Below are 72,089 nucleotides of genomic sequence, written 5' to 3'. Positions count from 1 at the left end.
CTTAAAAAGACCAAGGTCTCCCATTATATCCTAGGCCATCTCCAGTTGTCCTGATTGATATCCTGCCACTGCACCCAGATGGCTCTGGAGGCGAAAGTGAGGCTGGTGGCTTTGCACAGCCCTCTGTCTCTCAAATCAAAATCAATTGCAAGTTATGCCGTCATCTTCCTGATATCATAGTCCTCTTCCAGAATGAAGACAAACCACAACTCCACTACTAAGAAAACACCACCACCTCAGAAAACAGGAGTGAGTGCATGTGTGTGTGTGTGTGACACCACTGACACTAAGGGTCCTTCTGCAGCAACTACCCTCCCTTGCCCTAGAATCTCTATATGGAATCACTACTTATTTATTTTTTTCCCTGTGGAGAAGAATATCATCACCTCATCCCTCTTTTAACAATAAGGCCAGAATCCTTAATACCAGGATTTGTGAAGGACCAGAGCCATAAACATTAGACCTTTCACCATCACATCACACTCATAACTGTGTACCAGACACAGGAGGTTGTATATTAAGGTCTTGAATAACATCTGATATTTATATACACTTTTGGATTTACATAGTATTTTATATACATTTATAGACATATCTCTCTCCACTCTAGTCCATCTTTAACATTGCTGCCAAAATAATTTTTCTTAACTGTACATATGATGTTAGTTCCCTGCTCAAAAAACTTCAGTGGCTCCATATTGCCTTAAGGATAAATTATAAATGCCTCTGCTTAGGCATTTAATGTCTTCTACAACCTTTCCCAAACTGTTTTCCTTGCACTACTCTTCCTCCTACATCTGAGATTCAGCCAAAATGTCCTTCTCTGTGTTCCTCAAATGCAACACACAATTTCCCATCTTTGTGCCTTTGAACTGGCTGTTCCCAATGCCTAGAATGCACTTATTTCTTACCTCCATTTCAAAGATTCCCTTTCTTCATTTAGATACTTTCTTCTGCATGAAACATTTTTTGATTTTCCCCAATTGCTAGTGCCTTCTAATTTCCTTTTGAAAAAAAACCCTACTTTTATTCATTCATATTTACTCTTTTTGTATTTATTCTGCATATATATGCATGCATGTATATATATATATATACATACATACGTATATATATATATATACATACATATATGTGTGTGTGTGTGTGTGTGTATACATATATGTATTCATTATCTTCCTATTACAAATGTAAGCTTCTTAAGAATAGGGGTTGTTTCATCATTAGTACTTGTGTCTCACATATCCCACACAGTGCCTGGCATGTAGTAGGTGCTTAATAAATACTTGTTGGTTATTTCATTTAATCACACTCATGCAGCTCTTCACGGAATTGCCAAGGCAAACCCGAGCACCATTTGTCAAGCCTCCCCAGAAGGGATCTATGACATGCCTAGAGAAGGAATAACCTTCAGATATCCCTGAGATTTCTTTATATGTCATTATTTATTTGTTTAATGTTTATTAATAACACTATCAAACATCATCAAAACACACTCTTGTACCATAATTAATAAATATTTGTTATATGAATGAGTTGACCATAGCTGGAACTTAAAATACCTAAAACTCTTTTCTTTTTTTTTTTTTAATCAAACTTAGCAAATGTGATTATTTTACTATGCAAAGAACAGTAAAGGGCTATATGGAGCTGTGAATTTCTATCACAGTTTTTATTTTATACACACACATATATACATACATATATTTAAGAAAACACTGGACAACTTATCTATGTTTATGTCTGGATGTCATTGTGTTCTCTCCTGTGCGTTAAAAAAAATTACATTTATGATCTTTTCTTTCTTTTTTCTTTTTTTTGTGGTTGCATCACTCTCACTCACTACCCATCAGCTTTTTCTCTCTACAATCTCCATTCTTCTACATAAAAGCTTTCCATTGTAACAAACAAGTAAATTCAAGGAAAACAAATTTACACACTGGGTGTATTTAGAAATACATGTTTTATTCTGCACCTCTGATCTATCACCTTTCTACCAAGAGATGGAAGGTATACTTTAGCCTTCTGTAGTCATGATTGTCATTGTATTTATTTTATTTTTATTAATTTTTTTTGTTGATCAGTGTTTTTTTTAAGGTTTTCAAAGTTGTTTTATTTTATGTTATTATAGTTAATATATACATCATTCTCCCAGTTTTGCTCACTTTGCATCAGTTTATGCAAGTCTTCCCAAGATTTTCTGTCCCTTTCTTAATTTCTTAATTTATTTATTTTTAGTTTTCAACATTCACTTCCACAAGATCTTGAGTTCCAAAATTTCTCCCCATCTCTCCCCTACTGTCACCCCAAGGCAGCGTTCATTCTGAATACTGTCTCCCCTTCTCTGTCCTCCATTCTATCACCACCCCCCTTCTCTTATCTCCTCCTCCTTCTATTTTCCTGTAGGGCTGGATAGATTTCCATACCCCATTGCCTGTATATACTATTTCTGAGTTGCACATAAAAACAATTTTTAATATTGTTTCTTAATTTCTTAAGGCACAATAATATTCCATTAAATAAACATACTGCTTTGGGTTCCCATTTTGTAATCACCATAGTGCTATCATTGGTAACTTTTCTAAAATTCTACTCAGGTCTTTAACTTTTCTCATTTATCTTTTTGGCTATGTTGGTTTAAGTCTGAAAGAGAGTGGTTTTGTGTTTATTTCTCCATGCAATTCAATTAGCTTTTCTTTAAGTATGTAGATGCTGTGCTGTTTGTTGCAAATTTATTTAATATCACTATGTCATTATCTATGGTGTCTTTAAGTGTAATGTAATTTCTCACCTTATTTCTTTTTACTTCTGCCTTGATCGAGACCATAATTGTCACACCTTGTAATTTTGGAATTCACCTGTGACATAATAAAAACTGTTTAGGCCTTCATTTTAATTCCAAATCTTTATGTTTTAAGTGTTTCTTGGAAATAACAAGTAAATAAATATGTACAAATAAGCTTTATATGAAAAATAAAAAAAATAATTAAAAAAGGGAGGGCACTAGAATTAAGAGTTGTTGGGAATGCTATTTCAGTTGGTATTTAAAGGAAGCCAGTGGGTGGAGATGAGGAAGAAGAACATTACAGCAGGGGGACAGCCTGAGAAAATACACCTGGACCTGCGAATTAGTGTATCATGTTCAAGGAACATGAAGGAGGCCAGCATATCTAGATAGAAGAAAATGTGTCAAGGAGTAAGGGGTAGAAGCTTAGAAATGTGAAGATCGGAAAGGTGTGTGTGGTGGGGGGATGGTTAGGTTATGAGGGGCTTTGAATGCCAAACAGGGGATCTTATACTTGATCCTGGAGGTGATAAAGAGCCACTGGAGTTTACTGGGGGAAGGAGTATCAAGGGCTGCACTCTGGGAAAATCACTTTGGCAGCTGAATGTAGAGTGCATTGGAGTGGAGAGAGACTTCAGGTAAATAGAATAACCAGCAGGCTTTTGCAGTGGTCCAGGCTGGAATAGATGAGGGTTTGTACCAGGGTGGTGGCAGTTTCAAAAAAGAGAAGAAGCCATATTGCAGAGATGTCGCAAGGGTGCAATTAATAGATTTTGACAAAGAATCATATATGTGCGAAGGGGTATTACAGATAGTGAAGGGTCAAGGATGAAATCTAGGTAGCATTTCTGAGGGATTGAGAAAACACCATTGCTCTTGACAGTAATGAGAGTTGAGGGAGGAATTTGGGGGACAGATAATGAGTTCAGTTAGGCAGGAGGAGAACCAGGAGAATGTGGTATCCTAAAAATCTAGAAAGAAGAGAATATCAAGGAGGAGAGGTAATCACCAGTGTCAAAGACCTCAGATAAGTCAAGGAAAGTGTGACTTCAGAAAAGGCCATTGATTCTAGCAACTAAAATGCCATTGGTAGCTTTAGACAGAGAAGTTTCGGTGGAATGATGAGGTTTAAAGGTGATTAGAAGAGGTTAAGAAATGAGTGAAAGGAGAGAAAATGGAAGCATTTATTGGAGATGGTCTTTTCAAAGATTTTGGTCACAAAGGACAGAAGAGATATAAAATGATAGTGAGGTGAAAAGATCAAGTGAGGGTTTTTTTTTTTTTGAGCTGGGCCGAACATAGGTATGCAGCCTATGTAAGAAAGCATCTAGTCAACAGAGAGAGACTGAAGACAAGAAAGAGAATGGAAATGTAAGAGAAACCTGTTGAAAGAGTTGAGATGGAGTGGAAACAACTGTACATATAAAGGGGTAGTCCTTTGCAAGAAGGCACACCTTATCATGGAGACAGATGTGAAGAAAGAGATCATGGCAAAGGTCATCTGGGTGATGTGAGATAAGGAATAGAAGAGAAAAGGGAACTTTTGTTCAATGGCCTTCATTTTTTCAGTAAAATATTAAGTAAGTTTCTAAGCTGAGAGGGTGGGAGGGGAGGGAGGGGAAAGAGACCCATGGTAGGTTTGATGAGGGATAAAAAGATTTGTGAAAGCTACTGTGGAGAGTGGGTTAGTGAGTTGGTAAGGCAGGTACAGAAGGATTGCTTTGCATCAGTGAGGGTCCAGATGAAGTTGTGTAACATAAAACTGTACTGGAATGGTTGTGTACTTTTCTCTAAGATGTTTAATAGCACATATGTGTGAGTGGAAGCAAAGGCTGTTGGGAGTCATCCAAAGCTGAGTGTTGGCAAGGCATGATTAGTGATATGCTAAGGAAGACAGGGATTTGAGGAAAGGACAGTATAAAGTTAAATTGCTTCACCAAGCAGTCAAGATGGTGGCAAGAGTAGAGGGTGTCTAGTGCAGAAGAGATGACCTGGAAAAAACTGAAGCGTAGAGGAATTGTAAGTTGTTGTATGCACAAATAGAAGGAAGGGAAAGGGAGAAGGGGAGAAGTAATAGATTGTGGTCAGATTGAGGATTTCAGAATTCTTAAACATGGTGATGGAGTATTCATGGGTGATCACAAGATCAAGGGTATACCCATCTTTGTGTGTGGCTGAGAATTTAATTTCCTAGTGAAAAAAAATACAAAAGAAGGTAACCTAGCTGTACTAGATCTAAAACTATATTATAAAGCAGCAATCATCAAAACTGTTTGGTACTGGCTAAGAAACAGGGTGGTGGATTAGTAGAATTGGTTAGGTAGATAAGACACAGTAGTCAATGACTATAGTAATCTACTATTTGATAAACCCAAAGACTCCAGCTTCTGGGAAAAGAATTCACTATTTGATGAAAACTGTGGGGAAAAATGGAAAAAAGTATGGCAGAAACTAGGCATAGGCCTACATCTCACACCATATACCAATATAAGGTCAAAATGGGTAAGTGATTTAGACATAAAAGATGATACCATAAGCAAATTAGGAGAGCAAAGAATCATTTGTCATCAGATTTATGGAGAAGGGAATAATTTATCACCAAATAAGAGACAGGGAACAGTATGAAATGCAAAATGGATAATTTTGATTACATTAAATTAAAAAGTTTTTCACAAACAAAACCAAAGCAATCAAGATTAGAAGGAAAGCAGAAAGCTAGGAAACAATTTTCACTGCCAGTGTTTCTGATAAAGGCCTCATTTCTCAACTATATAAATAAGTCAAATTTATAAGAATGCAAGTCATTTCCCAACTGATAAATGATCAAAGAATAATAATAGGCACTTTTCAAATGAAGAAATTAAAGCTATGTATATTCATATGAAAAAAATGCTCTAAAATTCAGGGTTTCTTAAACTTTTTCCACTCACAACCCATGCAGTGTTTATTAAACTGTGTGACCCCATGTGGGGTCACAACCCCACGGTTTAGGAAGCACTATGAGTCTAAATCACTACTGATTTGAGAAATGCAAATTCAAACAACTCTGAGGTATCACGCCACACTTTTCAGATTGGTTATTATAGCATAAGAAGAAAATGATAAATGTTGGAGAAGATATGGGAAAATCAGAACACTAATGTGTTGTTGGTGGAGTTGTGAACTGATCCAGCCACTCTGGAGAGCAATTCAGAGCTATGCCCAAATGGCCATAAAACTGTGCAGATAAAGCAATATCACTACTAGGTCTGTATTCCAAAGAGAATACAAAAAAGGGAGAAGGACCCACATGTACAAAAATATTTACAGCAGTTCTTTTTGTGGTGGCCAAGAATTGGAAATTGGGGGAATACCCATCAATTGAAGAATGGCTGAACAAGTTGTGGTCTATGAATGTAATGGAATACTAATGTGCTATTAGAAATGATGAGCAAGTAGATTTCAGAAAAACCTGGAAGATTTATGTGAACTGATGTGGAGTGAAGTGAGCAAAACCAGGAGAACATTGTACACAGTAATAGCAACATTGTGTGATGATCAACATTAATAGACTTAGCTCTTCTCAGCAATACAGTGATCTAAGACAATTCCAAAAGACTCATGGTAGAAAATGCTATCCCAATCCTAAGAAAGAACTATGGAGTCCGAATGCAGTTCAAAGCATGATATTTTCTGTTTTTTTTCTTTCTTGTGGTTTTTCCCTTTTGTTATGATTCTTCTTTCACAACATGACTAATGTGGAAATATGTTTAATATTTTAATATTGTACATGTATAGACTATGTTAGATTGCTTGCCATCTTGGGGATGGAGAAGAAAGAAAAAAATTAAATTCAAAGTATTATGAAAGTGAATGTTGAAAACTATCTTTACATGTAATTGGAAAAAATAAAATACTATTAAGTAGAAAAAAACTAAATATACAATTCGCAATTATTTGTCATTTGGCTTATTCAAGAGGTTACCAGGGTCACAAAGGTTTCTAATACTACTGGTGATATATGATTTTTACTTGGCTACTGAAAGAAATGTTCCCAACCTTATGTCCCTAGGGTTCTTTTTCCTTCAATCTAGTTGCAGTTACAGTTAGAGCCCACATTTCCCAATGTTCTTGGTTAAAAACTGAGAAGCAATAGGCTAATGCTGAGTTTGGGGATGGGGCTTATTATTATTATTATTATTATTATATTATTATTATTATTATTATTATTATTATTATTATTAGCTTTTTGGTGAGGCAATCAGCATTAAATGACTTGCCCAGGGTCACACAGCTAGTAAGTGTCAAGTATCTGAGGCCAGATTTGAACTCAGGTCCTCTTGACTCGAAGGCCAGAGCTCTATTCCCTGTGCCACCTAGCTGCCCCTGGTGGGGCTTATTACTATAGGGTTGTATGGTGCAATTGTGTTCATGAAAGTAAACATACCAATCTTCAGTGCTAAAGGTCACTTTCATATGCCCCTGTTTCATATCAAACAATTTTACATTAGTTCTTTGTCTGAGATTCCACTTTTTGTTCTCCTCTAAGAAAATATTTCTTTGAATTTTTTAAGGGAAGAAAAGTTTACTGTTCAGTGCTGAGAACTCACAGAATTATATTACCTAAGAAATACAGGTGGTTTGATTTCTCTGGGCAGGGGCATAAATGTATTCAGAAATTGTACTTTCGTGAGAGGTGAACATATTTCTTTTATTCTATTAGCTATAAACAGGGAAATGCATTCTGGGAACAAATGGAAGATGGCATTCTTTTAAAAAAAACTCTAATTGATCTAGAATATCCATTTAGGCAAAAAAATAGATATGGCATCATGGTCCCCTTGAAAAAGCGAAGGTGCTAAAGTCAAGGGGATCAAGTTTCAAACCCAGCTTTGCCTTTGTGTGCTTGGGCCTCCATTTCCTTATCTATATAATATGGAAGTTGGTCTTTATGTGTTCAGAAGTACCTTCCTGTGTTAAATCTATGATCCTATGTACAATCAACCTGAGTTTACACGCTCAATAACTGCTGGACAACCCTCCAAAACATCTCCCCAAACTTGTCTGTGCCATGTTCATGATCCAGCTCTTCTATCAATAATATGGGATTATGACCCTGAGTTAATTTCATTTCTGTTGGTTTCAGGATGACCTCTAAACAATGGTGTACTGGCAAAAATAACCAGCTCTCCAGGGAAAAATATATTCATGACACAAATTTAGTTTTCATTATTAACATTTTCATTATTTTCTTAAGTTTGAACAACTAAAAAAAAATCAATCAAGCCCTTATTAGAAATATTTACCAATTTCCAAGGTGTAAATGTTCATACTGAAAATTTAACAGTAAGCTCTCTTGAGATTGTATGAGCTGGCCCTGGCACACTTCTGCCTCTAAGGTTCCTAGCAACTTGCATTCAAAAGATGCATATGAAGGCATGGAAAAAGGAAGGAATAGGGATTGTCCCTTCAGTTTGTTAATTGAAGGAATTGAGACACAAATAGATTGTTGTATTATTCATGCTACTAACATCCTTGGTTCTTACAGAGTTTTCTTTACTAAAGGAGGCAAACATAAATCTGAGAATTAGGCCCACAGTCTCCTTCAGTAGAAGATAGAGCCATTAGAACATAGGCTGTAGGTCAGGTGCTTGATGGCAAGATTCCATTCAACTCAATGATTCTGCTTTATCTTGATCTCAATAATCCCAATACAATGCTACTGATTTCTGATCTAGACCAGGGGGGATTAAATTGTTCCATAATTCATAGATCAAACCATGTCCTATACCAAAAAAAAAAAGATGCTAGAATGTTTCTCTTTGTTTCCCAACTTTCTTGTGACACTTAACTTTGTTACTTGACAGGCTTCAGTTTGCAAAGTCCACTTTGATAATGTTTATTCAGTCAACAGAACAATGGAATCCAGAGGTTGGGAGTATTCTGCCATTTCGTTGAGCAGTCTGTCAATCATGTCCCATTGATTCTAAAAGAGGAATCATACCACAAATCTGTTTTTTATGTGTGATTGACAAAAGTACACTTTTCTTCTTTATTTTAAAACAAAATAAACTTTTATTTTATTTAAGTAGTTAAGCAAACAGACTGAGAAGCAGATAGTTTTATAAGATGGATTTTCATAGAAAATAATTATCTGGGTACAAATTGGCACTTAAAAAAAACAGTTACAGGAACAAAAGGTCCTTAATGAAAATCTTTGTCCAACTTCTTGATTTAAGAAATGAGAAAACTGAGGCTCATGTAAATTATAGCTCAAGGTCCCACCAGCAATTAAATGCTAGAGGCAAGATTTGAACCCATGCCTTCTAATTCCAAATACAATGCTCTTTTCATTATTCCAAGACTTCTCATCCTTATCTACCATGTCTCAATCTAAACATACTAAAATAACATTTTAAATAGAACTTTAAGAAGTATTTAAAGAGATAAAGCCATTTCAGTATAATTTCACTTCTGGTAAAGATGGTAGAGTGGAGAGAGTGCCCAGTGTGGAGTCATCAGGGGAAACTGGCTTAAATTTTGGCTTGGCCACTTCCTGCTAGTGAGACATTGGGAAAGTCACTTCAGTTGGGGAATGGCTGAACAAGTTGTGCTATATGATTGTGATGGAATACTACTGTGCTTTAAGAAATGATCAATTCAATATTTTAGAAAAATATGGAAAGATTTGCAGAAAATAATGAAGAGTGAAATAAGCAGAACCAAGAGGACATTGCATACAGTAACAGAAATATTTTTTAAGTATGACTTTGAGTGAATAAGTTATTTTGACTATTATAAATACCCAAATTAACTATAAAGGACATATGAAGAAAGACACTATCTACATTCAGAGAAAGAAGTGACAAATGGAAGTATGTGTAGAATAATTCTTCATATATGTATATATGTGTGTATATGTGTAGGTTGTATATACATGTACATATGTACATATATACATGTGTGTGTGTATATATATATATATACATACATACATACATACATACATACACACCTATTTTTGTACAATGGTAACCATCTCGAAGGCAGGATGGGGATAGGGAAGAGAAAAAGAAAAAAAATAAATTTACATGATAATTCTGTTGTATATTTGAAAAGAATAGCAAGTTGTGTAGAGTAGATTTGCAGTTTCATGTGCAATCATCTTTTTATTGTACTATATTATAGAAATAATTGTTTTATTCCACAAATTAAAAATGAAATTTTTATTTTTACAAGAAAGGCACTATGACCTCTGAGCTCTAAATCTAAGATCCTATACCTATAATTTGTACATGTTGGAAGTAAGTCACAGTTTGATAACAGGGAGAGTTCACCATCAAATGGAGGAAACAACAGACAAGACATGGGATCATTTGGATGTCTCAGAAAGTAAGAACTAACATTAAGGGAGCTCAGGAATGGTTTCATGTACAATCCTCATTTTCTGTTCTACTTTGTATATGGAAATGTTCATTTTATTTGGTGTGGAGAATAAAAATGATTAAAAAATACTTTTGAATAACAATGACAGTGACCCTTATGTAGAAGGTGTACAAGGCAATCAGTTTACTTTTATTGAATGCACACTAAGTCATTAGGTCATTAAGTGCTATCATAGGATTCCTCATTTTCAAAGTTGACATTTTATGTAGTGAATTCAAACTCTGCCTTTACTCCAAATGGAAAGATTTTTTGCATAGATGAGATTAACAAAGATTCTGAAAGAAAAGAATAATTCATTTTAAGGAAGAGTAAGAGTTGGCACTAGGAGAAACATAAAAGGGGCCAAATGTATGTTTTATTAATTGAAATGAAAAGAGTAGGGAAAAGAGCAAGATAGGACAAACTTTTGAAAGTCTGACTTTAGTTGAGTTTTGCCTTTGGAGTTTCCGTATCAAAAAAGCTTTTACTTATTGGAAGAAAAGATAATCTTCTGAACCATATTCTTGAACGCTTGTTTCACTTGCTGATTCCTTAGGGTGTAAATGAAGGGATTCAACAAGGGGGTAACTGAGGTACTGAGCACAGCAACTCCCTTGCTCAAAGACACTCTTTCTCTTGCTGAGGGTTTAATGTACATGAAAATGCAGCTGCCATAAGAGAGGGAGACAACAATCATGTGGGAGGAACAAGTGGAAAATGCTTTTTTTCTCTGACTTGCAGAAGGGATTTTCAGAATTGTCTGAATAAAGTATGTATAAGAGAGTATCACTAGGGTCAAAGTGACCATGAGTGTCACCACAGCTAAAAAAAATGTCCTCAACTCGAGGAAGTGGTGTATTTGAGCATGACAGCTGCAGGATGGGAGAAGAGTCACAGATAAAATGATTAATGACATTAGATGCACAGAAATCCAGCTGCAGCAGCAGCATGATGGGCGGAAAGATGATCGGGAACCCTGCCAGCCAAGAACTAAGCACAAGCAGCATACGGACCCTACTGCTCATGATGGTTGTGTAATGCAGTGGCTTGCAGATGGCGACATAGCGGTCATAAGACATGGCAGCAAGAAGGTAAAATTCTGTCACCCCCGAGAAAATGAAGAAGAATAATTGAGCCACACACCCATTATATGAAATGGTCTTATCTCCTGTCACAACAGTAACCAGGAATCTAAGGATGCATACAGATGTGAAGGAAATTTCTAAGAATGAAAAATTTCGGAGGAAGAAATACATGGGGGTCTGTAAGTGAGAGTCCAGCAATGTGAGGGTGATAATGGTCAGGTTCCCAGTAACACTCAACATGTAGGTAAGAAGGAGGAAGATGAAAAGTACAACCTGCCACTGTGGATTATCTGTCAATCCCAGCAGTATGAACTCCGTGACTGATGTATGATTTCTCATTTTAATTTTTTTCTCTTTTGGTCAGGCCTTATTTATTTTCTTATCACCTGCAGAATTGAGGTGAAGGAAAGAAAGCTTTAGCTAATATGAGATAGAAATACTAATTAAATTGATGTAAGAGAATTCCATCTTATAAATGTGATTCCATCCATATAAATATCATTTCTCTAGAAAATATCCTCTAACATACAATAACAGTCTTAGCACAGAGGTGGGGAACGGATGGCCTTGAGATCAAATGTGGCCCTCTAGGTCCTCAATTGCAGTCCTTTGACTGAATCCAAACTTCAGAGAGCAAATCTCCTTAAAAAGATGATTTATCCTGTAAAACTTGGACTCAGTTAAAATGTCACACCCAAGGACCTAGAAGGCCACATGTAGCCTGGAGCTACAGGTTCCCACCCCTGATTTAGCTACTCTAATCAACATAGTGATCCAAGACAATTCCAAGGGACTCATATAAAAAATGCTATCTACCTACTGAGAGAAAACTGATCAACTCTGATTGAAGTAGACCAAATCATATTTTTTCATTTTCTTTATTTTTCTTGCTTTATTATCATCATCACTATTATGCAACATGGTTAATATAAAATTGTGTTTTTCATGACTTCAAAAAATAGAAAATACTCTTTAAGAGGCCAGGCAGATGATATTATAGCAAATATTCTCATCACTATTTGCTCAGGATTCTTTCCTAGTCTCTATACACTTTCACATTACTTTTTTTTTCTTACTTTAAACTAGATTTTTATTGGCAATGCTGTTTTTAATCAATTAGATTCCTTCCTATATCTTTTCCTATTTCCCTTTCCCTTTCCCTACCTGAAGAACAATCCCTTATAACAAAGAATTTCTTTTAAAAGAAAAAAAGGAAGAAGGGAAAATTAATTTTAGCAAAACTGGCAAATCTGATGTTATACACAATATTCCATACTCATGGACATCACCTTCTGCAAAGGAACAGGGATACAGTGCCTTCCTATATGTCTTCTTTGTGGCCAAGATTATTCCTTATCATTTCAGACCATTCAGTTTCTATTATTTTGTGGGGGTTGTTTTTTCTCTCATATACATTATTGTAGCCATTGTATAGGTTGTTTTCCTAACCCCACTTCCTTCATTTTTCATTAGTTCATTTAAGTCTTTCCATGCTGTTCTGTATTCATCACTATATTATTTTCCAAGTGTCTATTTTCTGTACTTTTCAATATGCTGCCCTGACTATATCTCTAAATTAAACATTAGTCTTCTAAAATCTAGTAGCTTACTATCTAATATGTGCCATTGCCCCCCTTTCTTAATACTTCTTGCCATGGTATTGGGTAAACCCACAACCTATTTTTTTCTCTTAATTTGTAAGTCAACTTCACCTATCTTCTGTTTTTTTTTTAACTCATATCCTTAAATTCAAGGAACCATTAGAGGATGATGAAGGCAAACAAAGATTACTATAAAACTTCTGTATTCTTAAAAATCCTTCTCTTGACACTGTATCTGGTTCCCAGTGGGATGGATATTCTCCATTATATTGACCTTAAAGAGTTAGGAATGTTATCTGGAGCATTCTGCTTTTAATTAATTGCTCATGGATTAATCATTCATAAACTTATCAGACTCCTTTGGCATATTTCTATTTTTAGCCTATGGCAAAATTTCTTGAATTTACTAGCTTATATGTAAAATAATGCTTTTGTTTATTTACATTTTGAATTTACCTATACCTGTAAATTTACCTTTTTTAAAATCTTCTAGGTATATTCCCTAGTGCAAATATTGTGGAATTTACTCAGTAAGTCCACATTTACTCAATTGTCATGCTTTGTTTTATAGATTTTATACTATTTTATTCTGAATATCTTGCTAGACTACAGTCTTCATTTATCTAATCTGTCCACGTATAATTCTGTGCATTCTCTCAAATGCTTTACTTGCCCTTCTCTAACTTCATTATGCCTTCCTCTTCAGTATAGAGACCAAAAATATATATTTTTACAGGTAGGAATAAAATACAGTTTTGCAAAAGGACATTTTTTTTTTCATTTCTGATTCTTCAACTTACTATCAATATGAATTTAGACAAGTCACTTAACCTTCTCCAGGCCTCAGTTTCATAATCTGTATCATTAAGGTCTTGGACTAGGAGATCTCTAAGGTTCTTATCATTCTAATTCTATCATCCTATGGTACCCTTTCTGATGCCTATTATTTTATTGGTCTTTTTGGCCACAGAAATATTTCTTGCTAATGAACAGTCTATGTGATGTCTAAATCATTTTTCTAAGTCTGTCTCTGTCACTATTAATTTGATTCCCATATTCTTCAGAGTCCTCAGGACTCAGAAGTCTTGCTATTTGCAATGTGTTTTCTTCATGACATTCCAAACAATTATTTATGTGAAATGTTTTAATGTCATTGTTTTAGACAGTCCTCACACCAAGATGCCAAGAAAATCTTCCCCTGGAATCAGGAGAACATAGGTTACTTCTCTCATTGTTTGTGTTTTCTTTTTCTTCTTTTCCTTTTCTTCTTTTTCTTATTTTTTACTATTTCTTTTTTTTATTTATTCTCTTTCTCTCTCATTTTTTCTTCCTCCTTTCTTCCCTCCTTATCTCCTTCTTTCCTTTTCTTCCTTCCTTCCTCCTTCCTTACTTCCCTCTCCCTCTAACCTTCCCTGCCTTTCTTCCTTTCTTCTTGCCTTCTTTCCCCCTTTTGCTATTTTCTTCATTTTTTTAAATTTTCCTACATCACTGTCTCTTCCCAATTACTCCTCCCACATATAACCCTACCTTGTAACAAATGCATGCAGTCAAGCAAAACAAAACAATTAAATTTTCCTTCCCAAGTATTAAGATAGTCAATATCAGCCCTATGTACAGAATTCATACTATAGAATCAAATGTATAAGCTATTTACACTGAAGTGAAAATAGTGATTACTGTAGTTTAAAATAGGGGTTCTTAACCTGGGGTCTATGAATTTCTGAGGAATGTGTAAGCCTAGATGGGAAAAAATTACACCATTATTTTCATTAACCTCTAAAGGAAATTTAGCAGTTAATTTTCCTTAAATGATGACTATAGGTAGCCAATATATTATTCTGAGAAAGGGTCTATAGGCTTCATCAGACTTCCAAAAGGATCCATAACACACACACACACACACACACACACACACACACAGAAGGATAAGAACCCTTAGTTTAAAATATCAGTTAATCAATTAGATTACACAATTTTCTGTTGATTGCCTAAGCTTTTAAAATTTGAGCTGTGTGGTAACATGTAGACTCACTAGTAGACATGGGATTAGGGATGGGCAGGAACTAATTAGACTTAAGCTAGAAAGCTGATATCAACATTATACAGTATACTGTAGATGACCACCCACCAGTAACCCTGTTCCCAAGGCAGAATCACCCTGGCAAGGTAGGGGCTACAGGAAATTTCCATTTTGTGTTTATCATAGTAAAAAGGTCATTTTCTGATTTAGGAAATGTCAGATAACCCTTATATACATAAAGAAGGAAGAGATATGGCATGATTTGCTGCTGTACAGTAAGTTAGAAAAAACACTTAAATGAGAAGATAAACAGGGATCATATTTACTTTTGTGACAATCCTTGATTGACCAATTTCAAGTTTAATCTTGGATATTCCCTTTGCTTTGCATAAATCAAAGTGATTGGTTGATGTTTATCTCATGGAAATTTCACAATTCCATAAGTTAAACATTCTACCCTGTCCTATTCCTCACGTATTCAAATAGCCTGAGTAGGACACTTGCAGATACCTCTCTCCTCAGCTTAAGGAAATTCTTCCCTACTCACTTTTACACTCCTAGCCCAGGCACTGCCCCAGCACTGAGATCCTAACCCATCCCACCAATTAACTCCAGAAAATATTTCCTTAATAATTAGTAGAAAAAAGCATTACCTTGAAAGGAAGGGAATGTAAAGCATTTTCAAGTTTTTGGACAGTAAGAGATGTTTTCTTGTATATTTTAAATGTGAAACCCAAGGGATCAGCACAAAAGAGACCATGGAGATCCATGTTCTCTAGGCACCAAGTAATAGACAACAGAATCTACATTAACACAAAATTTAGAAAAGGAAGCTTAGGGGCTAGTGCCCAGAGAATACTTGAAGATATGCAATGAGCATCAAGGGATATCACTCAATAAGGAAAATATTGAATGATAGAATAATAGGTATACATCTTCTAAATGATACTATTTGTTTTGTAGGCCAAGTGTATATTGCCTTGAACTAAAGGAAGCTGATATTCAGGATTCCCTGCAGAAGTATGAGAAGAAATGAGATCATAGTAGCTTCTAGAAAATTCTGATAAGAATCTCCAGCCTTTTGTGTTTTTTTGTTTGTTTGTTTTTGTTTTGTTTTGTTTTGTTTTGTTTTTGTCCTCCAGGGGAAAATTTGAAAGTTGGTATCCCCTTTGGTAACTTACAATTCTTTCCTCATGATGAATGAAAATGTTTTCTCCTTTCCTGTTACATATTTCTGCCTCTGGCTGTGAGATGAGGAATGAGATTTGAAATCACCGTTCACTACTCATAGCTATAATTTTTATGTTCTTTAGTAGAAAGTTTCACAAAATGTTTTCATTCAAAAATTGTTTGGAATTTAATTTTGAGTGTTCATTTCATATCCACCATATGCAAGATGATTTCAAATGAATCTGATGGCATGATCTTGTCCCAAGGGAGTTTAGACTAATATTAACATCACTACATAAGACTTCAGTCAAGTCCACAAAATCTGGTTACAGAATTTGCCTGAGAAGTAGCTCAATCATTTAAATACACTTTATTAAGTGATGAGTGAGGAACTGAGAATGTGCCATGATGGTCACTGTGTGTGTGTGTGTGTGTGTGTGTGTGTGTGTGTATGCATATGTATGTATGTACATATATACATATATGTGTGTGTGTGTGTGTGTGTGTGTGTGTGTGTATGTTTGGAGAGAGAGAGAGATGACTCATCATACAATTGAATATTCAATGTATTTGTAAAATCATCGATGGGGATACTCCTTCCAGTAGTGCATATCACAACTTATCTATGTCCTCACATTCTATGTGAACTTTTATGCCTGTCCTCCTATAAATCCTCCACAGGGGCTCTACCTAGTGTGCTCAGGGCTTCCTTCTATTTACTTGGATGTAGCCTAGGGGTTGTTTACCCCTACCTACCTCTGTTTTTGACAGAAGTTTTTTGATGTTCTGTTTAATACTACATTGTGTGCAGTGTAAATCAATGAATCAATAAACATTTACTAAGGTCCTACTATATTCCAGGCACTGTGCTAAGCACTAGGGATACAAAAATAGGCAAAACACAGTCCGTGATTACAATCTAATGGGGAAGATAACATACAAGCAAGTATATACAAAGCAAACTATATATGGGATGCATAGGAAATAATGGATTAAGAGAGGTTGGGAAAGAGTTTTTGTCAAAGGTAGAATTTTAGTTGAGACTTCATCATATCTACTGTACATTTTTAAGTTTCCATTTGGGTGATCTATAATTTCTATTTCTTAGAGATCATAGTATTTCATGACCTGTGACTACTTAATATAACCAGAAGAATTTTGACAGAATTTTCTTTCAGTGAGGAGCATGGGGTTACTGAACATGCAACACAAAGAATCTTGAGGTTAGGAGTTAGAATTGCTTGAAAGAGCTAATGCTGAAAGTAAACAGAATCTTTAGAAACTATATTTGCATTAAGCTATAAAAAGGATGCTTTAACAAAAGGATTTGATGAATGATGTTTTCAGTGCCCACCACCTTCTTCTTTTTTCACCCTTTCATATAGTTCCTAAGTTTGTCTTGGCAGGTAGAATCCCAAATATTTTATGCTGTCTGTGGTTATTTTAAATATAATTTCTCTTTCTATCTCATGCTGCTGGACTTTGTTGGTAACATAGAAATGCTGATAATTTGTGTGGGTTTATTTTAAATCCTGTAACTTTGCTGAAGTTTTTGATTATTTTAACTAGTTTTTTTTTTTTTAAATTCTCTGGATTGATTCTCTAGGTTTTTTTTTAAGTAAACCATCATATAATCTGCAAAGAGCTTTGTTTCATTGTTGCCAATTATTCATTCAATTTCTCTTTGTCTTATTATCATAACTATCATTTCTAGTAGAATATTGAATAATAATGGGATAATAAACATCCTTACTTTATCTTTGATCTTATTGGGAAGGCTTCTAGTTTTTCTCCATTAGAGATAATGCTTGCTCTTGATTTTTGATAGATACTACCTGTAATTTTAAGGAAAGCTACATTTATTCTTATGCTTTTTAGTGTTAATAAGAATGGATGTTGCATTTTTTCAAAATGCTTTTTCTGCATCTATTGATATAATGAAGTGATTTTTTTCTGTTTTTGTTATTTTTGTGGTCAATTATGCTTATAATTTTCCTAAGGTAGAATCACCCTGCATTACTATTAAAATCCCGCCTAGTCATAGTTTATAATCTTTGTGATATATTGCTATAGTTTCCTTTCTGGTGTTTTACTAAAATTTTTTTGCTTCAATATTCATTAGGGCAATTGGTCTGTAGTTTTCTTTATCTGCTTTTGCTCTGCCTGGTTTAGGTATCAAAACCATATTTGTTATCTATTTTTTCCAATATTATATATAATACTGAAATTAATTATTCTGTAAATATTTGTTAGAATTCACTTTTTAATCCATCTGGTCTTGGGAAGCTTTTCTTAGGGAATAAATTTTGCTCAATTTCTTTGTCCAAGATAAGGTTATTTAAGTGTTCCAGTATTCAGGGTGGACTAGCAACTCTGGTGTGAATTCTTGCCTTTGCAAGCTCTTTTCAGGACTGCTCATCCATCTTTGATGTCCACCTGCTACCCATTTCTCACCTGTGGCTCCAAAAATCTGTAGCATGCACAACAGACACACTGTGATAAAACTACCCTGGTAAAACTTTATCAGCAGACAGACTAAACCATTTTGAGGGTAACTGACAAGTCTGAAATTGGTCAGTGAGTTAGGGTATGTCTATACCAAGGATGTAAGAATTTAACCTGGTTGAATGGGCAGATTAGAACAATTTGTTCCAATGGCTGTGAAAACAGCTGAAGTAAATACTATAGAGTGCTTAGAGCTTAGTCAGACATTGAAGACACCAAAGTCATCTACTGCATCTAGGGTCATTGCCAATCATCTTGACTTTTGTCTTGACACTGGACTTCAATGACCGTGGAAGAAAGAGTGAAACTGATGACTTCGGGCAACTCTACCTCACTTAAATCAAATTCACAAGCAAGTGAAGATATCACCCATCATTCATTATGATGCAATTGATCCTCTGAAAATGAAGAATGAACAATAACAACAATATTTAAGTACTGTATTTTCTTTTGTTAGTCAAGGCAATTTTTATTTTTGTAAATGTTCATTTATTTCACTTTCTCAGTTTTATAATTGGGCAAAATAGTTTGAATATATAATAGCTTTACTTTAATCTTCATTGGTAGTGCATTCACCTTTTTCATATTGGTAATTTAGTTTTCTTTCTTTTTTTTTTTAAGCTAATTAAGAAATGGTTTATCTATTTTTTTATTTTCCCCAAATACAACCAGCTTAATGGTTTATTTTTACTTTTGATTTTATTAATTTCTCCTTTGGTATTCAGGGTTTCTATTTTTGTGTTTAATTGAGTTTTAGAATTTGTTCTTTTTCTAGTTTTTTTTTATTACATACTCAATTCATTGATCTGCTCTTTTCTCTCTTTTATTGATATCATTTGATTGGTCTCATTTAGAGATATTAATTTCTTCAAGTATGGTTTTGGCTATTTCCTACAAATTTCAGTACATTTTATTATTGTTATCATCTTTAATGAAATTACAACTTCTTTGTATGATTTGTTTTCTGATCAAGTCATTATTTAATTTCCAAGTAAAATTTTTTTATCTATACTTTCAAGGCCCTTTATTGCATACAAATTTTATTTTATTATGTTTCCAAAAGGGTACATTTAATATTTTTGCTTCTTAGATTTGTGAAGTTTTTATATGCTAACATGTCCTAATACAAGGTCAATTTTTGTGAAAAAAAAATATGCCCCTCTTTCTTCCTATTCATTTTTCTCCAGAGGTCTACCATAGCTAGCTTTAGTAAAATCTTATTTATCTCCTGAATTTCTTTCTTACTTTTTATTCTTAGATTTATTTAGTTTTGAGACAGAAAACTGGAGGTTCCCTCCCTATACCAAATATATTTTTATTATGTCCTTCTATAATTCATTTAACTTTTCCTTTCATTCATTTGGAAGAACAAAAGGTCCAGAATATCAAGGGAACTAATGAAAAGAAATGCAGGGGAAGGTGGCCTAACAATTCCAGATCTGAAATTGTATTATAAAGCAGCAATCATCAAAACTGCATGGTACTGGCTAAGAAATAGAGTGGTGGATCAAAGGAATAGGTTAAATATGCAAGACACAGTAGTCAATGACTCTAGTAATCTATTATTTGATAAACCCAAAGACCCCAGCTTCTGGGATAAGAACCCACTCTGAAAAAACAGAAAAAAAAACTTCTGGGAAAACTGGAAAAGAGTATGGCAGAAACTAAGCATAGACCAAAATTTCATACCATATACCAAAATAAAGTCAAAATGGGTTCATGATTTAGATATAAAGGCTGATACTATAAGCAAACTGGGAGAGCAAGGAATAGTTTACCTATCAGATTTATGGAGAACAGAAGAATTCGTGACCAAACTGGAGATAGAGAACATTACGAAAAGCAAAATGGATAATTTTGATTACATTAAATTGAAAAGTTTTTTGCACAAACTAAGCCAATGCAACTAAGATTAGAAGCAAGGTAGGAAATTGGGAAAGAATTTTTACAACCAGTGTCTCTGATAAGGGCCTCATTTCTAAAATATAGAGAGATTAAGTCAAATTTATAAGAATATAAGCCATTCCCCAATTGATAAATGGTCAAAGGATAGGAACAGATCTCAAATGAAGAAATTAAAACCATCTATAGTCATATCAGATTGGCCAACATGATAACACAGGGAAATGATAAATACTGGAGAAGATGTGAGAAAATTGGAACAGTAATGCATTGTTGGTGGAGTTCTGAAATGATCCAACCATTTTGGAGAGTGATTTGGAACTATGCCCAAAGGGCTATAAAAATGTGCATACCCTTTGACCCAGCATTAGCACTTAAAGGGCTATATCACAAAGAGATCATACAAATGGGAAAAGGACTCACATGTACAAAAATATTCATAGAAGCTCTTTTTGTGGTAGCAAGGAATTGGAAATTGAGAGGATGCCCATCAATTGGGGAATGGCTGAGCTAATTGTGGTATATGAATGTAGTGAGATACTATTGTGCTAAAAGAAATGATGAACAGCCTGACTTCAGAAAAACCAGGAAAGACTTGTATGGTATGATGCTGAGTGAAGTGATCAGAACCAAGAGAATGTTATACACAGTAACAGCCACGTTGTATGATGACTAATAGTGATAAACTTAACCCTTCCCAGCAATACAAGGATCTAAGATATCTCCAGAGGCCTCATGATGGAAAATGCTATCCACATCCAAAGAAAGAACTATGGAAGTTGAATTGCTATTTTTTTCTTTTCTGTGAGTTTTGTTTGCTGTTTCTGATGGTTCCTCCTATTGGTTTTAATTTTTACTTACAACATCACTAAATATGTTTAATAGGAATGTAAATGTATAGCCTATATCAGATTGTGTGCCGTCTTGGGGAGGGTGTTAAGGAGGAAGGGGGAGAAAAAATTTAAACTCAAAAGCATATGGAAGTGATTATTGATAAATCAAAATAAATTAATAAAAAATTTTAAAAAAGAAAAAAAGGAATGTCAAAAAATAAAATAAAAACTTTTCCTTTAAGAATTTGGATGCGATGATATTTGGGGCATATATATTTTAGTACTGATATTACTTTACTGTTTATTGTGCTATTTAGTAAATGTAATTTCCCTGATTATCTCTTTTAATTAGGTTTATTTTTGCTTTTCCTTTGTCTCAAATCATGGTTACTACCCCTGCCTTTGTTACTTCAGCTGAAGCATAATAGATTTTATCTCAATCCTTTATTTTAACTCTATACATGTTCTTTCCATTTCAAGTGTATTTCTTGTAAATGACATATAATTGGATTCTGGTTCCTAATACAGCCTGATGTCCGCTTTTGTTTATGGATGAGTTCATTCCACTCAGATTCACAGTTGTGAATATTGTGTTTTTCCTCCATCTTATTTTCTTCTTCTTCTTCTTCTTCTCCTCCTCCTCCTCCTTCTCTTCTCTCTGTCTCTCTGTCCTCAAAAATCTATTTTGCTTATTACTTCTGTCTCCTCTAATCCTTCCTACCTCTTTTTCATCTATCCCTTTATTTTATCCCTTTGCCATCCTATTTCCCTGTTGGATAGCAAACATTTATATACTTAATTGAGTGTATATACATATTCTTCCTCCTCTGAGCCAGTTCAGATGAAAGTGAGGTTCAAGTGTTGTCTGCCTCACCATTTTCTTTTTCACTGCAAAAACTCTTCCTTGCACAGCTATTTTATGTGAGAAAATTTCCCACAGTCTTACTCTTCCTTCCCCCTTCTTCTATTGTATTTCTCTTACTCCTCCATTTAAAAAAGTCATTCAAACACAACTGACTCACACCTTTTCTCTCTATGTAGATTTCATCTAACTACCCTAATAATGATAAAGTTCTTAGTAGTTGTGTGCATTAGCTTCCCATATAGGAATAGAAATTGTTTAACATCATCAAGTCCCTTATAATTTATCTTTCACATTTGCATTTTAATGCTTCTCTTGGGTCTTATGTTTAAATGAATAATGTTCTATTCAGTTCTGGTGTTTTCATCAGGAATGCTTGAAAGTCCTTTATTTCATTAAATATCAATTTTTTTTACCTGAATGATTGTACTCAGTTTTGATTATTCTCCATTGTAATCCTAATTCCTTTTTCTTTCAGAATATCACATTTCCATCTATTCACTCTTTCAATGTGGATGTTGCTAAATCTTTGTCATCCTGACTGCGGTTCCATGATATTTGAATTGGTTCTTCCTGGCTGTTTGCAAAATTTTTCTACTTCACTTGGGAGCTATATAATTCCTGGGAGTTTTCATTTTGGGATGTTTTTCAAGAGGTGATCAGTGGATTCTTTTAATTTCTATTTTATTCTCTTCATCTAAGATATCAAGGCAGTTTTTATTTATAATTTCTTGAATTATAATATCTAGGTCCTTTTTTTTTTTAATCATGGCTTTCAGGTAGTCCAATAGTTCTTAAATCATTTCTCCTTGATCTGTTTTCCAGATCAGCTTTTCTGATGAGATTATTTCACATTTTCTGTTTTTTTCTTCTTTTACTTTGTTTTAGTGTTCCTTGATGTGTCATAGAGTCATTGATTTCACTTCAGCAATTCTAATTTTTTAAAGAATGCTTTTCTTCAGTGAGGCTTTGTAGTTCTTTTTTTTCCATTTTGACTAATTCTGCTTTCTAAGCAATTCTTTTTTTTATTGAAGTTTTTTACTTCTTTTATCATTTGTCCAATTCTGTTTTTTAATATGTCATTTTCCTCGGTATTTTTTGTGTCTTTGTTTAACAAAGCTGGTGATTCTCTTTCATAATTTTCTTGTATTGCTCTCATTCCTTTTCCAAATTTTTCCTCTAACACTCTTATTTGATTTTTAAAATATTTTTTGTCCCTCTTTCATCTCATTCTTTATCTCTTCCAGGAATTCTTGCTGGGCTTATGTCTAATCTACATTTTTCTTTGAGGCTTGTAGATGTTTTACATTGTGTTTAATCAAAGCTCCTGATATTTTCCCCAAGCTCTTCTTTTCTTTGCTCTTTCTGGCTAGGTAATCTGTAGCATACTCCAAAGTCTCCTTTAGTTCTTGAACTTCTTCACATCCCTTCTCCATTTTATCCATTCTCTATATTTGGATTAAGTTACAGCCTTCTGGAGAAATATTCTAGTCATGAATTTTATCCTACCAAATGTCAGTGATAATTTCAGTATAATGCCAAATTTGCCTCCTCGTATTAAGGCCTTTAGATACTCTTCATTGTTGCCCAAACTTTGGGCTTGTGTGTATAGACATTTGAGGTCAAGGGATTTTACAACTGGTTCCTTCTTTTGAATTTTGTCTCCTGTGAACTTAGAGATAGGTTACTTGTTATTCTTTCATTATGCCTTCTGTATGTGTTATCTAGCTTGGCAGGTATGGACAGGTGGTTTTCTTTCTCCCTCCTCCTTTTATATTTTAAATTCTTTTCATTAAATTTTCAAGACTGTGACAATTGCTCTTTAATATTATATATATATATATATATATAATATACATACACATACATATATATATTTCAAATTACATGTAAAACAATTTTAATATTCATTTTTAAAATTTTTGAATTCCAAATTCTCTCCCTCCCACCCTGTCCTCTTCCTTTATTGAGAAGAAAAGTAATTTTATATAGGTTATATACATATAGTCATGCAAAACATATTTCCATGTTGGCTATGTTGCAAAAGAACACAGACCTAAAAAAGAAAAAGAAAGTTAAAAAGAAGTATATTTTCATCTGCATTCTGACTACATTAGTTCTTTCTCTGGGGGTGAATAACATTTTTCATATGTCCTTGGAATTGTCTTGTATCAATGTATTGTTGATAATAGCAAAGTCTTTCTCTATACACTATTGTTATGTACACTCTCCTTCTGGTTTTGCTCACTTCATTTTGCATCAGTTCATGTAAGTCTTACCAACTTTGGGTAGAGATACTTATCCCTGGTCAGGAATAAGTCATCTACGTATTTTTTAAATGTAGTCTAGAAATCCAAATCCCATTTACAGATACTATGTTCATAGCCAGGTATTGTCTTCCTGGGTAAATTTTACTTTTTTACATCCCTTGCCTTCAATGGATAGCAGAGAGGAAAATTCTACTCCCCCCCCACTTTGGCCTTCAGTGTTTGTTTTTTTTTTACCTAAATCGTCATAATTTTAGCACTATGTCTTCTTGCAGTTTCATGTTCACCACTAGAAGTGAGTAGTAGTTATCTGCTTTCATAAATTTTGGTAGATTCTCTGTGATGTCTGGGCTACATGACCTGGGAAGATAACAGACCTCTCTATTCTTGTTTTCAAATTAACAAAAAGATGTATCAGTTCTGGTGAGCAGGGAATCCCCATTCACCACCACTCTTTGATTCTTTCTCTTATACTTACTCACCAGATGATATTTTCCTTTTCCTCCTATATCCTCACTATATCATACTTTGAAAATAAGAAGGTGCAAGGCAATGGGTAACAATACTGATGACTTTTAAGCAAAGCATTGACAAAGACATGCATCAGGAAGATTAGTCTGAGAAATATGAAAACTGATTATTAAAGAAAGAAGAAATTATGGGCTAGAATTTCTCTTAGGAAATAATGTATCATCTGGGAGGGTGGTATTTATGATTTTTACAAGCAGAGGTAGTTGTGGGAAGCAAAAGGAGGGAATGATTAAGAGAAATATTAGAAAAGTAAAATGGTCAATTCTTAGTACTTGATTACATATGAAAGGAAATAGGGAGAAAAAAGTCAAAGATGCCAAATTAGTGAGAATAGATCAATAAATGGTGGTACCATGGACAGAAGTAGTGAAATTACAAGGAGACAATGTTTGCTGAAAAAGGTAACAAAAATAATGTTTCAATGAAAAAAATAACAAAAATAAATTAATAATGCAGCATAAATTTTAGTGAGTTAGCTCTAATAGAGATAGGCATAAGATTTGACTAAACCTGTAATTTCATTGTTACAGGGAATTCCAAGGTGATAAAATTCTCTCTAGCAAAGAGAATCAGCAACTTCTAGTACTAAAGTGAAAATAGGGTGAGAAGGGGACAAAAGAACAGGGAGATGATAGAGAGGAAGGCAGATTGGGAAAGGGGGTAATCAGGAGCAAATACTCCTTTTTTTAAAATTAATTTTATCACTTTATTTTGATTTATCAACAATCACTTCCATATTCTTTTGAGTTGAAAATTTTTCTCCCCCTTCCTCCCCCCCACCCTCCCCAAGATGATGCACAATTTAATATAGACTTTATATTTACATTCCTAGTAAACATATTTTCACATTAGTGAAGTTGTAAGTAAAAATTAAAACCAATAGGAGGAACCATTGGAAAGATAAAACAAAACTCAATAGAAGGTAAAAATAAATGATAGCGATGGGACTTCCATAGTTCTTTCTTTGGATGTGGACAGCATTTTCCATCCCGGGGCCTCTGGAGATGTCTTAGATCCTTGTAGTGCTGAGAAGGGTTCAGTTGAACAATATTAGTCATTGCATAACGTGGCTGTTATTGTGTGCAACATTCTCTTCGTTCTGCTCACTTCACTCAGCATCAGACCATATAAGTCTTTCCAGGTTTTTCTTAAGTCAGCCTGTTAATCATTTCTTATAGCACAATAGTATTCCATTACATTCATATACCACAATTTGGGCAGCCATTCCCAAGTTGATGGGCATCCTCTCAATTTCCAATTCTTTGCCACCATAAAAAGAGCTGCTATGAGTATTTTTGTACATGTATGTAGGTCCTTTCCCCATTTGTTTGATCTCTTTGGGATATAGCCCTAGAAGTGCTATTGCTGGATCAAAGGGTGTGCACATTTCTGTAGCCCTTTGGCCATAGTTCGAAATTCTTCTCCAAAATGGTTGGATCATTTCACAACTCCACCAACAATATATTAGTGTTCCAATTTTCCCATATCTTCTCCAACATTTATCATTTTCCTGTTTTGTCATATTGGCCAATCTGATAGGTGTGATGTGGTACCTCAGAGTTGTTTTGATTTGCATTCCTCTAATCAGTAACAATATAGAGCATTTTTTCATATGACTAGTGATGGCTTTAATTTCTTCATCTGAGAACTGTCTGTTCATATCCTTTGACTATTTATCAATTAGGGAATGGCTTGTGTTGTTATAAATTTGTCTTAATTCTCTATATATTTTAGAAATGAGGCTTTTATCAGAGAGACTGGTTGTAAAAATTCTTTCCCAATTTTCTACCTTCCTTCTAATCTTAGTTGCATTGGCTTTGTTTGTACAAAAACTTTTCATTTTTGCCTTTCATAATGTTCTCTGTCTCCTTTTTGGTCATGAGTTCTTCTGTTCTCCATAGATCTGATAGGTAAACTACTCCTTGTTCTTCCAGTTTACTTATGGTATCAGCCTTTATATCTAAGTCATGAACCCATTTTGATTTTATGTTGGTATATGATGTGAGATTTGGGTCTGTGCCTAGTTTCCGCCATACTCTTTTCTAGTTTTCCCAGCACTTTTTTTCAAAGAGTGGGTTCTTATCCCAGAAGCTGGGGTCTTTGGGTTTGTCAAATAATATATTACTATAGTCATTGATTACTGTGTGTTGCATATTTAACCTATTCCATTGATCCACCTCCCTATTTCTTAGCCACTACTAAGCAGTTTTGGTGATTGCTGCTTTATAATACAATTTCAGATCTGGAATTGCTAGGCCACCTTCTCCTGTATTTCTTTTCATTAGTTCCTTTCATATTCTGGACGTTTTGTTTTTCCAAATGAATCTTGTTATTATTTTTTCTAACTCTATCAAATAATTTTTTTGGTAGTTTGATTGGTATGGCACTGAATAAGTAAATTAGCTTAGGTGGGATTGTCATTTTTATTACATTAGCTCGGCCTACCCATGAGCAACTGATGTTTTTCAAATTATTTTGATCTGGTTTTATTTGTGTGTAAAGTGTTTTGTAATTGTGTTCATAGAGTTCCTGGATTTGTTTTGGGAGGTAGACTCCTAAATATTTTATAATGTCTGCAGTAAGTTTAAATGGGATTTCATCTTTCCATCTCTTGCTGTTGGGTTTTGTTGGTAGTATATAGAAATGCTGATGACTTATGTGGGTTTATTTTATAGCCTGCAACTTTGCTAAAGTTGTTTATTATTTCAAGTAGTTTTTTTACTTCATTCTCTGGGATTCTCTAAGTATAGAATCATTTCATCTGTAGAGTGGTAGCTTTGTTTCTTCTTTGTCTATTCTAATGCCTTCAATTTATTTTTCTTCTCTTATTGCTAAAGCTAATGTTTCCAGTGCAATATTGAATAACAGTGGTGATAATGGATATACTTGTTTCACCCCCAATTTTATTGGAAATGCTTCTAGCCTGTCACCGTTACATATAATGCTTGCTGAAGGTTTTACATAGATGCTATTTATTATTTTAAGGAAGACTCCATTTATACCTATACTTTCTACTGTTTTTAATAGAAATCGGTCTTGTATCAAAAAGCTTTTTCGGCATCTATTGAGATGATCATGTGGTTTCTGTTGATTTTGGTGTTGATATGCTTAATTATGCTGATAGTTTTCCTAATACTGAACCAACCCTGCATTCCTGGTATAAATCCTACATGGTCATAGTGTATTATTCTTGTAATAAATTGCTGCACTGTATTTCCTAGTATGTTGTTTAAAATTTTTGCATCTATATTCTTTAGAGAAATTGGTCTATAATTTTCTTTCTCTATTTTGACTCTTCCTGGTTTAGGTATCAACACCATATTTGTATCATAAAAAGAATTTGGTAAGACTCCTTCTTTACCTATTTTCCCAAATAGTCTATACAGTATTGGAATTAATTGTTCTTTAAATGTTTTATAGCATTTGCATGTAAATCTATCTGGCCCTGTAGATTTTTTCCTAGGGAGTTCATCAATAGCTTGTTCAATTTCTTTTCCCTGAGATGGGGTTATTTAAGTAGTTTACTTCCTTTTTGGTTAATCTGGGCAATTTACCTTTCTGTAAATATGTATCCATTTCACTAAGATTGTCAAATTTGTTGGCATTTAGTTGGGCAAAATAATTTGTAATTATTGTTTTAATTTCCTCTTCCTTGGTGGTAGCTTTGCCCTTTTAATTCTTGGTACTAGTAATTTGGTTTTCTTCTTTCTTTTTTTAATTAAATTTACCAAAGGTTTATCTATTTTGTTTTTTTTTCATAAAACCAGCTCTTACTTTTATTTATTAGTTCAATAGTTTTCTTAATTTCAATTTTCTTAATTTTTCCTTTGGTTTTCAATATTTCTAATTTAGTGTTTAGTTGAGGATTTTTAAGTTGTTCTGTTTCTAGATTTTTTAGCTATGTGCCCAATTCATTGACCTCCTCTTTTTCTATTTTATTTATGTAAGCATTTAGAGATATATAACTTCCCCTATGGACTGCTTTTGCTGCATCCCATAAGTTTTGGTATGTTGTCTCATTATTGTCATTCTCTTCAATGAAATTATTGATTGTTTCTACGATTTGTTGTTCGACCCAATCATTTTTTAGGATTAGATTATTTAGTTTCCATTTATTTTTTAGTCTATCTTTCCATGGCCCTTTATTACATATAATTTTTATTGCATCATGATCTGAAAAGAATGCATTTAACATTTCTGCCTTTCTGCATTGGATTGTGAGGTTTTTATGCCCTAGTACATGGTCAATTTTTGTGTATGTGCCATGTACTGCTGAGAAAAAAGTATATTCCTTTCTATCCCCATTCAGTTATCTCCAGAGGTCCATCATGCCTAACTTTTCTAATGTTCTATTCACCTCCTTAACTTCTTTCTTGTTTATTTTGTGGTTAGATTTATGTAGTTCAGAGAGAGGAAGGTTGAGGTCCACCACTAGTATAGTTTTCCTGTCTATTTTATCCTGTAACTCCCTGAGCTTCTCCTCTGAGAATTTGGATGCTATACCATTTGGTGCATATATGTTTAGTACGGACACTACTTTGTTGTCTCTGGTGCCTTTTAGCAGGATGTAGTTTCCTTCCTTATCTCTTTTGATAAGATCTATTTTTGCTTTTTCTTTGTCTGAGATCAGGATTGCTAACCCTAATTTTTTTTTTTACTTCCTCTGAAGCATAATATATTCTGCTCCAGCCTTTTACCTTTACCCTCTATGTGTCACTCTTTTTCAAATGTGTTACCTGTAAACAACATATTGTAGGATTATGGTTTTTAATCCATTCTGCAATCCGTTTCCATTTTATGGGAGAGTTCATCCCATTCACATACACAGATGTGTCTTTTTCTCCATCCGTTCCCCCCCATTTGTGCTTTTCTTTCTCCTTTTTCCTTCCCCCCCTTCACTAGTGATTTGCTTTTGACCACTGCCTCCTTCAGTCCCTTCCCTCTTTTATTATCCCTTTCCCTTTTCTTCCCCTTTACTCTTACTGCTTCTTCCCTCCCTTCTTCCCCCCTCCCTTTTCTTACCCCCCTCTCTTTTCTTTCTCCTTTACCCTTCTACCGCCTATAGGACAAGTTAGATTTCTATACCTAACTGATTATGTTATGTCCTTTTTGAGCCAAATCTAATGAGAGTAAGGTTGAAACAATGCTCACACCCCCCTTCTTTTCCTGTGCTGTAATAGGATTTATTGTCTTTTCCTGTAATGTAATTTACCCTTGTCTGCCTCCTCCTTTCTCAGTACCTTTTCTAAGACCCACATTGATCTACTTATTTGGATCCATTTAACCCACTTGATTAGATTTTTTTTTATCATTACATCAAAGTCAACTAATATCCACCCTCTTTATGTATACTCATTTAACATGGTGTAATAAGAATACAGTTCTCAAGGGTTGCAAGTGTTATATTCCCTTGTAGGGATTTAAACAGCCCCCACCATTAACAACATATTGTATCTATATGTCCCATTTACCTTTTTATGTCCTTCTTGGGTCCCGTACTTGAAGATCAAATTTTTTCTTGAGCTCTGGTCTTTTTATCAGGAAAGTTTGGAAGTCTCCTATTTTCTTTAATATACATCTCTTCCCTTGAAAATTGATGCTCATTTGTGCTGGGGGGTTGATCCTTGCCTGCATTCCAAGCTCCTTTGCCTTATGGAATATCATGTTCCATGCCCTGTGGTCTTTTAATGTAGAAGCTGCAAGGTCCTGTGTAATCCTGACTATGGTTCCATGATATTTAAATTGTTTCTTTCTGGCTGCTTGCAGCACCTTTCTCTTTAATCTGGTAATTTTGGAATTTTGCTATTGTATTCCTTGGCATTGTCAATTTTGGATCTCTTTCAGGGGATGAGTGGTTGATTCTTTCTATGGTTATTTTCACTTTTGGTTCTAGGACTTCCAGGCAGTTTTCTTTTATGCTTTCCTGAAAGATACTGTCCAGGCTCTTTTTTTCATCATGATTATCAGGTAGTCCAATAATTTTTAAATTGTCTCTCCTGAATTGATTTTCCAGGTTGGTTGTTTTACTGATGAGGTATTTTACATTTTCATCTATTTTTTCATTTCTTTGTTTCTGTTTGATTGATTCTTGCTCCCATAGAGACAGTAGTTTCCATTTGTCCAATTGTAGTTTTTAACAGATTGTTTTCTTCTGTTAGTTTTTGTCCTTCCTTCTTCAATTGGCCAATTGTGGTTTTTAGGGACTTGTTTTCTTCAGTGTGTTTTTTTTCCAATTGGCCAATTGTATTTTTGAAGGACTCTTCTACCTCTCTCATTTTACTATTAAAATCCTTCTTGAGCTCTTCTAAGAAGGCTTTTTGGACTTCAGACCAGTTCATATTCCCTTTTTTTGTTGTTGCAGATGTGGGTTTGTTGACAATGTTGTCCTCTTCAGAATTTCTGTCTTGATCTTCACTCTTCTCATAATATGAATCTATGGTACATTTCTTTTTACTCATGGTGTTTCTTTATTCCCTGGCCTTTAAAGAGATTGAGATCTCCTGCTGGGGGACAGAGGGCACTGACCCAAGGTTCTTGCGTTGGGAGCCTAGGTCTTGGTCACTGGCTTTGTGTGCTGGGGCCTCTTATGTTGGCGATTGGAGCCTGTAGGGTTTTGGCAGCTTACATCATGTTGGGCTGCAATCAGCAAGGCTGAAACTTTCAGGCAATTCTAGGTTGCCTGCTTTTCCTTTCTTTTAGCTTTCTTCAGCTCCTTTTAGATGGGTGCTGCAGGGTGTTTATCTGCCTGGAGCCCCTTGTAATACTATCTCCCTCATTTCTGCTAATGCACTTGGAGATTCCTTTGAGGTGTAGTGCCTAGGCACCTGATGTTTTCTGAGCTGGTTTCCACAGATTCCCCCTGCCCTCACTGGGGCACTGGGAGGTTCAGGTGTTGGTGTTTGCCTGTTCTACCACCTGGGCTTCAGGATTTCTTCACAACTGGAGGCTGCAGGGCTCGGACAGCTCACCTGGTGTTGGTATTGAACCAGCAAGGCCAGGGCTTTAGGAAGCCTTTAGGTTGTTTTCTTCACCTCCTTTCAGATGAATGCAGAAGGTATTTATTTGCCTGGGGCCCCTTGTAGTTCTGCCTCCCCTATTTTTGCTGAGACACCAGGAGACCCATTTGCTGGGCTGTTGCACTGCTGCTCCCAGTCTTTCTTCTAGTTCAGCTGTTCCAGGGTTTTTTTCTGGGATGATATTTTCTGGGTTTTCAGAGGTTGATAGGGGAGAGTGAGGGCGATAAAGCAAATACTTCTGAAGAAGGACAGGGTGAAAAGAAAGAATAAAATAAATGGTAGGGCAGGATAGGATTAAAGGAAATAAACTTAGTTTTTCACAACATGTCTACTATGGAAGTGTTTTGCACAACTGCACAAGTATGACCTATATTGAGTTGCTGGCCTTTTCAATGAGTGTGGGTGGGGAGGGAAGAGGACAGAAAATTTGGAACCCAAAGTTTTAAAAACATATGTTTAAAAAAATGTTTTCACATGCATCTGGGAAATAAGAAATACAGGAAATGGGGTACAGAAGTCTATCTTGCCCTACAGGAAAATAGAAGGGGAAGGGGACAAGAGAAGGGGGGAAGAGATAGAAGAGAGGGCAGACTAGGGGAAGGGATATTCAGAATGCATGCCATCTTGGTGTGGGGGGAGGGGTGAGATGGGGTGAAAATTTGGAACTCAAAATCTTGTGGAAGTAAATGTTGAAAACTAAAAATAAATTTATATTAAAAAATCTAAAAAAATTTAAAAATTAAAAAAAAAATTCACTTGAGTATTTGAGTAAGAACAGCAATCTTCCACTAAGCAATCAACTGTAAAGCTTTGTCTAAATATGGAGGTAAGGACTTCCACTTCCGGGAAATAAGATGGCGGAGTAAAATGATAGTCACTGTCACCCTCTCCTATCAACCTCTGAAAACCCAGAAAATATCAGCCCAGAAAAAAAAAAAACCCAGAACAACTGAACTTGAAGAAAGACATGGAACAGCAGTGCAACAGCCCAGCAAACAGTTTATCCCAGTGCCTCAGCAAAAATAAGGGAAGCAGCACTACAAAGGGCCCCAGGCTGATAAGCACCCTGCAGCATTCCTCTGAAAGCTGAAGAAAGCAATCTAGAGTCTTCCTAAAGTCCCAGCCTGGCTGATTTCAACCCCAAACCAGGTAAGCTGTCAGAGCCCTACAGCCTCCAACTGTCACCCAGGAGGAGATCCTGAAGCCCAGGTGGTAGAGTAGGCAAACACCAACACCTGGACCTCCCAGTGCCTCAGTGAGGGCAGGGGAACTGGTGGAAACCAGCTCAGAAAACCACCAGATGCCTAGGCACTACACCTCAAAGGAATCTCCAAGTGCATTAGCAGAAATGAGGGAGGTAGCATTGGAAGGGGCCCCAGGCAGATAAACACCCTGCAGCACCCATCTAAAAGGAGCTGAAGAAAGCTAAAGGAAAGGAAAAGCAGGCAACCTAGAATTGCCTGAAAGTTTCAGCCTTGTGATTCCAGTCCAACATGATATAAACTGCCAAAACCCTACAGTCTCCAGTTGCCAACATAAGAGGCCCCAGCACACAAAGCCAGTGACCAAGACCTGGGCTCCCAACACCAGAAGCTTGGGTCAGTGCCCTCTGTTCCCCAGCAGGAGATCTCAATCTCTTTAAAGGCCAGGGAATAAAGAAACCATGAGTAAAAAGAAATGTACCATAGATTCATATTATGAGAAGAGTGAAGATCAAGACAGAAATTCTGAAGAGGACAACATTGTCAACAAACCCACATCTGCAACAAAAAAAAAGGGAATATGAACTGGTCTGAAGTCCAAAAAGCCTTCTTAGAAGAGCTCAAGAAGGATTTTAAAAGTCTAATGAGAGAGGTAGAAGACTCCCTAATGTGAATTCCCTAGTGTGAAAATATGTTTGATAGGAATGTAAATGTATAGTCTATATGAGATTGTGTGCTGTCTTGGGGAGGGATGGGGGAGGAAGGCAGAGAAAATTTTTAAACTCAAAAGCATATGGAAGTGATTGTTGATAAATCAAAATAAATTAACAAAATAAATAAATAAATAAATATGGAGGTAACATTGACATGTTAAATGCTATGATATTATAAAATAAGTTCTAGCAGATCTTACGTTTTGTGATCCTAGGTTCTGTAAAACCAGAGAAGCTTTGATGAATGTCTTCATAATGAAGAGGTTTATCAACAATAAGGCATGTATAAAGTGATGATTCATTTTTGGGAAGGGACATAGCAACTCAAAGATCATTTCTTTAGCCATAGTTGTATCATGATACAAATTCTTTAAAGGAATACCCACTTCTAAAAATGAAACAACCAATAAGAATTTATACTACAGATATTTATTTTAAATTTATAATCTACCCACTTTGTGTGAGGCACTGTACTACATGTGGGGGATATAAATACAGAAAATTAAATAATCCTTATCCTTAAGGAGCTTTTATTCTGTTGAGAGAGACAACAGGTTCATATATAAGTGTACACAAATTAAATAGAGGAGAATTTGGTGGATGAATTTGATCTATAAATTAAAAAATGTTTTGAAAAATTGATATATCTGAAAGAAAAAGTTACAAAGATAGGAAGGAACTGAAAAAAAAAACAAACCTTGGGTAGACTTTCAGAAATCTGTACTTCTCTTGGCAACTTTGTTTTCAGGTCAAAAAATCTATTCTTTTTTTGAAGAAAATACAATCTTTTGTATCATGTCCATGAAAGCTTGTTTCACTTGCTGATTCCTTAGGCTATAAATGAAGGGATTCAACATAGGGGCTACTGATGCATTAAGCACAGCAACTCCCTTGCTGAAAGAGGCTCTGTCCTTTGCTGAGGGTTTCATGTACATGAAGATGCAACTACCATAAGAAATGGAGATAACAATCATGTGACAAGAACAGGTGGAAAAAGCCTTTTTCCTTTGACTGACAGAAGGGATCTGCAGAATTGTCCAGATGATTTTTGTGTAAGAGAGAATTACTAATGCCAGTGTGAACATAAGAGTCACTATAGCCCAGGAAAAGCCCATTGTCTCTAAGAATTGTGTATCTGTGCAGGACAGCTGTAAGAGGGGAGAATAGTCACAGATGAAATGGTCAATGATGTTATCAGCACAGTAATCAAGCTGCTGCATCAGCATGAGTATTATGAAGATGATCATGAATGAAATGCACCATGAGCAGAAGACAAGCAAAGTGCAGACTCTGTTGCTCATGATGGTTGTGTAACGTAGGGGTTTGCAAATGGCGACATAGCGGTCATAGGACATGGCTGCTAGGAGGTAAAATTCAGTTACTCCCAAGAGGATGACAAAAAAAAATTGAACCATGCAGCCATTATAGGAAATGGTCTTATCCCCAGTAATAATGGTGCCCAAGAATCTGGGAACACTGGCAGTTGTAAAGGAAATTTCTAAGAATGAGAAATTCCGGAGGAAGAAATACATTGGGTTCTGGAGATGAGAATCCAGCAGGGTGAGGATGATGATAGTCACATTCCCAGCAATGCTGAGTACATAGGCCAGTAAGAGAAAGAAGAAAATGACCATTTGAATGTCTGGGTCATCTGACAATCCCAAGAGGATGAACTCTGTCACCTGTGTGTGATTTTTCATGTTTTTCTCTCTTCTTTAGTGGATCTGTGGTAAAAATAAAAGGGAACAGAACTAAAAAAAGGAAGAAATAGAAAACTTATATATCAGCTGTGCTTGAGATGCAGCAGGGAAGAAGTATTAGAATTAATTCATTCAGTCATTCAATTTTTTTTTTTTTGGTGAGGCAGCCAAGGTTAAGTGACTTGCCTAGGGTCACACAGATAGTAAGTGTTATGTGTCTGAGACTGAATTTGAACTTAGGTCTTCCTGACTCCAAGGATAAAGTTGTATACACTGTACCACCTTGCTGCTCCCATTCAAATATTTTTAATGTTGCTGTTATGTTATTATAATGGGTATGAAGGGGGTAGAAAAGATAAGTAAGACAACATTGATGTTTTTAAGGAGCTTAGCAGAGTTGGGAAGATACATACCCAAAGAAAATACAAGGTGGATTGCAGTTAAATACCATATGCCTCCAAGGAAATAAGAACTTCCTTTTTCTCCTTAACCTGTCATTTAAGGTCATCTGTAATTGGCCAGCAATCTACATTTTTAGGCTTATCTTATAATACTGTCTTTTAGACATGGTACCGTCTAACTAGGTAGAACAACTTAGCATATACTTCAGTATATGACTCAAACATTTTACTTTGCCTCCAATCCTCCTTCCTCATGGATGAATAAGATACCTATTCCCCTGTGTGTTTTCTATCCCAACTGTATCCCAATTCTATCCCATTCTACAATGTCCAATTTAAGTCTGCCTCAGTTTGCCTATCTCTAATATGAGGAAAATAACATTCCTCCATGTAGTAATAAACTTCTCTACCTCTAGTGTAGTGTACTTTACACATCATTGATGCTCTTATCATGCATCACAGTGAATTTTACATATATGTCTACTAGACTGTAGCCATGAGGGTAAGGACACATTCTCCTGTCATTCACACTTTTAATCTCTGGTTATTATCACCTATCCTATATTTCCAGGAAAGATTAAAAAAAAAAAGAGCTAAGAAAACCAAAAGGGAAAATCTGGCTAAGCTCTAGGAAGCCCAGTAAAGCTATGTAGGAAGCAAAGTTGAGAAAATTTGTTGGAATCTTGCCAACATGTCCTGAAGCTTGTATTAGAAATAGCTTTCTTGATGTCCAAATACTATCTATCATCACTTTTCCCATGTTACTTGCTTTTTAAGGAAAATGCAAAACAGTTGGAGGTATCTTTATCTATAATACAAGCATTCCAGTAAAGTTCACTATAATCTAAATTTTTATAAAAGGAGTTTATTTTTCCAATAATTTATATTAAAAAACCCACAAATTCATTTCTATATGAGGGAGAGTAGGTGATAAGGAAAGACAAATTCCTAATAATTTCTGTTGAAATTCTATATGAAAGGAATTAAAATGTTTGCCAGGGTGGGATGTTAGATAATGGAACTTAAAGTTAGAAAGGGCCTTGAAGATTATCTGATTCACTCCTTATTTTACAAATGAGGAAACTGAGCAGAAAGGTGAAGGGATTTGTTCCTAATCACCAGGATAATAAGGAGCAGATCTGGGCACAAATACCTGTTTTATAGCCAAATCTAGGGCTGTTTCAACTATAATACACCCCTTCAGTTGCCTATACTTCTGGTATCAATCAGTTTGATCTATCTATCATCTCTCTGTCTATCTGGTCTCTCTCCCTCTCTCTGTCTCTTTCTACCTCCCTCCCTCCTCTCTCTCTTTCTCTCATCTCTCTCTGTCTCTGTCTCTGTCTCTCTGTCTGTCTCTTTGTCTCTCTGTCTCTCCCTCTCTGTCATCTATCAACACAATTTCATTAAATTCTTACTCTGTGCCAAGCAATGTGCTTAGTGCTAAGGATAAAAAAAAAGTAAAAAACACGGGTCTCACCCTTGAGGAGCTCACATTCTAATGGCAGTGGTAATATGGAAACAATAATGGAGCATTTGTAATACCCTCCTTCCCTCTGCCAACTAATCTCTGGCACATATACCTAAGCATTCCCTTATTCTACACTTTCAACTTCAGGAACTGATGCTTATTTCTTTCCTTAGAGTAGGTGCCTCTGCTTTCTTTTTCTCACTCTCCTACCATAGACACTTACTACCTGTGTGACCCTAGGTAAGATACTTAGCCTCAGCTTCCTCAAATATAAAATAGTGACAATAATATTTTCTACCTTGCAGAGCTATTTTGAGTTTCAAATGAGAAAATACCTGTAAAAAATGCTTAGCACAATGCCTACCAAATAGTAAAGATGTTATATCCAAGTTTGTTCCTTTCCTTTCTTTATCTTATGTGTATCTTTATCAAGTCTAGTAGACTTGGTCTGCAATATCATACGTGCTCTATTTAAGTCTGACAATTCCTTTTGTTTAAGGGCTTCAAGTTTTATTAAATTATATTTTCTACTTTATAAGAGACATTACTTTGGTAATGATAAGGCACTATACACATATATACAGATATTCCTCAATTACCTTAACTTACTAGTTCCTCTATCACCTTAAATCCCATGGCCTACTGTTCTCTTCTACCTTGGTCACACACAGGGATAGTCATATCCTGGGTCTTATCAGTAGCTCAGTTTCATGACTTTCACTACCCTTGCTCATCAGCAGGAAAGTAAGAATATAAGGCAAAGGTTCAAGGGATAGGAGAGTAAAAGACAGGGTGGAGTTGAATTAGTTATATATAGGACTAAGATTGTAAAGATCATTACTTTTCATGGCCTTATTCAGAATGCTCATCTACCCAGATAAAATCAATTGACTTTTTCTGCTTTTTGGACCTGCATTATTTCCATTTATTTTTTTTTCTTATTCTCTTAGTCATGCTTCATATTATGCTTTATGATAATCTTTTATAGCTTCCATAATTATTTTAATGTTAGATTCCCTTCCCTATCATTTATCATAGTGTACTCAAGATTCTTTTCTATGATGTTTCTTTAGAAAATGTCAGAAAAAAAAAGAAAACCAAAGAAATCTGCAAGACTCTATGGCTACTCCTCCCATCATTATCTTCCTTTTCTTTCATGATATCCCCAGTGTTCAATTTCAATTCAATAAACAATAATTAAGTACCTTTTGTGATCATTGGGGGAATGATAGAAATATATTCTTATTATTTCAATGTTCAGGGCAGTAATTTATTTCTATATTTTCCACAGTAGCTATGTCAGGTTAATGACAGCAATAACCACTTTAAAATTGTATCCATTATCATTCATCTGATAGAAAAAAAAATTTCCCAGCTGATTCTAATGAATTTTTACGTGATTGGTTTTTACAAGGTTGTTTTATAACATTCTTCATTATTGCTTCAGGGGGCATCTTCACTGAATGGTCTGAGAAAATTTATTTCTCTTTCTTCCTATCAAGATGGGAATTGTTAGCTTCCAGCATATGATCGTTTTATTAATTCAGTCAAAGGATTCTAGAATTTAGAACTGAAAAAAAAACACCTTACTATCATTTTGTCCTTTTCCTCATTTCAAATATTAAGAAACAGTTCTAGAGAGATGAAGTCACTTGTCCTGAATCATATGGCTCCTAAGTGGCAGAGACAGAACTTAAGACCAGGCTCTTTTATTCTAAATCCATAGAATCTCACTTTCTAAGGAAAGTAGAGGAATAATCTAGTCACAGTTAATAAGCTTTTACTGAAGGTTCCTAATTCTTCATTATTGGAAGCAATAGTGGAAAGAATACTATATTTGGAGTCAAGGGATTTTCATCCAAACCTTGGTTTTGTCCTTTGGAAAGTCATACAATCTCTCTAGTTCTTCAGTTTTCTCACCTAAATAATTAAAAGGATTGAACCAGATGACCTCTGAAGGTTTTCCAGATCTAAATCTGTAATCCTATGGATTAAAAGAAAAAGAATTACAATTCTCAATACTGTTCTCACATGGGACAGAATTTAAATATATATATATATATATATGTATATATACATATATACATATATATATGTGTGTGTGTATATAGTGTGTGTGTATATATATATATTGTGTGTGTGTGTGTGTGTATACATATATATAAGCAGTTGAGAATAAAATGAAAAATTAGAGATCATATTTGATTTTTATTCTGTTATTTTCATGAATATAATTGCTATTGTGAGGACATGTCAACAACATCATGTTTAAGAAAGAACACACACACATACACAGACATACGTACACAGAGTGTTTTGCTATAATACCAACAGAAAGACAAGAAAAACATACTAAAAGAAAAAAAGAACTTACTACTTGGGCAATCCTTGATAGGTTAATGCTGAATTTTTTCCCCCAAAATATCCTATGTAACTTGCCTAAAACTGGGAAGTAATGAGTTCATGCTGACCATATGGTCAGATATGCTTCTCACACAAGTCCCTGCTTCTTCAGACACTTTCTGAGACTCCTGTTCATTGTCAGCCAATGGGGTAGGGCTGGAACCATTTTCTACCTAGCCATTCAAATATGACCTTGTCTTTTAGATTTGTAGACATTCTACTGATTTTAGCTCTGGGAAATTCTTCAACTCTATAGAGAATGTAAGGTTCTTCAGAACTCTTGATGCTGATTCTACCTTTCTAGAAATACAGAAGATATCTTTTCTACTATGACTGATACCTGCTCAGGAGTATTAATTCATTGAATATGGCAAAGGTGTCATAGAGAGGCAGGTTCAGAAGGCACTAAGGAATATAAAACCTAATCCACCTTAGCACAAGTTTGAAATAGATGCTTAGGGGAGAGTGCCCAAGAGACCAAAAAAAATAATTCTTGGCAAGCTAAATACCTAAGGATAGATAAGGCAGGTGGCCAAATGGGAATGTATAGTTATTTCCAAAACTACCCAGTGGCTTAATTATCTAATCTTATGGGATAATGTCCCTGTCCAGAATTCTCTGGAGCTACTTAACAATCTGGGTAAATTCTGTTGGTCCTTATCACCAGGAATTCTGTAAATTCACAAGAATTCCATTCCTACTTCTCATAATGCTCATTCCCCACAAAACTACTCTGTTGGGCCAAACACAAAAGACTAATCCTTAAGGGGAATTCCAACACTGCTTCTCTGTAACCTATATATTTGTTCTCATCGTTCTTTCTTGTTTTATTTTAGTGAGTACAGTCAAAAATCTCACAGCAATGAGTAAAATACAAAAGTTCAAAATTTGTCTGCTCTGCAATCTGGATTATTTAATTAGAGACAAATAAGACAGAATGGACAAATCAGTGTAATTATAACGATAGCAATGTTTTTAGTGCTTCATTTTTCAAGGAGGTCCAATGAGATCACAGAATTCTTTGTCTTTGCTTTTGTGTGAATTATATTACAGAGGTACACAAAATTGTCAGCCTCACTCTTTTGTCCAGAGTCATCAGTGTCCAATGGCAAGTCAAGCATTAAGGGACTAGGGATAGCTCACTGTGTAGTGAATGACCTTGGCATCTTCCATGTCTGACCAAGCTCTAAGTATTCCACACCCTGTTTCACCCACCTTTGTGGGCACTGGAGTAAATTCTTCTCATCTGCCCATTCCACTAGGCTTCACATGCTTGGGATAGACATCCCTCCAACTCGTTGATGGATTTAAGACCTATTAGTTACCCTCAATGTGGTTTAGTCCATCTGCTGAGATAGTTTTACCATGATATGCTCCACCTTTTGGAGCCACAGGTGAGAGTTAGATGACAGATGAACACCAAAGGTAGATGTGTAGCCCTGAAAAAAGCTTGGCAAACCATCACACCAGAGGAGATGATCCTCCCAGAACACTCCATGCACCCCACGATAGTCATATTACAAACAGCAAAGTGTATGGGAGAGGGGGACTGGATTGGAGTCAGAAAAGTGTGGACTCGAGGGAGCCAAGATGGCAGAGTGAAAGCAGTGACTTGCTTGAGCTCTCCCCCAAATCCCTCCAAATGATCATAAAAAATGGCTCTAAACAAATTCTGAAGCAGCAGAACCCACAAAAAGACAGAGTGAAGCAAATTTCCAGACCAAGACAACCTGGATGATTGATCAGAAAGGTGTATCGCGCCGGGCTGGGAGCGCAGCGGAGCATGGCGTGGGCACAGAGGCTGCAGCGAACCTGGAGCAGGCCTCAGAGGAGTGAATCTCAGGCAGCTGTGGAGGTTTCCAGACTCCTCAATCCACGAATGCCAAAGACAACTTAGAAGGTCAGTGGGAAAAGTCTGTTTCTGTCGGTGGTCAGAGAGGAAGTGGAGTTTCAGCTCCATTCCCCAAGAGCATGGCCCTGGGGGGCAGCTGCTTCCCAGCTTCTGGCCACAGACTGAGGGGGAATCCAGTGGCTGATCAGAGAGGGACTGCAGGGATCTCTTTGCCAGTGCTGAGGCAGGAATCTCTTGCTTTGCCTGTTGTGGATCTGGGTCACAGTTCTGGGTGGCAGTGCTGGGGTGAGGAGGAGCGCTGGCTGGTAGAACTTGTAGTGGAAGTGGAGAGAAAACCCTCCTCACAGTTACAGGACAGAAAGGAATACTTGTGGTCACAGGCCAGGAAAGGAGTAAACACCTCGCCCCTTATCATACCACCTTGGAAGAACTGAAAATTTACAGGTCCCTACAAGTATCTCTGAAAACAGCTACACAAACCCTGAAGCTTGGGACAGTACACTCTCCACATTGGAAGCAGACTCTTACCTTAACAAAGAGTTTAAAACTCAAGTAATTGGCTGGGATCATGAGCAAGCAGCACAAAAAGAGTCAGACTATATTATCTTACTTTGGTGAAAAAGAAGATCAAAATATACAACCAGAAGAAGACAACAAAGTCAAAGCTCCTACATCCAAAGCCTCCAAGAAAAATATGAATCAGTCCCAGGCCTTGGAAGAGCTCAAAAGGGATTTTGAGAAGCAAGTAAGGGAAGTAGAGGAAAAACTGGGAAGAGAAATGAGAGTGATGCAAGAAAATCATGAAAAACAAGTCAACAGCTTGCTAAAGGAGACCCAAAAAAATACTGAAGAAAATAACACCTTAAAAAACAGCCTAACCCAAATGGCAAAAGAGGTCCAAAAAGCCAATGAGGAGAAAAATGCCCTAAAAAGAAAAATTGGCCAAATGGAAAAGGAAGTCCAAAAGATTACTGAAGAAAATACTTCCTTAAAAATTAGAATAGAGCAATTGGAAGAGTGACTTTATGAGAAATCAAGACACTGTAAAAAATCCAAAAGAATGAAAAATTAGAAAACAATGTGAAATATCTCATTGGAAAAACAACTGACCTGGAAAATAGATCCAGGAGAGAGAATTTAAAAATTATTGGACTATCTGAAAGCCATGATCAAAAAAAGAGCCTAGACATCATCTTTCAAGAAATTATCAAGGAAAACTGCCCTGATATATTAGAACCAGAGGGCAAAATAGAAATTGAAAGAATCCACAGATCTCCTCCTGAAAGAGATCCCCAAAGGAAAACTCCTAGGAATATTGTAGCCAAATTCCAGAGTTCCCAGGTCAAGGAGAAAATATTACAAGCTGCCAGAAGGAAACAATTCAAGTACTGTGGAAACACAATCAGGATAACACAAGATTTAGCAGCTTCTACATTAAAGGACCGCAGGGCATGGAATATAATATTCTGGAGGGCAAAGGAGATAGGATTACAACCAAGAATCACCTACCCAGCAAAACTGAGTATAATCCTTCAGGGGAAAAAATGGTCATTCAGTGAAATAGAGGACTTTCAAGCATTCCTGATGAAAAGACCAGAGCTAAACAGAAAATTTGACTTTCAAATACAGGACTCCAGTGGAACATGAAGAGGTAAACAGGAAAGAGAAATCATAAGAGACTTATTAAGATTGAACTGTTTACATTCCTGCATGGAAAGATGATATTTGTAACTCATGAGAACTTTGTCAGTATTAGGGTAGTTGAAGGAAAAAATTGTATGTATGTATATATAGATAGATAGAGGGCACAGGGTGAGTTGAAGATTAAGGGGTCATATCTGGAGAATAAAATTAAGGGATGAGAGAGGATGATACTCGAGAAGAAAGGGAGAGGTAGAATGGGGTAAATTATCTCACAAAAAAAACAGAAAAGAAAAGTCTCTCACAGTGGAGGGGAAACAGGGGAAGGTGAGAGGGAATGAGGAATCTTATTCTCATAGGATTTGGCTTAAGGAGAGAATAACATACACATTCAATTGGGTATGGAAATCTGTCTTACCCTACAGGAAAATAGGGGGAGAAGGGGACAAGAGAGCAGGGGGATGATAGAGAGGAGGGCAGATTGGGAAAGAGGGTAATCAGAAGCAAATACTTCTGAGGAGGGACAGGGTCAAAAGAAAGAATAGAATAAATGGGAGGGCAGGATAGGATTAAGGGAAATAGAGTTAGTTTTTCACAACATGTCTACTATGGAAGTGTTTTGCATAACTGCACATGTACAACCTATATTGAGTTGCTTGCCTTTTCAATGAGGGTGGGTGGGGAGGGAGGAAGGAGAAAATTTGGAATCAAAGTTTTAAAAACACATGTTTATTTAAAAAAATGTTTTCACATGCAACTGGGAAATAAGAAATACAGGAAATGGGGTACAGAAGTCTATCCTGCTGTACAGGAAAATAGAAGGGGAAGGGGATAAGAGAAGGGAGGGGGGAGAGATAGAAGAGAAGGCAGACCAGAGGAAGAGGTATTCAGAATGCTTGCCATCTTGGGTGGGGGGAGGGGTGAGCAATTTGGAACTCAAAAACTTGTGGAAGTGAATATTGAAAGCTAAAATAAATAAATTTATGTTAAAAAAGAAAAGAAAAGTGTGAACTCAAACCCACTTTCTGACATAGGTTAGTAGTGTATGTAGTCTAGACTCTGCATCTTTCCTTCTGTGCCTCAGGCAATTCTCTGGGACTCAACTACAAAGCCAAAAATGGGTTATAATCTTTGTTGGTAAAGTGATTTTCCAGAGTTGAAGGTTGTTTCTGTTCACATAAAGATAATAATGTTTTGCATTTAAATTAAGTAATAAATTCTCAAATCCTCATTATTTTTCCCATAGGGATTTTCTTGAAATTCCTTTCATGATTCTTTTTCCTTTATTTTAGTTTATTTTATTAATCTATTTTGATTTATCAGTAATCACTTTCATATGATTTTGAGTTTAAATTTTTCTCCCCCTTCTTCCCCACCACTCTCCCCAAGCTGGCACGCAATTTGGTATAGGCTATACTTTTACATTCCTATTAAACATATTTTCACATTAGTGATATTGTAAGTAAAAATTAAAACCAATAGAAGGAACCATCAGGAAGAGGAAACAAAACTCAACAGAAGAGAAAAAAAATAGCAATTCAACTTCCATAGTTCTTTCTTTGGATGTCGATAGCATTTTCCATCATGAGGCCTCTGGAGATGTCTTAGATCCTTTTATTGCTGAGAAGGGCTAAGTTTATCAATATTAGTCATCTCACAATGTGACTGTTATTGTGTACAACATTCTCTTGGTTTTGCTCACTTCACTCAGCATCAGTCTGTACAAGTCTTTCCAGGTTTTTCTGAAGTCAGCCTGTTCATCATTTCTTACACCACAATATTATTCCAATACATTCATATGCCACAACTGGGGCAGCCATTCCCCAATTGATAGGCATCCTCTCAATTTCCAATTCTTTGCCACCACAAAAAGAGTTGCTATGAATATTTTTGTACATGTGGGTCCTTTTTTCATTTGTATGATCTCTTTGGGATATAGCCTTTTAAGTGCTATTGCTGGGTCAAAGGGTATGCACATTTTTATAGCCCTTTGGGCATAGTTCCAAATTGCTCTCCAAAATGGTTGGATCATTTCAAAATTCCACCAACAATGCATTAGTGTTCCAATTTTCCCATATCTTCTCCAGTATTTACCATTTTCCTGTTTTGTCATGTTGGCCAATCTGATATGATTATAGGGGGCTTTAATTTCTTCATCTGAGAACAGTCTGTTCATATCCTTTGACCATTTATCAATTGGGGAATGGCTTGTATTCTTATAAATTTGTCTTGATTCTCTATATATTTTAGAAATGAGGCCCTTATCAGAGAGACTGGTTGTAAAAATTCTTTCCCAACTTTCTACCTTACTTCTAATCTTAGTTGCATTGGCTTTGTTTGTGCAAAACCTTTTTTAATTTAATGTAATCAAAATTATCCATTTTGCTTTTCATAATGTTCTCTAGCTCCTGTTTGGTCATGAATTCTTCTGTTCTGCATAAATCTGATAGTTAAACTATTCCTTGCTCTCCCAGTTTCCTTTATATCTAAGTCATGAACCCATTTTGACTTTATTTTGGTATATGCTGTGAGATTTTGGTCTATGCTTAGTTTCTGCCATACTCTTTTCTATTTTTCCCAGCAGTTTTTTTTCAAAGACTGGGTCCTTATCCCAGAAGCTGGGGTCCTTGGGTATATCAAATAATAGATTACTATAGTCATTGACTACTGTATCTTGCATATTTAACCTGTTCCATTGATCTACGACTCTATTTCTTAGCCAGTACCAAGCAGTTTTGTTGATTGCTGATTTATAATGCAATATAAGATCTGGAATTGCTGGTCCACCTTCCCCTACATTTCTTTTCATTAGTTCCCTTGATATTCTGTACCTTTTGTTCTTCCAAATTAATCTTATCATTTTTTCTAACTCTATAAAATAATTTTTTGGTAGTTTGATTGGTATGGCACTGAATAAGTAAATTAGCTTAGGTAGGATTGTCATTTTTATTATATTAGCTAGGCCCACCCATGAGCAACTGATGTTTTTCCGATGATTTGGATCTGATTTTATTTGTGTGAAAAATGTATTGTAATTTTGTTCATAGAGTTCCTGGGTTTCTTTCAGGAGGTAGACTCCTAAATATTTTATAATGTCTACAGTAGGTTTAAATGGGATTTCTCTTTCCATCTCTTGCTGTTGGGTTTTGTTGGTAGTATATAGAAATGCTGATGATTTATGTGGGTTTATTTTATAGCCTGCAACTTTGCTAAAGTTGTTTATTATTTCAAGTAGTTTTTTTACTTGATTCTCTGGGATTCTCTAAGTATATCATCATTTCATCTGTAGAGAGTGATAGCTTTGTGTGTATATCCCAAATTGCATATTCAAACAATTTTTAAATTTCTTTTAGTGTTTTGAATCCCAAATACTATCCCTCCCTTTGCTACCTCTCCCTGAGATGGTAAGTAATTAGATATAGGTTATACATGTGCAATCGTGTAAACCATTTTTTATATTTTAAAATTTTTTATTACAAAGTGGTTGTAAGCAAACTGAAAGATATAATCAGCCAGTGACTCTAAAGATATATATGATTAAAATGTGCTATTAGGAAATTTTGTGATAAGGGAAGATGGATTAGTTATGTGGCAAAAGCAAAGGGTGTCATTTGATAGTTACTGTGCTCTAATCATAGCTTGGTGATTTCATGAGTAAACTGGGAAAAACTCCAGCATGTTGATTAAACCCATTACAAAAACCTTTGGGGAGAATATGGACAAAAATCACATAATAACTGCCACAGGGAGTTGAGAAGTGAGTTCGTGGGTCATGAGGATCACGGCTGGGGCATTGCAGACGCTGCCTGAGCCTCATGGAATAGGCTACCACAATGGCTGAGAATGGTGACAGTGAAAAAGTGACTGATCTGCAGTCCAGAATTTGCCCACAAATTGAGTACCTTCCATGAGACAAATTTTTAAAGGAACAGATCAAAATAGATGATGGCTGGGTACCTTTGGAGATAATGATTTAATTCAACAGATTGAGCAAACTAACAAAAGACTACAATGTGATAAGAAGTGCTCTAAAGAAATCAAAGGCAGAACTTATGGAAGTTAGTGAGGATAAAACTAAAATCAGAAGATCTCCAAACAAACCCCTCCCTGAAGTAACAGGTGAATATAAAATGAAGTAAAAAACAGATCCATCTGCCAAGTTTATAGAAACCCTCGGACAGAAATACAAAGATACAGAGCTGCTGATACACTTTAAGGAAGATTACTTTGCAAAAAAGAATGAAGAAAGGAAGAAAAATAAAGTAGAAGCTAAAGCAAAAGCTAAACAAGAGCAAGAAGAAAAACACAGGCAAGCAGAAGATGCTGAATTGAAATCCCTGGATGAAAAGATTGTATGCTTGCTGAAATTTTCTGGTGATTTAGATGATCAAACCTATAGAGAAGATTTTCCACAGTTTTCTCCAATCATGGAGAAATAAAGTGTATAGGCTTCATCAGAGGAACAAAAGAGGGAATATCCTATTTAAAGAAAAGGCAAAGGAAGCACTGGACAAAGCCAACGAAGCAAATAATGGAAACTTAAAATTAAGAAACGAAGATGTGACATGCGAAGTGTTAGAAAGAGAGACAGAGAAGGAAGCTTTGAAAAAAAAATTATTGAAGAACAACAAGAATCCCTAAATAAGTTGAAGTCAAAAGGTTGCAAATTTAAAGGAAAAGGAAGAGGAGGTAGTAAAGCGTTCAGGGTACACACAATAAAGGAAAAATACGATTCCAGGGCAAAAAACCAAAATGTGATGGTGATGAAGAACAGGAAAATGGTGATGCTGGATGATCCCTTAAACAGACATGAGAAGAACCTGAAAACAAAGAACCTGCACCAAGACAGATGAAAACAGAAAATGGAGCTGGAGATCAGTAGCTTGATACAAAAATTTTTATTTATTTTAAATAAGTTTTAAGCTGTTTAATATTAGGAGGTCTTTAAAAAGAAAACCAAATTAAATCCACTTCAATGTCCACCTATGCTAGAAGGAAAGACTATTTTTGTTTAATTTGTTTTTGTTGTCTAGGTATCCTTACTTAATCTGGATTTTTTTTATGTGTATTGTTTTGTTCATAATATATATTGACATTTCAGACATTGATGTGAACATCAAAAGAAAGGTTCTTTTGGTGAAGCCTGGCTCTGCAATGTTGGAAATACCAACAAATAAAATGTATACTATATAAGAGGCAAAAAAAAAATCACACAGTGTGGACAGGCTTGGATGGATTGTGCTCTTCATCACTGGCACAAATTCCCAAATGAATCAGATTACAAATTCACTTTAGCATTTGAGTAAGAAAAGCAATCTTCCACTAAGTAAGCCACTGTAAAGTCTTATCTATATATGGAGGTAACATTCACATCTTAAATGCTATTCTAGTCTAACATAAGTTCTGGCAAATTTTGTGTTCTATGATTCTAGGTCCTATCAAACTAGAAGAGCTTTGATTAAGACCTTCACAATGGAGAGGTTTATCATCAGTAATCTAGGTACAATGTGATGATTCAAGATTTTAAGCATGGAGCCAAGATAACTGAGTAAAAGCAGGGACTCACTTGAGTTTTCCCCCAAACCCTTCCAAATACTTGTTAAAAAGATGACTCTAAGCAAGTTCTGGAGCATCAGAATCCACAAGCAGACAGAGTAGATCAAGTTTCCAGCCCAGGATGTCCTGGATGGTCAAAGGGAGGGGTCTGTTGTGCTGGGCTGGGAGAGGAGTGCAGTGGGGCCATAGTGGGGAACCTGGGGCAGGCCTTGGGGGAGTAGATCAGGGAAGCTGTGGTGTTTTCTGGACTTCTCAACCCACAAGCACCAAAGAAAAGTTAGGTCAGTGGGAAAGGTCTGTCAGACCTGGGTGACAGATGAGTGCAATCTGGCCCTGGCCCTAGCACAGCCATAGGACAGTGGTCACAGCAGCAGTGGCTGCTTCCAAAGCTCATGGCCCACAGACTGTGAGGAGATTGAGGAGCTGATCAGATCTCTTTTCTGGCACTGAGGCAGATTTCTTTTGCTTAGCCCATCCTTGGATCTGGTTCCCAGTCATGAGTGGCAGTCCTGGGGCGAGGAGGGGGACTGGCATAGTAGAGCTTGCTGGCAACAATGGAGAGAGAACCCTCCTCTCATTTCCAAGGCAGAGGAGAGTGCTTGTGGTCATTAACGGACCAGGGAGCAGGCCAGGAGAGGAGCGGACACCACTCCTTAGAGCATACTTGAAGAACTGAAAATTTACAGGTACCTAGAGATATCTCTGAAAATAGCTGTGTAGAAAACCTGGGGCTTGGGACAATGTGCCCTCCACACTGGAAGCAGAGCCTACCTTAACAAAGAGTTTAAAAAGTCAAGTAACTGGCTGGGAAGTTGAGCAAAACAAAGGAACAAAGGGAAAAAAAACCTCAGAATCTTGCTTTGGTGACAAGGAAGATCAAAACATACAACCAGAGTACAGCAATGTCGGGGCTCCTGAATCCAAGGCCACCAAGAAAAGTATGAGTTGGTCTCAGGCCATGGAGGAACTCAAAGAGGATTTTTAAAATTGAGCAAAAGAGGTAAAGGAAGAATTGGGAGAAAAGATGAGAGTGCAGGAAATGATGAGGATGAGAGATGATGAGATGCAGGAAAATCATGAAAAACAATTTGGCAGCTTGCTAAAGGAGACACAAAAAAACTGCTGAAGAAAATAACGCCTTAAAAAATAGACTTGACTAAATGGCAAAGGGGGTCCAAGAAGCCAGTGAGGAGAGGAATGCCTTGGAAAGCAGAATTGGCTGGATGGAAAGGGAGGTCTAGGAGCTCACTGAGGAAAATAATTCCTTAAAAATTAAAATGGAGCAAATGGAAGATGATGACTCTATGAGAAATCAAGAAATTCTCAAACAAAACCAAAGGAATGAAAAAATGGAGGACAATGTGGGGTATCTCATTTGAAAGGCAACTAACCTGGAGGATAGGTCCAGGAGAGATAACTTAAAGATTGTTGGACTGCCTGAAAGCCATGATCAGGAGAGGAGCCTGAACATCATCTTTCAAGAAATTTTTAAGGAACGCTGCCCTGATATTCTCGAACCAGAGGGTAAGGTAGAGGTTGGGAGAATCCACTGATTGCCTCCTGAAGGAGATCCCAAGGAGAAAAATCCCTGGAATATTGTAGCTAAATTCCAGAGAGAGAATAGTGCAGGCAGTCAGAAAGAAACAATTCAAGTATTGTGGAAACACAGTCAGGATAACACAGGATTTAGCAGCTTCTGCATTGGGGGATTGGAGGACTTGGAATATGATGTTCTGGAGGTCAAGGGAATTAGGATTAAAACCAGGAGTTGCCTATCCAGCCAAACTGTATAATCAATGAGGGGAAATATTGATATTCAATGACATAGAGGAATTTAATGCATTCTTGAGAAGCCAGAGCTGGATAGAAAAATTGACTTTCAAATACAAGACTCAAGAGAAGCATGAAGGGGTGGAGAGGAAGGAGAAATCATAAGAAATTTATTAAAGTTGAGCTGCTTATATTCCTACATGGAAAGATGATATTTGTAGCTCATGAGTCCTTTGTTATTATTGGAGTAGTGGGAGGGAGTATATATGGACATAGGACACAGAGTCAGTTGAATATGAAGGGATGCTATCTAAAAAATATTTAAGGAGTAAGAGATAAATGTACTGGGAGAGGGAGAAGGGGAGAGGAGAATGGGGAAGGTTATCTCACATAAAAAAGGCAAGAAGGAACTTTTGCAGTGAAGGGGAAGAGGGGGGAGGTGAGAAGGAATGAGTGAACTTTGCTCTCATCTGGTTTAGCTTAAGGAGGGAATAACATACACACCCAAATGGGTGTGGAAATCTATTTTGCCCTACAGGAGAGTGGGGGAAGGGGAAAAAAGAGGAAGGGGTGATGGAGGGGAGGGGGTAATTGGAGGCATTTTTGAGGAGGGACAGGTCAAAGGAGTGAGTAGAATAAGTGGGGGCCAGGAGGTGATGGAGGGAAATATAGTTAGTCTTTCACAACCTATTATGGAAATGTTTTACATTGCTGCACATTATAGCCTATGTTGAACTGCTTGTCTTCTCAGTGAGGGTGGGTGGGGAGGGAGGAAGGGAGAGAATTTGGAACTTGAAATTTTAGAAATGAATGTTAGAAATTGTTTCTTCATGCAACTGGGAAATGAGATACACAGTCAAAGGGGTATAGAAATCTATCTTAACCTACAGGAAAATAGAAGGGGAAGGGGATAAGGGAAGGATGTGGGTAATGGAAGGGAGAACAGATTGGGTGAAGGGGCAATCAGAATGTAGGCCATCATGGGATGGGGGGAGGGGGAGAAAATTTGGAACTCAGAATCTTGTGGAAATGAATGTTGAAAACTAAAAATAAATAATAAACTTGTGGGGTAGAGACAAAAAAAAGTGATGATTCAATTTGGGCAGGTGCCACAACTATTCAAAGACAATTTCCTTAGGCATGGAGGTATTGTGATATGGATTAGTAGAGGGAATACCCACTTCTAAAAATCAATGGACCAGTAAGAATTTATAATGTACCTACTTTATGTTAGGCATTATCCTATATGCTGGGGATATAAAGACAGAAAATCAAACAGTCCATATCCTCAAGTAGCCTATATGTTGTGTTGAGAGAGACAACATATCAATGTACAAATGTATACAAATTAAATACAAGAGAATTTGGTGTGCTAATTTGATCTATAAATTAAAAAAAAATCTTTTGAAGTATTGACATATCAGAAACAAAAAAATACAGAGATAAGAAGGAGCTGATGGAACCTTGGAAAGACTGTCAGAAATCTGTACTTCTAATGGCACCTTTTTATTCAGTTCAACAACTTTTTCCTTTGTTTAAAGAAAATACCATCTTCTGTATCATGTCCATGAAGGCTTCTTTGACTTGAAACAATTAAATGAAGGGACTCAACATGGGACCACTGATGTATTAAGCACAGCAACTTCCTTGTTCAAAAAGACTCTGTCCTTTGCTAAGGGTTTGAAGTACATGAAGATGCAGCTGCCATAAGAAATAGAGATATCAATCATGTGAGCAAAGCAAGTGGAGAAAGCCTTTTTCCTCTGACTGATGGGAGGGATCTGCAGAATTGTTTGGAATACACACACACACAGACAGACACACAGACACACACACACACACACACACACACACAAGAGAATTATTATTACCAATGTAAACATGAGAGTCACCATAGCCCAGGAAATGTCTATCGTCTCTAAGAATTGTGTGTCTGTACAGGATAGGTGTAAGAAGCAATAATATCACAGGTTTAACAGTCAATTATATTATGAGCCCATTAGTCTAGCTGCTGTATCAGAATGATTGCTGGGAAGATGATTACAAATGAAACCATGAGCAGAACATAAGCAATGTGCAGACTCTGCTGCTCATGATGGTTTTATAATGTAGGGGTTTGCAGATGGCAACATAGTGGTCATAAGACATGACCACTATAGGTCAAATTCAGTTACTCCTAAGAGAATGAAGAAAAACATCTGAACCATACAGCCACTGTAAGAAATGGTCTTGCCCTCAGTAATAATGGTTCCCAAGAATCTGGTAACATTGGCAGTTGTAAATGAAATTTCTAAGGAGAAATTCCAGTAGAAGAAATACATTGGGATCTGGAGGTGAGAATCGAGCCAAGTGAGGATGATGATAGCCACATTTCCAGCAATGTTGAGCATGTAGGCCATTAAGAGAAATAAGAAAATGATCATTTGAAGGTCTGGATCATCTGACAATCCCAGGAGGATGAACTCTGTCAACTGTGTGTGATTTTTCATGTTTGTTTTCTCTCTTCTGTAGTAGATCTACAATAAAAATAAAAGGAAACAATTTAAAAAAGGAAAGGAACAAAAAGCGTATATATAGGCTATACTTAAATGCAGCAGGGAAGAAGTATTAAAATTAATTCTTTGAATCATTCAAACATTTATCAACTCCCTCTTATGTTAGTATAGTAGGTATGAAGGGGGTTCAAAGATAAATAAGACATTCTTGATGTTTTAAGGAGCTTAACATAATTGGGAAGAAATTTATCCAAATAAAATGCAAGGTAGTATGGCTAAGTACCATATGCCTCCAAATGAAATTAGGACTTCCTTTTTCTCCTTAGCCTGTCATTTAAAGTCATCTGTAATTGTCCACCAATCTATATTTTTAGGCTTATCTTATAATTCCATCTTTTATACATGGTACCCTTCAGTCATCCTAGAACAACTTAGCATATACTTCAGTATGTGCTTCAAACTTTGCACTTTGCTCACAGTCTGTCTTCCTTATGTATGAAATATCCTTGTCTCTTCCTCCTTCATTCCAATCCATTCCATGATGTCCAGTTTTAGTCTTCTTCAGCTTCTCCACCTATAAAAGGGGGATAACAATACTCCTTTAATCTTCGTAATAAACTTCTCTGCCTCCAACCTAAATGCAGTTTGTGCATCTTTGATGCCCTTATCATGTATCAGATTAAAGTTTATAGTTTTGTATGTTCCATATACTTCTACTAGGCTGTACCCATGAAATTAAAGACACACTCTCCTGTTATCTAGACTTTTAATTTTCTGTTATCATCACCTATCCTATATTTCTAGGAATAGTGATAAACAGGAGTTAAAAAAGTCCAAAAGGAAGATCTGGATTATCTCTAGGAAGCCAAAGGAAGCTATATATGTAGCAAAGTTGAGTCTGTTTGTTGGAGCCTTGGCAAAATGTCCTGAAGCCTGTATTAGGAATAGCCTTCTTGATTTCCAAACACTATTACCACTTTCCCTTAAGTTATTTACTTTTTTTTAAAATGGAAAACAATTATACTACAAGAATCTTTTCTTACAATAACATGCCAAAGTTCGTGATAATCTGAATTTCTATAAAGGAAGTTTGCTTTTCTAATAATTTGTATTAACTATCACAATTGAATTTCTATGTGAGGGACATGAAGAAAAGAAAGAAGGACAAACTCTTAATAGTTTCTGTTGAAATTTTATATAAAAGGAATCAAAATATTTGCCAGTGTGGGATATTAGATAATAGAACTTAAAGTTGGAAAGGGCCTTATGGATCATCTGATTCACTCCTCATTTGTAAAATGAGGAAAGTGAGCAGAGAGGTGAAGGGATTACTCAGTCACAAGAATAATGAAGAGCAAATATGGATGGAAATAGCTGTTTTGTATCTAAATCTAGGGCTGTTTCTACTATAACACAAATATTCTGTAGCCTGTACTTGTAGTATCAGTTTCTCTCTCTGTCTCTCTGTCTCTCTGTCTCTGTCTCTCTCTCTTCTCCTCTTCTCTCTCTCCTCTCTCTCTCTCTCTCTCTCTCTTTCTTCCCCCCCCTCCTCCCCCCAGCAACACTGGGGCAAGTGATCAGGAACACCTTGATTCAAATTACATCATAGACACATACTAGTTGTGTAATCCTAGGCAAGACCCTTAACCTCAGTTTCCTCTACTGTAAAATGGTGACAATAACAGAGCCTATCTTGCAGGGCTATTGTGAGTCTCAAATGAATAAACCCTTATAAAAAGTGCTACCACTGTGCCTGCCACATAGCAAATATTATATCAAAGCTTATTCCTTTCCTTTCTTTGTCTTGGTGTATCTTTACTAAGCCTACTTGACCTAAGCTGCAATATTAAACTCTCTTTAGCCCTGAAAATTATTTAGGGGCTTCAAGTCTTATTAAATAGTATCTTGTACTGATCAGACATATTGGTATTTTGTTAATTATAAATTACTACACATATACATACACACATACATACATACATACATACATGTATTCCTGAAATAAGATAATTTTCCAGTTCCTAAATCATCTTAAGTCCCATGGCCTACTCTTCTCTTCCAGTTTGGTCACAAACAGGGATAGTCATATCCCAAATATTACCAGCAGCTTAGTTTCATGACTTCTACTAGGTCTATTCTACAGCGGGCAAGTAGGAATTAAGGGCAAAGGCACACATTTAAGATTATCATGAGATTAATGCTTTTCTATTCAACTTATCGATATGGTAAGGTAGAATTAAAAAGGAGGAAGCATACGGAATGATAGGTCAAGAGAATGGTAGGGTCTAGTGAAAGTTTTTAAGGATAGAAGAGACCCATTATACTTGAAGATAGCAGAGAAAGAATCAGCTGATAGAGATAAAAGATTCTGGGGGGGGGAGATTGCAGATAAAACCTTGAGGAAAAGGTGAGAGAGGGCAAGATAAAGCACACATGTAAATGGGTTGGCCTTGGCAAGGAGACGTCCTAGTCTTCCTCAAACACAGTGATGAATGGAAGAAAGAATGGAAGATACTTGCAAGAGGTTTTGAGGTGAAGATAAAAAAGGAATGAGTTCACACTGAGTGGCCACAACTTTTACCAGGAAAAGAAGTAAGACCTGAGAGGTGGAGGAGGAGGAGATGCAGGTGACTTGAGCAAGAACAGAAGAGAAGGAAATATAAGTTTTGCAATAATTTCAATGAGGAGTGAGAAAGGGAATCATTTAAGGAGGAATAAAAGTATTTATTGACTTGCTGGAGTGAATACCAAGTTGAAGTTGAATAAAATGATTTTGTAATCTGTCCAGTTAATACACTTGTGAGATTTCCTCCCAATTTCATTCAGCAGTTCATGAGGAACAAAAGAGGCGTATGATGGGAGTAATCTTGGGCTAAGGTTTGGCAAGAAAAGGAAAAAGGGATGGAGGATTAAAGAGCAGAGAACAGTGTAGAGTTGAAAAGGCTAACTCGAGTTAAGACTTTAGGGGGAGTAAAGTAAAATCAGAATGGGAATAAGGGCCTGAGAATTCTAAGTGGTAGTAGGATTAAGGCCATGATGATGATGATGAATATGTTTAGAAGAGATGAAGCAGAAGAAGCAGTGGGATAGGTGATTATGGAGAGGAGATTATGGTCAGGTAGGGGAATGTCAGGTTTCTAATTAGGGAAATAGTGCACTGATGGCAAAATCTAGTGTGTGATCATCCTTAAGTATGTCTTAGGGGAAGTGAAGGAGTGGGTCATGGGGCTTAATGAGATTCAGACAGTGGCAGTTTAGGGAGCTTCAGGGAAAATCTACATGGATATAAAAGTCCTCAAGTAAAAGAGCTAGGCCAAAAGAAGAAGATGGCTAGCCAAGGGTTAAAATCCTTCATAAATGAGGAAGAATGATCCCAGGGCTGGTATACTACAGTTACCATAATTTTGATTGGTTGGGAAAATTTAATTGAGTGTACTTTAAAAGAAAGGTGAACTGAAGGAAGCAATGAAGTGCAAAGAGTTTTCTGTCATGCCCTTTAGGACCAAAATGAAAGAATAAATGTAATCCCATCCTGGAGATGAAAATCAAGGATTCAGTGTAGTTGGAGTGGCACTGGATCTACAGGAAGGCTAATAGATGGAATATGTAAGAGAGTAAAAGATATTGAGTAAACAAGAGTATGTTCAATGTGGAATTGGAGTTGCAGAGGACATAGAGGAAAGGGTTGGTCAGAATTGGATTGAGACATGAATGGGATCACATTTAGGGGAATAGGAATGAAAGAATATGAAGAAAAACTGCACACATTTTTCTCCAAATGTCCACACTTGCTTTAAATGTCCACATAATTACTACCATAGAACAGAACAAAAGCCATAGGGGCAATACTTGGTGGAAAATGGGGAAGGAAGCTCATAGTCTCCAATGGCTGTTGCAGAGAGAGCTGGGTAGGGTCTGATTCTTCTATCACCTAAGATAATAGTGAATGGGATAGGAGGAAAGGTATTAGGTGATGCTGTGTAGAATATTGGTATATGGAAGTCACACAACAGAGAAAAAATGACGCATCATAAATGTGAACAAGTTTCAAGATATAACCAAGAGGGGACTTTAAAGATATATGAGTAATGGGGTAGCTAGGTGGTACAGTGGATACAGCTCCAACCTTGGAGTCAGGAGAACTTGAGTTCAAATCTGGTCTCGGACACTTGACACTTACTAGCTGTGTGACCCTGGGCAAGTCTCTTAACCCAGTTTGCCTCACCAAAAAAAAGAAAAAAATAAATAAATAGAAGATATGTGAATAAAGGATGCCCTTAAGAAATTTTGTGATAGGAAGATAAGATGGACTAGTTCTGTGGCAAAAGTAAGGGATATCAGGTGGGTGGTCAATGTGCTCTAATCATTCCTTGGTGATTTCATGAGAAAGCAAGGAAGAAGTCAAGCATGTTGGGTGAAACTCCTATGAAAATCTTTTGAAAGAATATGGACAGGAATCCCACAGTATGGGCAGGCATGATGGATTGCAATCTGCATCATTGGCCTAAACTCCCCAAATGATAAGATTACAAATTCACTTGAGCATTTGAATAAGAACAGCAACCTTCCACTAAGCAACCAAATATAAAGCCTTATGTATATATGGAGGGGACATTGACATGTTAAATGCTATGGTTTTGTAACATAAGTTCTAGTAAATCTTATGTTCTATAATTCTAGGTCCTATCAAACCAGAAAGGCTTTGATTAAGGCCTACATAATAGAGAGATTTATCAACAGTAAGTCAGGTATAAAGTGATGATTCATTTTTGGGAGAGGACACAGCAACTCAACGATCAATTCTTTAGGCACATACATATTGTGATATAGATTACTGCAGGAATACCTACTTCTAAATGTAAATCCACCAAAAGGAATTTATAATATACCTATATTTTTTAAAATAATTTATAATCTAACCACCCTATGTGAGGCACTGTGCTATGTGTGGGGGATAGGAAGACAGAAAATGAAATAGTTCCTATCCTAAAGGAGCTTATATTTTGTTGAGCTAAAAAACATATACATATATAAGTGTATACAGATTAAATGGAAGAGAATTTGGTGGATAAATTTTATCTGTAAATTTAAAAAAATGTTTTGAAGCATTTATATATCTGAAATGAAGAGATACAGACCTAAGAGGGAGCTGACAACACCTTGAGCAGATTGTAAGAAATCCGTACTTCTCATGGCATTATTTTATTCAGGCTGACAAATCTTTTCCTTTGTTTGAAGAAAATACAATCTTTCGTATCATGTCCATGAAATTTTGTTCACTTGCTGATTTCTTAGGCTATAAATGAAAGGATTCAACATGGGGGCTACTGATGTATTAAGCACAGCAACTCCCTTGCTGAAAGAGACTCTGTCCTTTGCTGAGGGTTTGATGCACATGAAGATGCAGCTGCCATAAGAAATGGAGATGACAATCATGTGAGAAGAACCAGTGGAAAAGGCCTTTTTCCTTTGACTCACAGATGGGATCAGCAGAATGGTCTGGATGATATATATGTAGGAGAGAATTATTAATACCAGTGTGAACATAAGAGTCACTACAGCCCAGGAAAAGCCCATTTTCTCTAAGAATTGTGTATCTGTGCAGGATAGCTGTAAGAGGGGAGAATAGTCACAAGTGAAATGGTCAATGATGTTATCAGCACAATAGTCAAGCTGCTGCATAAGAATAATTGCTGGGAAGATGATCATAAATGAAACCCACCATGAGCAGAACACAAGCAAAGTGCAGACTCTGTTGCTCATGATGGTTGTGTAATGCAGGGGTTTGCAGGTGGCAACATAGCAGTCATAGGACATGGCTGCTAGGAGGTAAAATTCAGTTACTCCTAAGAGAATGAAGAAAAACAACTGAGCCATACAACCATTATAGGAAATGGTCTTGTCCCCAGTAATAATGGTGCCCAAGAATCTGGGGACACTGGCAGTTGTAAAGGAAATTTCCAAGTAGGAGAAATTCCGGAGGAAGAAATACATTGGGGTCTGGAGGTGAGAATCCAGCAGGGTGAGGATGATGATAGTCACATTCCCAGCAATGCTGAGTATGTAGGCCAGTAAGAGAAAGAAGAAAATGACCATTTGAAGGTCTGGGTCATCTGACAATCCCAAGATGAACTCTGTCACCTGTATGTGATTTTTCATGTTTGTTTTCTCTCTTCTTTAGTGGATCTGCAGTAAAAATAAAAGGGAACAGAACTAGAAAAAGAAAGGATCAGAGAAATATATGGGCTATACTTGAAATGTAGCAGGGTTGAAGTATTAGAATTAATTCATTTAGTTATTCAAATCTTTTCAAGTCCCTGTTTTGTTAATTTAGTGGGTATAATGGGGTTACAAAGATAGGTAAGACTTGTTTGATGCTTTTAAGGAGCTTAGCATAGTTGGGAAGATATATACCCAAATAAAATACAAGGTAGATTGCAGTTAAGCACCATATGCTTCCAAGTGAAATAAGAACTTCCTTTTTCTCCTTAACCTATCATCTAAGGTCATCTGTAATCGGCCAGCAATCTACTTTTTAAGGCTTGTTTTATAATACCATCTTTTATACATGGTACCCTCCAGCCAGTCTAGAACAAGTTAACATATACTTCAGTGTATGTCTCAAACTTTGCACTTTGCTCACAATCCTCCTTCCTTAAGTATGAAATATCCTATTCCCCTCTATATTTCCCATCCCAACCCATTCTACAGTGTCCAATTTAAGTCTTCCTCAGTTTAGCTATTTGTAATATGTTACTCTTCTAGTGAATAATAAACTTCTCTGCTTCCAACTGAATGGTAGTTTGTGAATCTTTTATGCTCTTATCATGTGTCATACTCAGTTTTACAGTTGTGTATGTACCGTATGCATCTACTAGACTGTAACCATGAAAGTAAGGACACCCTCTCCTGTCATTCACACTTTTAATCTGCTGTTATCACCTATCCTATGTTTCCAGGAATGATGAAAGAAGAGAGCTAAGAAAACCAAAAGGTAGGATCTGGCTAAGCTTTAGGAAGCCTAGTGAAGCTATGTATAAAGCAAAGTTGAGACGATTTGTTGAAATCTTGCAGAATGTCCTGAAACTTTTATTAGGAATAGGCTTCTTGATGTCCAAGTACTCTCATCACTTTACCCATGTTACTTGCTTTTAAAAAATGTACAACAATTGGAGTACAGGAATCTTTATCTATAATGACATGTACTCCAGTAAAGTTCACTGTAATCTAAATTTCTATAAAGGGAGTTTATTTTTTTAAAAATAATTTATATTAAAAATCACAAATTTATTTCTGTGTGAGGGATGATAGGTGATAAGGAAGGCAAAATTCCTGATAGTTTCTGTTGAAATTCTATATGAAAGGAACTAAAATGTTTGCCAGTGTGGGATGTTAGATAATAGAACTTAAAGTTGGAAAGGTACTTACAGAGTATTTGATTTGCTCCTCATTTTACAGATGAGGAAACTGAGCAGAAAGTTGAAGGGATTTGCTCAAAGTCATCAGGATAATAAGGAACAGATCTGGGTGCAGACACTTGTTTTATATCCAAATCTAGAACTTCTTCTACTATAACACATTCCTTTTGTAGCTTGTACTTCTGGTATCAATCCGTTTGTCTATTGATTTATCATCAATTTGTCTGCACTCTCTCTCTCTCTCTCTCTCTCTCTCTCTCTCTCTCTCTCTCTCTCTCTCTCTCTCTCTCTGAATTTAGTGAAAGGATTGTAGGATTTAGAACTGAAGTAGAATTTTTAGATAATCTTGGCCATTTTCCTCACTCAAATATAAGAAACAGGTCTAGAGAGGTGAAGTCACTTTTCCTGCATCATATAGCTTCTAAGTGGCAGAGACAGAACTTAAGGCCTGGCTCTCTTATTCTCAATCCACATTATCTCACTTTCCAAGGAAAGAATAGGAATGATCTAGTCATGTTTAGCAAGCTTTTATTCAAGGTTTTTTAATTCTTCATTATTGGAAGCAATAGGTTATAGTGGAAAGAATGCTGTATTCAGGGTCAAGAGACTTTCATCCAAATCTTGGCTTTGTCACTGAATACCTATTTGACCTTAGGAAAGTCATGTAACCTCTCTGGTTCTTCAGTTTTCTCATCTAAACAATGAAGAGGATTCAATATGATTACCTCTGAAGGTTTTCCAACTCCAAGTCTATGATCCTATGGATTGAAGGACAAAGAGTCACTAAACACTTCTAAAGACTTCCAACATATGAGAGAATTAATAAATAAGCAGTTGAGAATGAAAATGACAAATTGAAGATCATATTCTGTTATTTTCACGAATATAATTGCTATTGTGAGGACATATCAATATGTTTAAGAAGGAACACACACACATATACACATACAGTTTTGCTATCAACATAAAGATGATAAAAAGGATATTAAAAGAACACAGATACTTACTACTTGAGCAATCCTATATAGGTTACTACTGAAAATTTATCCAAAATATCCTACATATTTTACATAAATCCTGGGAAGTAATGAGTTTATGCTGACCATATGGGCAGGCATGCCTCTCACACAACTACATGCTTCCTCAGACACACTCTGAGACTCCCACTCATTGTCAGCCAGTGGGGCATGTGTAGAACCATTTTCTACCTAGCCATTCAAATATGACCTTGTCTTTTAGATTCAGAGATATTCTACTTTATTTCAGCTCTGGGAAATACCTCACTCAACTCTAGAGAGAATATAAGGTTCTTCAGAACTCTCAATGCTGATTATACCTTTCTAGAAATACAGAAGATGTCTTATCTAGTATGACTGATACCTGCTCAGGAGAATTAATTCATTGAACAAGGCAAAGGTGTAATGTAGAGGCAGGTTAAGAAGGCACTAAGGAATATAAAACCTAATCCACCTTAGCACAAGTTTGAAATAGAAGCTTAGGGGACAGTGCCTAAGAGACAAAAAGAAAATCTTTGCCAAGCTAAATACCTATGGACAGATAAAGCAGATGGCCAAATGGGAATCTATTGTTATTTCCAAAACTATCCAGTTGCTTAATTATCCAATTTTATGAGATAATACAGAATTCTCTGGAGCCACTTAGAGGCAAAGTCCTGTTGGTCCTTACCAGGAATGATGTAAATTCACAATTATACCATCCCCTGCTTCCCATAATGCTCATTCCACACAAAAACTATTCTCTGGTACCAAACAGAAAAGACTTTGATTGCAATTCCTAAGGGAAATTTCAAAAATCTTTCCCCATAACCTATATATTTGCTCTCATCATTCTTTCTCTTTTTTATTTTTGTGAGTATTGTCAAAAATTCCCATAGCTTTCACTAGGATATCAAAGTTCAAAATTTATCTCCTCTGCAGTTTGGAATTACCCCAGAGGAATATTTAATTAGAGACAAATAAGATGGAATTGATGTAATAATGATAGCAATATTGTTAGCCCTTCATTTTTTTGAAGAGGTCCAATGAGATCACAGAGCTGATATTTTGACTTTTATGTGAATTGTATTTAAATGATATAAAGTTGCACAAAATTGTCATCCTCACTCTTTCTTCCTGAGTTATCAAAGTCCAATGGCAAAACAAAAATTAAGGACTCAGGATAGCTTGGGATGCAGTGAATGAACTTCAGCATCTTCTATGTCTGTCTAACCAAGCTCTCAGCACCCCACAACACCTGTTTCACACACCTTCATGGGCACTGGAATATTATTCTCATCTGCCCATTTCACCAGGGTTTCACACATGCTTGGGATAGACATCCCTCTAACTCATTGATGGGTTTGAGACCTGTCAGTTACACTCAATGTGACTTAGCCCATCTGCTGAGATTATTTTAACATGGTATGGCCACAGTGTATGCTACAGCTTTTGGAGCCACAGATGAGATTTAGGTAACTGATGGACACCAAGGCTGGACGAGAAGCCCTGAAAAAAGCCTGATAAGCCCTCACACCAGATGTGCTACTCCTACCTGAACACCCCATAAAATACTTGATAACAACAATAGAAACAGCAAGATGCAGTGGAGAGTGGGACAGGATTGACGTTAAGAAAACTACAGACTCAAACTCACTCTCTGACATAGGTTAGTGGTGTGCTTGATCCAGACTGAATCTTTCTCTCTGCCTCAGGCAGTTTTCTAGGACTCAACTACAAAGCCAAAAATAGATTATGATCTTTGTTGGTAAAGTGAGTTTCCAGTGTTGAGGATTGTTTCTATTCACATAAAGATAATAATGCTTTGCATTTGAATTAAATGATAACTTTTAAAACCCTAATTATTGAAAGAATTCACTGATCATCTCCTGAGAAAGATCCCAAAATGAAAACACCAAGGAGTATCATAGCCAAATTCCAGAATCATCAGGTCAAGGGGAAAATACTGCAAGCAGCCAGAAAGAAACAGTTGAAATATCATGGAACCAAAGTGAGGATTATGCAAGAACAAGAAGCTTCTACATTAAAGGATTAGAGGGCTTGGAATATGATATTTCAGAAGGCAAAGGAGCTTTGATGAAAAACCAAAAATTAATTATTCAGCAAAAGTGAACATAATCTTTCAGAGAAGGAGATCAACATTCAGTGAAATATAAGACTTCCAAATTTTCCTGATGAAAAGACCACTGCTCAACAAAAAAATTTGATCTTCAAATAAAGACTTGAGAGGCATAAAAAGGTAAATTGCAAAAGAAAGAAAAACATGTTATTCAATAAGGCCAAACTGTTTATTTCTCTACATGGGAAGATAATTATTTTAACTCTTGAGAAATGCATTATCATTATGACATTTAGGAGGGATATACATAGACAGAGGGTGTGAGTATAAGTTGACCTTGATGTGATAATACAAAATTAATTAATTAATGGGTGAAAAAAAAAGATTGTTCTGGGAGAAGAGGAAAGGACGAGACAGAAAAGGACAAATTACATCACATGAAATGGTGCAAATACCTTTTACATTAGAGGTAAACAAGGGAGGGAAAAGACTATTGTTTGAATCTTACTCTTATCAGATTTCGCTCAAAGAGGGAATGACATACACATTTTCTTTGGTATAGAAATCTATCTTACCATATAGGAAGTAGGAAGACAAAGGGGAAAGAAAGGTGCGGGGGTAGATAGATGGGAGGGCAGAAGGAAAGCAAGAAATAGTAGGCAAAAGAGGAGAGAAAAAGGAAGGCAGATTGAGGGAGGTGGCGGTCAAAAGCAAAACACTAGTTAGGAGTGGAAGGGAGAGAGGAGAGAGAAAAGCATAAAGTCAGGAATAAGATAGAGAGAAAGTCACAGTCAGAAATCATAACTGTGAATGTGAATGGGATGAACTGTCCCCTAAAAAGAAGTGGATAGCAGAGTGGATTAAAAACCAAAATTCTGCAATATGTTGTTTATAAGAAACACATCTGAAGCAGAGGGATACACACAGAGTGAAGGTAAAAGGGAGGAGCAGTTGAATGCTCAGTTATGCATCAGTTGAAATAAAAAAAAAGCAGAGGTAGCAATCCTGATCTCAGACAAAACAAAAGCAAAAATAGATCTAATTAAAGAGATAAGGAAGGAAACCACATCTTGCTGAAAGGTCCCATAGACAGTGAAATAATATCAATACTAAAGATATATGCACCAAGTGGTACAGCATCCAAATTCTTTAAAGGAGAAGTTAAGTGTGTTACAGAAAAAGTAGACAGCAAAACTATACTAGTGGGGGACCTCAAACTCACCCTCTCAGAACTAGGTAAATCTAACCACAAAATAAAAATAAAGAAGTTAAGGAGATGAATAGAATCTTAGAAAAGGTAGATATGGTAGACATCTGGAGAAAACTGAATGGGGATAGAAAGGAATATACCTTTTTCTGAGCAGTACATGGCACCTACACAAAAATTAACCATGTACTAAGGCATAATCACAGTCTGATGCAGAAAGGCAGAAATATAAAATGAATCCTTTTCAGATCATGATGCAACAAAAATTGCATGTAATAAAGGGTTAGACAAAATAGACTAAAACTTGATTGGAAATTAAATAATCTGATATGAAAGAATGAGTAGGTCAAACAAGAAATCATAGAAACCATTAATAACTTCACCCAAAAGAATGACAATAATAAGGCAACATAACTAATGGGATGCAGCTAAAACAATTCTTCAGGGAAATTTTATATCTCTCAGTGCTTACATGAATAAAATAAAGGGGAGATCAATGAATGGGGCATGCAACTAAAAAGGCTAGAAAAAGAACAAATTAAAAACTTCCAATTAAATGCCAAATTAGAAATTCTGAAAATCAAAGGAGAGGTTAATATAATTGAAATTAAGAAAACTATTGAACTAATAAAGCTAAGAGCTTGTTTTATGAAAAACCAATAAAAACTTTGGTTAATCTGATTAAAAAGAAAGAAGGAAGAAAAGCAAATTACCAGTATGTAAAAGGAACATGGTGAATTTACCAGTAATGAAGAGGGAATTAAACAATAATTAAGAGCTATTTTGCCCAATTATATGCCAATAAATTGATCAATCTTAGTGCAATGGATGAATATTTACAACAATATAAATTGCCCAGATAAATAAAAGAGGAAATAAAATACTTAAATAACTCCATTAAAGAAAAAGTAATTGAACAAGCCATCAATGAATTCCCTAAGAAAAAATCTCCAGGGCCAGATGGATTTACAAGTGAATTCTACCAAACATTTGAAGAACAAATAACTGAAATGCTGTATAAACCATTCGGAAAAATAGGCAAAGAAGGAGTCCTACAAATTCTTCTTATGACACAAATACGGTGTTGATACTTAAACTGGGAAGAACAAAACACAGAAAGAAAATTATAGACCAATCTCCCTAATGAATGTAGAAGCAAAATTTTTAAATAAATATCAGCAAAAAGATTACAGCAACTTATCATGCAAATGATACACTATTACCAGGTGGGATCTGTAGAGGAATGCAGGGCTGGTTCATTATTAGGAAAACTACCAGCAGAATTGACCCTATAAGTAACAAAACTAACAGAAATCATTTGATTATATGAATAGATGCAGAAAAACACTTTTGACAAAATACAACACCCGTTTCTATTAAAACCACTAGACAGCATAGTAATAACTGGAGTCTTCCTTAAAATGATAAGTAAAATCTCTCCAAAACCATCAGCAAGCAATATATGTAATAGGGATGAGCTAGAATCATTTCCAGTGAGATCACAGGTGAAATAAAGAGTCCACTATCACCACAATTGTTCAATATTTTACTACAAATGTTAGGTGTAGCAATTAGAGAACAAAAAGAAATTGAAGGAATTAGAATGGGCAATAAAAAAAAAGCTATCAATCTTTGCAGATGGTACAATGATATACTTAGAGAATTCCAGAGAATCAACTAAAAAAACTACTTGAAATAATTAACAATTTTAGGAAAGTTGCAGGATACAAAACAAACCCACATAAACCATTGATATTTCTGTATATTACTAACAAAGCCCAACAGCAAGAGAGAAATTCCATTTAAAGTAACTATAAATAATACAAAATATTTGGAAGTCTACCTGCCAATAAAAGCCTGGAACTATATGAGCAAAATTACAGAACATTTTTCACACGAATATAGTCAGATATAAATAATTGGAAAAACATTGGTTGCTCAAGGGTAGGTCATGCTAACATAATAAAAATGACAATTCTACCTAAATTAATTTACTCATTCAATGCCATACCAATCAAACTAACAAAAATTATTTTATCAAATTGTACAAAATTACAAAATTCATCTGGAAGAACAAAAGGTCCAGATTATCGTGGGAATTAATCAAAAGAAATGCAAGAGAAAGTGGCCCACTGTATTGTAAAGCAGCAATCATCAAAACTACTTGGTATTGGCTAAGAAAAAGAGTTTTGGCTTCCGGGAGCCAAAAAGGTGGAGTAAACAGGTACTTGCTCTCACCCTGTCCTATCAACCTCTGAAAAGCCAGAAAATATCAGCCCAGAAAAAATAAAAAACCCAGAACAACTGAACGTGAAGAAAGACATGGAACAGCAGTGCAACAGCCCAGCAAACAGTTTATCCCAGTGCCTCAGCAAAAATAAGGGAAGCAGCACTACAAAGGGCCCCAGGCATAAAAGCACAGCATTCATCTGAAAGGAGCTGAAGAAAGCAACCTAGAGTCTTCCTAAAGTCCCAGCCTTGCTGATTCCAACCCAATACCAGGTAAGCTGTCAGAACCCTACAGCCCCCAACTGTCAACCAGGAAGAGATCCTGAAACCCAGGTGGTACAGCAGGCAAACACCAACACCTGGACCTCCCAGTGCCTCAGTGAAGGCAGGGGAAATGGTGGAAACCAGCACAGAAAATCACCAGGTTCCTCTGCACTCTACCACAAAGATATCTCCTAGTACATTAGCAAAAGCAAGGGAGGCAGCATTGCAAGGGGCCCCAGGCAGATAAACACCCTGCAGCACCCATCTAAAAGGAGCTGAAGAAAGCTAAAGGAAAGGAAAAACAGGCAACCTAGAATTGCCTGAAAGTTCCAGCCTTGCTGATTGCAGCCCAACATGAGGTAAGCTGCCAAAACCCTACAGCCTCCAATTGCCAACAGAAGAGGCCCCAGCACACAAAGCCAGCAACCAAGACCTGGGCTCCCAACACAAGAAGCTTGGGTCAGTGCCCTCTGTCCCTGAGCAGGACAGCTCAATCTCTTTAAAGGTCAGGGAATAAAGAAACCATGAGTAAAAAGAAACATACCATACATTCATATTATGAGAAGAGAAGATCAAGACAGAAATTCTGAAGAAGACAACATTGTCAACAAACCCACATCTGCAACCTCAAAAGGGGAATATGAACTGGTCTGAAGCCTAAAAAGCCTTCTTAGAAGAGCTCAAGAAGGATTTTAAATGTCTAATGAGAGAAGTAGAAGAGTCCTTAAAAAATACAATTGGCCAATTGGGAAAAAAAAGTACACTGAAGAAAACAAGGCCCTAAAAAACACAATTGGCAAACTGGAAAAAAGTGCACTGAAGAAAACAAATCCCTTAAAAATACAATTGGCCAATTGAAGAAGGAAGTACAAAAACTAACAGAAGAAAACAATTTGTTAAAAAGTAGAATTGGACAAATAGAAACTAATGACTCTATGAGAGAGCAAGAATCAGTCAAACAGAAAGAAAAAAATGAAAACATAGATGAAAACATTAAATACCTTATAGGTAAAACAACCAACCTGGAAAATAGAGCCAGGAGAGACAATTTAAAAATCATTGGACTACCTGAAAATCATGATCAGTATCTTCCAGGAAATCATAAAGGAAAACTGCCTGGAAGCCCTAGAACCAGAAGGTAAAATAATCATAGAAAGAATACAATGCTCACCACCTGAAAGAGATCCCAAATTGACAATGCCAAGGAATATAATAGCAAAATTTCAAAATTACCAGATGAAACAGAAGGTGCTGCAAGCAGCCAGAAAGAAACAATTTAAATATCATGGAACCACAGTCAGGATTACTCAGGACCTTGCAGCTTCTATATTAAAAGACCATAGGGCGTGGAACATAATATTCAATAAGGCAAAGGAGCTGGGATTGCAGCCAAGGATCAACTACCCTGCAAAAATGAGCATGATTTTTCAAGGGAGGAGATGGATATTCAACGAAATAGGAGACTTCCAAACCTTCCTCATAAAAAGACCAGAGCTCAACAAAAAATTTAATCTTCAAGTACAAGATTCAAGAAAGATATAAAAAGGTCAATGGGATAGAAAGATACAAACTGTTGTTAATAAGGGCAGACTGTTTACGTCCCTATAGGGGAAGATGACACTTGCAACTCTTGAGAACTGTGTTGTTATTACACCATGTTAAAGGAATATACATAAAGAGGGTGGATATTAGTTGACTTTGATGTAATGATAAAAAAAAATCTAATCAAGTGGGTTAAATGGATCCAAGTAAGTGGATTAGTCTGATCTTAGAAAATGTACTGAGAAAGGAGGTAGAGAAGGGTAAATTATATTACAGGAAAAGACAGAAAATCCTTTTGCAGCAGAGGGAAAGAAGGAGGGGTGGTGAGCATTGTTTGAACCTTACTCTCATCAGATTTGGCTCATGAAGGGGATAACATAGTGAGTTGGGTATTGAAATCTAACTTGCCTTATGGGCAGTGGGAGGGAAGGGGGGAAGGAAAAGGGAGAGGGGATAGAAGGGAGGGAAGAAGCAGTAAGGGCAAAGGGGAAGAAAAGGGAAAGGAATAATAGAAGGGAGGATAGACTGAAGGAGGTGGTGGTCAAGAGCAAAACACTAGTGAGGAGGGGAAAGAAGAAAGGAGAAAGAAAAGCATAAACAGGGGGGGAAAGGGATGGAGAAAAACACACAGCTAGTAGTCATAACTGTGAAAGTTGAATCATTTTTTTTTCTATTCTGTTTAGTTTTGTTTCCTCTTTCTGATGGTTCCTCCTATTGGTTTTAATTTTTACTTACAACTTCACTAATGTGAAAATATGTTTAAGAGGAACGTAAATGTATAGCCTATATCAGATTGTGCACCATCTTGGAGAGAGTGGTGGGAAGGAAGGGGGAGAAATATTTTAAACTCAAAAGCATATGGAAGTGATTGTTGATAAATCAAAATAAATTAATAAAATTTAAAAAAAGTAATTTTCTATAGTCAGAGGTTTTTGTTTTGTTTCATTTGCTTGTTTATCTGTCTTTATTTATCCATTTATTTATTTGCTTATTTATTTATTTTTTTGTTTGTTTGTTTGCTTATTTGTTTGTTTGTTTATTTGTTGGTGAGGCAATCAGGGTTAAGTTACTTGCCCAAGGTCACACAGCTAGCAAGTGTTAAGTGTCTAAGGCCAGATTTGAACTCAGGTCCTTCTGACTCCAAGGTAGGAGCTCTATCTACTGCACCATCTAGTTGCCCCAATCCTTGACTTTTTTAAACTCTTTTTTAAGGTAGGGCTCTGCTTCTAGGGTGAAGGGCAAACTGTCCCAAGCTTCAGGGATTTTGTGCAGCTATTTTCAGAGATGCTTCTAGAGACCTGTAAGTTTTCAGTTCTTCCAAGGTGGTATGATCTAGGGAGAGTTGTTACTCTTCTCCTTGTCTGTGCTCTGATCTGTGAATGACCACAAGCACTCTTTTCTGCTCTATACCACCCCTCCACTGCTGCCCGAAGCTTTGCTATGTTACTGCTCCTTACCCTAGGACTACCACTCAGCACTGCAACTTAGATCCAATTATGGGCAAAGCAACAGAGTCCTGCCTCAGTACTAGAAAAGAGGCTCATAATCTCCTTCTGACCAGTTGTTCAACCTCCTTACCATTTGTGATCTGAGAGCTCTGGAAGCACCCACTGCCACTGTTGATTCAATAATTCCCAAAGCCTGCTCCTAGTTTGCTGGGGCTCAGGCTGTCGTTGCACTGCATGCACTGGACTGTGCTCCTCTTTCACCCAGGTCTGAAAGATTTTTTCAGCTAACCTTTTAAGTTGTCTTTGACATCTGTGTGCTGGGAAGTCTGAAAACTGCTACTGCTGCTAGTGATTCAGTCTCCCACAGGCCTGATCCTAGATTGCTAGGGCTGGTTTATGCCGGCCAGGCCTGTGCTGGACTGTGCTCCATTCTCAACCTGGTGCAACAAACCTTTCCTGTCAACCTTCCAGGCTATCTTGGGCTGGAAATTTGTTTCACTCTTCTTTTTGTGGGTTCTGCTCCTTTACAATTTGTCTAGTATCATTTTTAAAAGTGCATGGAGCGGTTTGGGAGGGAGCTCAGGTGAGTCCCTGACTTAACTCTATCATTTTGGCTCTGCTCCCATACCTTTAATCTTGCTATCATTCAAAAAAAAAATGCACCATTTCCTTATTCATAAACCCTCAAATTCCCTTATCTGATCACAATGTATTGGCACTGCACCTCGTCCTCAGTTTTCCTATTCCAAACCTTGCTCACAATCCACACTTTGATATCTAATCCCTTGACTTCTCATTTGTCTCCCAGGCCATCACCCATGCACTAGTTACACTCTTCTCCTTTTACCATTTTTACCCTTTGGTGGTCTGGTTCTTCTCTGCACTGTCCTCTTCTCTTGAGTCTCTAGCTTCCTTATCCTATTATGAATTGTGTCCTGCCAAGCCTCAGCCTTGAGTCACTCTCTCTATCTACTTTCTTCATTCTTACTCACTAGCTGCTGAAGATGGAGAAAATTTAAAAAAACAACCTGACTAGGCCCACTACTTATTTACATTACACACCCCCAACTGGACTGTCATTTCTGCTAGATAACCTTTCTATACTTGCCTTATCAACTCACTAACCCAATCTCCATAGTGACTTTTCCAAACCTTTTCATTCTTCCTCAAATATCCCATAGTTTCCCCTTCACCTACTATCTCAGCTTAGAACCTTACCTCTTATCATTAAAACATTGAGACCATTTGCCTAGAGCTCCCTCTTCCCTCCTCCTCATGTCACATCATCCAGATGCCTTCACTCATTATCACCTTTTCCACCCCATGTCTCACATGATGAGGTAGCCCTTCTTCTTTATGAGGTCAATCCTTCTATATGTATATTAATGCTGAAAATACTAAAGAGCCCACAGAAGTTATATGCTAACTGTCCACTCTGAAAAATAAATGACCAAAGAGCCATACAGGATACAGCAAAAAACTTTACACCAACTCTCAACTCCAAAAAATACATAAAATAAAATACCAAAAAGCTCACAGAGTTAATAGACCAAAAGCCTTTATTCTGTTGGAGGAGGGAAACTAGATACTAATGCTGGGGTCTTTCCTAGGACCAAGATTAAAATGTGATACATGTGTTTGTGGCTAGACAAAGAATCAAGCAGTGATGTGTAACAACTGTGGTGAGGCACAACAGTAACAGTGAGGCAAGGGTGTCTAGC

General features: G+C 36.3%; 3 protein-coding genes and 2 pseudogenes across 3 annotated transcripts; 1 reads left to right on the top strand and 4 right to left on the bottom strand.

Moving 5' to 3' along the window:
• Positions 1 to 10,673: 10,673 nt before the first annotated feature.
• LOC110203024 (olfactory receptor 6C75-like) lies at positions 10,674 to 11,613 on the bottom strand. The gene is given in 2 exon segments (XM_020979456.1): positions 10,674 to 11,036; positions 11,038 to 11,613. Coding segments are annotated over 2 exon segments (939 nt in total).
• Positions 11,614 to 34,654: 23,041 nt separating this feature from the next.
• Positions 34,655 to 35,599, bottom strand: LOC110203012 (olfactory receptor 6C1-like). Its single transcript, XM_020979449.1, has one exon. The coding sequence runs from the start codon at positions 35,594 to 35,596 to the stop codon at positions 34,655 to 34,657; it is 942 nt and encodes a 313-aa protein (XP_020835108.1). The 5' UTR covers positions 35,597 to 35,599.
• Positions 35,600 to 47,197: 11,598 nt separating this feature from the next.
• LOC110203015 (lupus La protein homolog pseudogene) lies at positions 47,198 to 48,246 on the top strand (annotated as a pseudogene).
• Positions 48,247 to 52,205: 3,959 nt separating this feature from the next.
• LOC110203011 (olfactory receptor 6C1-like) lies at positions 52,206 to 53,179 on the bottom strand (annotated as a pseudogene).
• Positions 53,180 to 58,441: 5,262 nt separating this feature from the next.
• Positions 58,442 to 63,852, bottom strand: LOC110203031 (olfactory receptor 6C1-like). The gene is made up of 2 exons (XM_020979462.1): positions 63,842 to 63,852; positions 58,442 to 59,357 (listed from the first exon to the last, which is right to left on the bottom strand). The coding sequence occupies exons 1-2, from the start codon at positions 63,850 to 63,852 to the stop codon at positions 58,442 to 58,444; spliced, it is 927 nt and encodes a 308-aa protein (XP_020835121.1).
• Between the last annotated feature and the right edge of the window lie 8,237 nt (positions 63,853 to 72,089).

Source organism: Phascolarctos cinereus, unplaced genomic scaffold, assembly GCF_003287225.1.
Source record: "Phascolarctos cinereus isolate Bilbo 61053 unplaced genomic scaffold, phaCin_HiC Scaffold_1;HRSCAF=81, whole genome shotgun sequence".
In the NCBI taxonomy this organism is placed as follows: domain Eukaryota; kingdom Metazoa; phylum Chordata; class Mammalia; order Diprotodontia; family Phascolarctidae; genus Phascolarctos; species Phascolarctos cinereus.
The sequence above is the reverse complement of the archived record's forward strand: the minus strand, read 5'-3'. Positions and strand labels throughout refer to the sequence as shown.

What these genes read in the sequence shown, in the direction of transcription:
- LOC110203012 (XM_020979449.1), bottom strand. Translation starts at nt 35,596, where the DNA reads ATGAAAAATCACACACAGGTGACAGAGTTCATCCTCTTGGGATTGTCA.